The 72,089-nt window shown below is 43.7% G+C and overlaps 1 protein-coding gene and 1 pseudogene across 2 annotated transcripts; both read right to left on the reverse strand.

Annotated features, from left to right (window-relative positions):
• Positions 1–17,043: 17,043 nt before the first annotated feature.
• Positions 17,044–41,748, reverse strand: LOC129555894 (uncharacterized; annotated as a pseudogene). Its single transcript, XR_016039239.1, has 24 exons — positions 41,569–41,748; positions 40,301–40,399; positions 39,713–39,796; positions 38,439–38,510; positions 37,133–37,231; positions 36,547–36,630; positions 35,401–35,472; positions 34,134–34,232; positions 33,548–33,631; positions 32,276–32,347; positions 30,971–31,069; positions 30,384–30,467; positions 29,239–29,310; positions 27,970–28,068; positions 27,383–27,466; positions 26,086–26,157; positions 24,782–24,880; positions 24,195–24,278; positions 23,048–23,119; positions 21,780–21,878; positions 21,194–21,277; positions 19,803–19,874; positions 18,486–18,584; positions 17,044–17,249 (listed from the first exon to the last, which is right to left on the reverse strand). The product of XR_016039239.1 is annotated as an uncharacterized LOC129555894 (transcript).
• Positions 41,749–42,207: 459 nt separating this feature from the next.
• Positions 42,208–49,646, reverse strand: LOC148775333 (trophoblast Kunitz domain protein 1-like). The gene is made up of 9 exons (XM_088844421.1): positions 49,579–49,646; positions 48,993–49,076; positions 47,739–47,810; positions 46,469–46,567; positions 45,882–45,965; positions 44,606–44,677; positions 43,299–43,397; positions 42,713–42,796; positions 42,208–42,233 (listed from the first exon to the last, which is right to left on the reverse strand). Exons 1-9 carry the CDS (start codon positions 49,637–49,639, stop codon positions 42,208–42,210), a joined length of 681 nt encoding a protein of 226 aa, XP_088700547.1. The 5' UTR covers positions 49,640–49,646.
• Between the last annotated feature and the right edge of the window lie 22,443 nt (positions 49,647–72,089).

The following is a 72,089-nucleotide window of genomic DNA, read 5'->3' on the forward strand; positions in this document are numbered from 1 at the left end:
GAAGGGGACGACAGAGAATGAGATGGCTGGATGGCATCACCGACTCGATGGACATGAGTCTGAGTGAACTCCAGGAGTTGGTGATGGACAGGGAGGCCTGGTGTGCTGTGATTCATGGGGTCGCGAAGAGTTGGACACAACTGAGCTACTGAACTGAACTGAACTGAAGATTTCACAGTGGGAGATTTCATATTAAAAAATTTCTGTCAATGCAGGACAAGTAAACCAACTTGTCATGCAATCACAGTCCTGCAATTTAACAAGAACCACGGGTCTCAAATGTGATTGAGCATCAGAATCCCTTAGCCATTTGGCCAAACACAGATTTGTGATCTTCATCCCCAGAGTTTTGGTTCAATAGCACAGGGTGGGACCTGAGTATCTGCATCAACAAGGTTCCCATGGCAGTGAGGTTGCTGCTTAAGGGACCACACTTTGAAGACCATGAACCAAGCTAAGGAGAGTGGCTGTCTTCTCTGGAGGGGAGTATTCTCTCCAGTTTCAATCATCTCCACCATTTCTTATGGTCTGGCTGCCTCAGCTCCAACTCCAAATTCTTCAATTCACATTACACACTTCTCCTGGAGGGCATTTAAAATTGGGACCTGTGAGGTGGTCTCATAGTAAGTGGTGATAAAAGATAGCTTGTTGTTCTTTAACAATCTTATCAATTAATTATCATTATTCCTTTTTTACAGATGAAGATACAGAACTGCAACTACAGAAAGTGACTTGCTGAAACACAAACAGCTGAAAAGCAGGAGGAAGACACTTGCCCGTTTTTCAGGTGTTCCCAAATATTTCAATTTCACTAATACACAAATATACAAACACCACCCAGGCAAATCTAATTGATATTAACACAGATGATGCATCAAAGATTTTGGACATGACTTCACGAGTGTCACATCATATTCCCAAGAATAGGAGGTGGTCCCAGCCCCTCTGGCAGCATCCAGGTGGCCACATTCACAAGGCTCTTGAAGTGCTGGTGGAGGAAGAAGGCGAGGATACAGTGACGAAGAAGATCACAGCAAGAGTCAGGAATCCACATCCCAGGCTCTACTTTCACTCCAGTCTTGAGGAGCTTTTCTCCTGCATTGTTTCCATACTTACTTCAATATTTATGGACTGTATCTTTGTGCCTGGAGCTGTGCAATATTCTGGGGATAAACAAAAGACTTGCTCTCAGGGTGCTTAGAGCGAATTGGATGAGAGAGAAGTAAAGCAAGTAGTCGAATGGGAGAGAGGAGAGAGGCAGATTTCTGCTGAGGAAGGTAGTGTTGAGAAGCAAGAGGGAAAGGCTGAATATTATCACAAGCAGCCAGAGCTCAGCCCTGACCGGGTGCTCCTTGGACTTCAACCTCTCAGGGGAGCCCAGTTCCCATGGCCTCTGCAAAAGGAGAGGAACTTTCTGACTGAAGCTCTGAAGCCCCAGACCTGGACACTGTGTTCCTGGACAGAACATAGTCCTTCCTAGAAATGAGCAACCACAGTGCTCTCAGGATCTCAGTGACCACCAGAAGGAAGTGAATGTTTGAAGCCAAGGTGGGGGACTCAGCAGTACTACTGACCTGCTCTGTGGGTTGCTCACTTACTCTTCCCATCTAGAAAGGGGAGCATGAGAGTCAACCTGGAATATCAGGATGGTGCTTCTAGGGCTAACCTTTTGCCAACTGGCTCCTGAAGGACATGCTCAGCCTGTGATTTCAAAGAACACTGCAGCCACTTTTCCCAGGAGGCAGTGAGGAAAATAGTCACTGTGGGTGGTTTTAAGGAATGTGTACCCTCTTGAGCACCTCTTTCCCCAGCCCTTCCCCTCTCCCCTGCCCTTCAGGATGTCTTAGCCAGGATAGGATACCACCAGCAGGGGTCTTAACACAGGCCAGCTTCTGATGTAATCTATGGTCTTAACATTTTCACTACCATATACAATGGTCTCCCAGAACCTGTACTTGAGTTGTAGAAGTGTCTGACTATTGTGGTTTGCAGGGACCTATGTGTGAAGACTCCAGGCAGGCCTCAGCCCGCAGGGCTGTAGCAATGGGAGGATACTGGTAAAACAGAAAAATGGTCAGTACAGCTGGAAGTAAAAGGTGAACAACAGAAAATACCAGCTTGCTTGCAATAGAGAGGGAGGGGTGCTGGGGTGTGAGTGTGAAAAGGCCTTTTCATATCCTGCTCTGTAGGACATTGCTATTAATGCTGTTAGGCTTCAGATCCACAGAGTAATATTGTGAATAATTACATATCATTACTGAATACTTATGCATGAATTGGCATGTCGTCAATGATTAGCTCCAAACAGGACAAGAATAAAAGATACACATTAAGAATATTCTCCATATTTTTTTGATCATGACTGAAGCTGGACAATGGTCCACCAGTGAACAATGGTCCACTATGATCTGTACGTGTGTATAGTCAAAAGTTTCCACTACGAGAAACACAGTGAGAAGCCATCATGATTTAATGGAGAATGGCATGGAAGAAAACCCCCCACTGTGTTTACTTTGCTTACATCATGGGAACTGGAATAAAGGAATATTGAAGGAATACTGATACTTTGACTTATATAAGAAATATTAGTTTTGTCTTCTAACCATTCCTGGAACTGAGCTCCTAAAATGACTGGATTTCCTAAGAAATGGCAGCATCAAGGGTGTCTTTTATAATGTGAGGAAGGTGACCAGCAAAGCCTCAACCTAACCTTAGAAAGGAGGTTGGTTGCCTGGGTAACTAATACAGGATTTGGTGGCTGAGTTTTTTTGAGTTTTTTACTTTATATATTTTTTCATTGTATGATAATTGCTTTACAGAATTTTGCTGGTTTCTGTCAAACATCAATAAGAATCAGCCATAGGTATAGGTTTTAATTCCCACCTTCGACTTTTCCCTTGCCCCCAAACCTCAAGGAGGGTTAGAAGGTTGAATACATCACAAATGGCTAAAGAGTTAATGAATCCTGATTTGTGATGAAACCTCTACAGAAGTCTCACCAGAGCAGGATATTCATGTTATTCTGATAAACTGAGATCAGTCCAGGCACAATATGGCTACACACTTCATCATGGCTCACCTGGACAATGCACCAGCCCACCCAGGGGCCTCTGTCTCTGCCCTTCGCCCCCTAAAGGCCACTCTCCACACTACAGCTGCAAGGATCCTGTTTCAAAGTGAAGCATAGTCCATGGCTCCAGTGACCAGTCCCTCAGAGACCCCCTAGCTTTCTGAGAGTCAAATTCTGATTCTTACAAACCTCTTCATGACTTGTCGCCAGGGCCTCTGCCTCATGCGTTCCACTCCTCTGCCCCTCAGCCACTCTGGTCCTGGGTGCTGCTTACTCAGGCGCTTTTTTGGAAGGCTCTGCTCAGAACCTCCTTATCACAGAGCATTTCCCTGGCCCTTGCCAGCCTCCTCTATCCCCATCTCTCTCTTTCTTCAGAACACTCCTCATAACTGGCATGGGATTTTCCCCAACTTTATTGTGTGTTTCCCTCTTTTACTGTGTGCATATTATTCTACTATATTTTGTTTACAGCCATTTCCCTGCTCAAACAACTATGCTCTCAGAATCAAAAAGATACATACTGATAAATATTTCACAAGTAAATGATTCTCCTACTTCATACTCATGCCAAGTACACTGTCATTGAAGGGAGTGGATAGAGTAATGTTCCTGTTAGTCTCTATGATGATGACCTGACTATGTAATTATGAGGGTGACTCTCATGTGTGTCATAGGAAAATAAAATATAGTCTGATAGGTGATAGGTGATAGGTGATAGCAAGGTGAGGGGCATTGAGTCTTCAGGAAGATCATACCAGCCTGGGAAAAAACTCGACAAAATACTGCATTTCTTGCTGCCTGCAGTTGCCTCTGAGGAGAAGACCCTCAGCTGTCACTCAACTCTCTGATTAATTTCATCACAGAGAAATGATCATTATTTGACACTTCTTTTATATATGTCAAGAAGAAACGTAGGTAGGTTGACAAGTCTTTCACACTAAAATGCTTTGCTGGAAAATGGACACCTCTGACCACAAAGGTGTAAATTCTTTGTACTCATGACTGGTAATCCTCTCAAAAATCTCTAGAAACATGATGCCCCAGCTCTCATGAAAGAGCTGCAGATCGGACTATCCCAGGACACACAGCATGCAGGCGGTTGGATGAGGACAAGGCACATTCTGTCACAACCCATTTAATCAAGTCCCTGAGTCTAGGAATTCTGAAAATCTTGAGAACTACTGAGGGGTTCTGAGTGCTCTGTCCAATGTATTATAGTCCCCTGTTCTTGAGCCTCACTGCAGACACAAATGGAGGAAAAGAATGAGTCTGGGCTTTGATCCTGACACCAAACATGTGGGGTCTCTGCCAACAGCAACCAGTTCCCTCAGAACCACTGGACATCCAGGAGTCCATTCATCTGACACTAAATCCCCAAAGGTTACCCAGAAACCACAGGGTGAGGGCTCCATCCCTGAGGATGGCCCACACTTCAAGTGTTGATCACAAGTCCTGGGGTCACTTACACGTGTGACCAACTGACTGTCAATTCAGAGATTCCTTGACCCAATTTCCAAGTTGAACATGTTATCAGAACCACTCACAGAACTGGGGAACTTTTACTTATGGTCCCCAGTTATTATAGAGGTTAAAACACCGAGACAGTGAATGGGAGAAGAAGCATAAGGCAAAGAGAGAATAGGAAATGTCCAGCATCCACCCCATCTAAGGACACTCCCCCTTTACAAACCCTGATGTTATCAACCCTCTAAAGCTCACTGAATCCAGTGTGCATGGGATTTAATTGAGGGTTTGAAGTAGTCAATTTGACTGAATCTTTGGCCATTGTTGACGGAATTCAATATCAGTTCTCTCTTCTCCCCAGAGGGGCTGGAGACTGATAATTCTAACCCTCTAATCATCTGATGGCATACTCTGGAGTCCAGGTACACACAGATACTATCTAACATCTGATCCGTCACAGATTTCATTACTTATAGAAAGACAATAAATTCCAAGAGTTTTTGGAGTCAAGGGGCATGAACTAGGATGAAGATCAAATATGGATCTTTTTACTATTCTAAGGGGTGGGGGATTATGGACAAGAAAGATACCAGGAATAGACGGTCTCAGAGAAGAAGTTCATGATTTTGTAAGATGAGGTGGGATATTTTTATTAAAAGCAGAACACACAGCAATACTTTCTGAGAGTGAAGTAATGTCCCTGGAGTTCAACTGCTCACTTCCGAGGAGAAATCCAGAGAGGCCTGGCAGCATCCTCCACACCCCTCTTCCCACCTCTTCCATGCACTCACCTCCTTTCTCTCCAGGCTGTAGAGGAGAGGTGAGCTGGAACTTAATCTGGACCCAGTTGCTGGTTTTACAACCCAGAATGCTGGCCACCAGGGTGCCCAGGAGGAGGAGTGGGACTGCAGAAAGGCAGAGTCTGCTCACACTTGTGACCTTGCAGAAGGGCGTCTATGGAAAGACAGGTGTTGACAGATCCGTTTACAACCCAGCAGATGTGTAAGAACAGGCCAGAAGGAGGGGAGTGAGGAAATGGAGGATTTGAGGTCAATTACGTCCTTGTAATCTTCCCACCTTCCACTGTCCTGCTTCTGTCTGTCCGTGTGTGTCTGCTCAGTAACTCATCTGGTCTGACTCTTTCTCTGTCCTACTTCTGTTTGCTTGAGTGAAATGCCCAGGAAGTATGATTCTCAAACCTGATTCTGTCTGTGGTCTCGTGACAACACAGAATGTGATTCTATGTGTGGAATTCTGTCCAGTATGGTCACTGAAGGGGCATTATGGCACCCAGAGACATGCATGGCACATGATGGATGGTCTGTGAGTGGATGAGAGCAGTGGGTTAGCCCAGGTCCTTCTTCACAGCCTCATTCAGGGCTCTTCACATCTGCCTGTCAAAGCTCCCCCTCTCACATTAGCTCCACCTGCTTCAGAAGACAGGTGTGACACAGGTAAGCTTCCTGCGACCGTTGTGGCAGCATCTCTACTAGAATACACAAACTCTTTTCTGGCACTGGTTCAAAGAGATGTTGAGCTGGGGAAGAGCAGCTCCACCTGGGGCACAAATCCTGATATTCTGGGTAGCAATAGAGTAAAGAGAGTGGGCAGAAGAGAAGTAGACACGTAAACACGTCTCCAGAGCATGACCTCCCACTGCCCCTCACCTGGTTTCACCAACAGGAGGCCTATCTGCCACAGTGAACCTCAGGGACTAGAGTGGATCTCAGGGAACTTGGAAAATTACCTACCACCCATATACACCCACTACAACTCGGAACTCAGCATTAGTGGTTTTTGGAACAGAGGAACTCAGTTTAAGTCTCAGTTCTGCCTTTTCCTGACAACGTGACCTGGGGCTGGAAATTACCCTCTTCTTCACTTGTAATGTGACTCCATGTTGCTCATATCCTGGGGCTGTTCTGAATCATTAGAGGCCCTAGAGATACATTCTTCTCCCTGCAAAATCAAAGTCCTGAGTAATTATGATAATTGACACTTAAATAAAGTCAAATAAAGACAATAAGGAGTGGAAAAAGGGCTGGACGTGGGTGAGATCAATAAGTGAAAGGAGAGGGCTTTTGTTTACTTCTGAGGAAGAAGGAGACCTAATTGGAATTGGGACGATGACTCCACTCTGTCACTGGGGCAGTTTCCTGAGGGTGAAATTCGAGAAGATGACATGACTACAGTCAATTTTATTTCCTCCTGTCTTTACTACAGTTGACAGCACATTTAAAGAACAGTCAGGAACAGAGGAGAATAAAATTCTGTGTTTCTAGAAATTTTGTTTTAGTCTGAGGTGTTCAAATACATTAGCAACAAAATCACCATGGCTCTTGAAGTACCCAAATCTGGGCATTTCTTAATGCAGATATCATCTTCCTCTTTTTACTAAAAAAGAATCTGTGTCTCAGGGAGATGAAATGAGTTGCCTAAGATCACAAAACACAGTAAGTTACTGAAACCAAACTCTTTTCATTAATATCAAATAATTTTCATTGCAGTTACAAAATAATAATTATTAAAAATTAAATAACATATAGTATGACTGCTCTTCTTGGATCACTGACTTGTTGTGGCAAAGGGGATTTTGTAACTCAAAAAATCTATGAGCCATGCCATGTAGGGCCACCCAAGATGGATGGGTCAGAGTGGAGCGTTCTGACAAAACGTGATCCACTGGAGAAGGAAATGGCATACCACCCCAGTATATTTGCCTTGGAACCTCATGAACTTTATAAAAGGACAAAAGCATATGACACTGAAAGATGAGTCCCCCAGGCCGGAAGGTGTCCATTATACTACTGGGAAAGAGCAGAGGAGAACTACTAACAGCCCCAGAAAGAATGAAGTGGTTGGGCCAAAGCGGAAATGACACTCAGCTGTGGATGTGTCTGTTGATGACAGTAAATTCTGATGCTGCAAAGAATAGTGCTGCATAGGAACCTGGAATGTTAGGTCCATGAAGCAAGGCAAATTGGACATGGTCAAGCAGGAGATGATAAGAATAAACTTTGACATCTTACGAATCAGTGAATAAAAATGGATGGGAATGGGCATAATTAATTCAGAAGACCAATTTATCTGCTAGTATAGGCAAGAATACCATAGAAAAAAATGGAGTAGCCCTCATAATCAACAAAAGAGTCTGAAATGCGGTAATTGGGTGCAACCTCCAAAATGACAGCATGTTCTCAGTTTGCTTCCAAGGAAAGCCATTTAATGTCACAGTAATTCCAGTCTGTGCCCCTTCCATCGATGCTGAAGAAGCTGAAGTTGATCAGTTCTATGAAGGCCTAGAAGACCACCTAGTTCAGTTCAGTTGCTCAGTCATGTCTGTCTCTTTGCAGCCCTATGGACTGCTGTGTGCCAGGCTGCCCTGTCCATCACCCACTCCCGGAGCCTGCCCAAACTCGTGTCCATTGAGTTGGTGATACTATCCAACCATCTCATCTTCTGTCACCTTCCTCTCTTCCTGCCTTCAATCTTTCAAGCATAAAGGTCTTTTCTAAGGTTCATCACATCAAGTGGCCAAATTTGGAGTTTCAGCATCAGTCCTTCCAATGCATATTAGGACTGATTTCCTTTAGGATTGACTGGTTTGATCCCCTTGCAGTCCAAGGGACTCTAAAGAGTCTCCTCCAACACCACGGTTCAAAGCATCAATACTTCAGTGCTCAGTATTTTTTTTATAGTCCAACTATCACATCCATACGTGACTACTGGAAAAACCATACCTATCACTAGATGGACTTTTGTCGGCAAAGTAATGTCTCTACCTTTTAATATGCTGTCTACATTGGCCATAGATTTTCTTCCAAGCAGCAAGCGTCTTTTAATTTCACCATCTGCAGTGATTTTGCAGCCCCCCAAAATAAAATCTGTCACTGCTTCCATTGTTTCCCCATCTATTTGCCATGAATGATGAGACTGGATGCCATGATCTTAGTTTTCTGAATGTTGAGTGTTAGCCAACTTTGTCACTCTCTTCTTTCACTTTCATCAAGAGGCTCTTTAGTTTTTCACTTTCTGCCATAAGGGTGATGTCATCTGCACATCTGAAGTTACTGATAATTCTCCTGGAAATCTTGATTCCAGCTTGTGCTTCTTCCAGTCCAGTGTTTCTCATGATGTCCTCTGCATATAAGTTAAATAAGCAGGGCGACAATATACAGCCTTGACATACTCCTTTCCCAATTTGGAACCAGTCTGTTGTTCCATGTCTGGTTCTAACTGTTGCTTTTTGATTTGCATACAGATTTCTCAGGATGCAGCTCAGGTGGTCTGGTATTCCCATCTCTTTAAAAATTTTACACAGTTTGTTGTAATCCACACAGTTAAAGGCTTTGGGGTAGTCAATAAAGAAGAAGTAGATTTTTTTTTTCTGTAACTCTCTTTCTTTTTGAATGACCCAATGGATGTTGGCAATTTGATATCTGGTACCTCTGCCTTTTCTAAATCCATCTTGAACATCTGGAGGTTCTTGGTTCATGATTGTTGAATCCTGGCTTGGAGAATTTTAAGCATTACTTTACTAGCTTGTGAAACGAGTGCAATTGCGAGGTAGTTTGAACATTTTTAGTATTGCCCTTCTTTGGGATTGGAATAAAAAGTGACCTGTTCCAGTCCTGTAGCCACTGCTGAGCTTTCCAAATTTGCTGGCATATTGAGTGCAGCACTTTCACAGCATCATCTTTTTGGATTTGAAATAGCTCAACTGGAATTCCATCACCTCCTCTAGCTTTGTTCGTAGTAACGCCTCCTAAGGCCCACTTGACCTCACATTACAGGATGTCTGGCTCTAGGTGAGTGATCACAGCATCATGGTTATCTAGGTCATTAGGATATTTTTCGTATAGTTCTTCTGTGTATTCTTGCCATCTCTTCTTAATATCTTCTACTTCTGTTAGGTCCATACCTTTTCTCTCCTTAACTGTGCCTATCTTTCCATGAAATGTTCCCTTGGTAACTCTGATTTTCTTGAAGAGATCTCAGGCCTCTCCCATTCTATTGTTTTCCTCTATTTATTTGCGTTGATCACTGAGGAAGGCTTTTCATATATCTCCTTGCTATTCTTTGGAATTCTGCATGGATATATCTTTCTTTTTCTCCTTCACTTTTAGCTGCTCTTCTTTTTTCAGCTATTTGTAATGCCTCCTCAGAAAACCATTTTGCCCCTTTGCATTTCTTTTTCTTGGGGATGGTCTTGATCACTGCCTCCTGTACAAAGTCACAAACTTCCATCCATAGTTCTTGAGACACTCTATCATATCTAATCCCTTGAATCTATTTCTCACTTCCACTGTATAATCATAAGGGATTTGATTTAGGTCATAACTTGATGGTCTAGTAGTTCTCCCGACTTTCTTCAATGTAAATCTGAATTTGTCAATAAGGAGTTCATGATCTGAGCCACAGTCAGCTCCCAGTCTTGTTTTTGCTGACTGTATAGAGCTTCTCCATCTTTGGTTGCAAGGAATAAAATCAGTCTGATTTTGGTACTGACCATCTGGTGATGTCCATGTGTAGAGTCCTCTCTTGTGTTGTTGGAAGAGGCTGTTTGCTGTGATCAGTGCGTTCTCTTGGCAAAATTCCTTTGCCCTGCTTCATTTTGTACTCCAAGGCCAAACTTGCCTGTTACTCCAGGTATTTCTTGACTTTCTACTTTTGCATTCCAGTCCCCTATGATGAAAAGGACATCTTTTTGGTGTTAGTTCTAGAAGGTTTTGTAGGTCTTCACATAATCATTAAACTTCAGCTACTTTGGCATCAGTGCTTGGGGCATAGACTTAGATTACTATGATATTAAATGATCTGTCATGGAAACAAACAGATCATTCTGTCATTTTTCAGACTGCATTCAAGTACTGAATTTTGCACTCTTTTGTTGACTATGAGGGCTACTTCTTTTCTTCTAGGGATTCTTGCCCACAGTAGCAGATATAATGATCATCTGAATTAAATTCCCCCTTTCCAGTCCACTTTAGTTCACTGATTCCTAAAATGTCAATGTTCACTCTTGCCATCTCCTGTTGGACCACTTCCAATTTACCATGTTTAGTTCACTGATTCCTAAAATATCGATGTTCACTCTTGACATATCCTGTTTGAATACTTCCAATTTACCTTGATTCATGGACCTAACATTCCAGGTTCCAATGCAATATTGTTCTTTACATATCAGACATTACTTCCATCACCAGTCACATCCACAGCTGAGCATTGTTTTTGCTTTGGCTCTGTCTCTTCATTCTTCCTGGAAATATTTCTCCACTCTTCTCCTGTAGCATATTGGGCACCTAACAACCTGGGGAGTTCATCTTTCAGTGTCATATCTTTTTTCCTTTTCATACTACTTATGGGGTTTTCAAGGCAAGAATACTGAAGTGGCTTGCCATTCCCTTCTCCAGTGGACCATGTTTTGTCAGAACTCTCCACTATGACCTGTCTGTCTTGGGTGACTCTACACAGCATGACTCATAGTTTCACTGAGTTAGACAAGGCTGCGGCCCATGTGATCAGTTTGATTAGTTTTCTGTGATTGTGGTTTTCTGTGATTCAGGAGAATGTTGGATCCCACCAAAAAAAGATACCCCAAGTCCAAGGGCAAAGTAAAAGCCCCAGCAAGATGGTAGGAGGGGCAAAATCACATTTAGAATCAAATCGCATACCCACCAGAGATACTCGGAGGATTCAAACAAAACCTTGTGTGCAACAGAACTCAGAGACTCCACAGAGAATGTGCCAGGCCTGCCTTTGAGTGTTTGAGTGTCTCCTGTGATGGCACAGGTCAACCGTCGCCTGCTGCAGGGGCAAGGGCTCTGCGTGCAGCAGACCTGGGTCACACAGCGTGTGGCATAAGCCCCCCTGGAGGAGGTCACCATTAACCCCACCATACAGCTGCCGAACAGACAACCCACAAACTGCAAAACAATTATACCGAATAAATTCTCGTACTATTGAGAAAGTTCTAGGACCCACAACAGAATTCCCAATCTGGAGATCTGACAAATGGACTGAGAATCCCCAGGGAATTTGACTCTGGAGGCCAGTGGGATTTGATTATAGAACTTACACAGGACTGGGGAAACAGACTCTTGGAGGGCACAGACAAAACTTTGTGCGCACCAGGACCCAGGAGAAAGGAGCAGTGACCCCACAAGAGACTTACCCAGACTTGCCTGGGAGTGTCCAGGAGTCTAAGGTGGAGGCGTGGGTTGACAGGGACCTGCTGCAGGGTCAGGGGCACTGAATACAGCACTGTGTGCATAGCCTTTGGAAGGAGGTCGCCGTTACCTTCATTGCCCCGACTATAGTTTAGTCTCAGGTCGAAAAGAGGGAGGGAACACAGCCCCTCCCATCAGCAGAAAACTGAGTTAAAGATTTACTGAGCACTGCCCCGCCCATCAGAACAAGACCCAGTTTTCCCCACAGTCATTCTCTCCCATCAGGAAGCTTCCAGAAGCCTCTTATCCTTATCCATCAGAGGGCAGACAGAATGAAAACCACAATCACAGACCTCCTAGAACTAACACACATACACACACAAATGTTCTATTCATCTTTGGGTATTGGAATGCAAATATAGGAAGTCAAGAGATACCTGGAGTAACAGGCAAGTTTGGCCTTGGAGAACAAAGTGAAGCAAGGCAAAGTCTAACTGAACTCTGCCAGAGAATGCACTGGTCATAGCAAATACCCTCTTTTAACAGCACCAGAGACAACTTTACACATGAACATCACCAAATGGTCAGGACTGAAATCAAATCGGTTGCATTCTTTGTAGCTGAAGATGGAGAAGCTGTGTATAGTCAGCAAAAACAAGACCTGGAGCTGACTGTGGCTCAGATCATCAGGTTCTCATAGAAAAATTCAGGCTTAAACTAAAGAAAGCAGGGAAAACTACTAGACCAACCAGATATCACTATGAATATTATGAATATGTAGTAAAGGTAACAGATAGATTCAAGTGATTAGAACTTGTGAACAGTGTGCCTGAAGAACTATGCATAGAGCTCCCTATTATTGTACAGGAGTAAGCAAACAAAACTATTCCAAAGAAAAAGAAAAACAAGAAGGCAAAGTGGTTATCTGAAGGGCTTTACAAGTAGCTGAAGAAAGAAGAGAAACAAAAAACAAGGGAGAAAGGAAAAGGTATATCCAACTAAATACACAGTTCCAAAGAACAGCACAGAGAGACAAGAAGGTCTTCTTCAATGAACCGTGCATAAAACTAGAAGAAAACAAAAGAAGGAGAAAGACCAGAGATCTCTGCAGTAAAACTGGAAATATCAAGGGAACATTTTACCCAAAGATGGGCACAATAAAAGACAGAAAGGTGGAGACCTAGTAGATGCTGAAGAGATCAAGAAAAGATGGAAAGAATACAAGGAAGAACCGTACAAAAAAGATCTCAATGAACCAGATTAACATGATGGTGTGGTCAGACACCCAGAGCCAGGCATTCTGGACTGCCAAGTCAAGTGGGCCTTAAGAAGCACTGCTGTAAATGAAGCTAGAGGATGCGATGGAATTCCAGTAGTTATGCAAAACCCTAAAGGATGATGCAATCAAGGTGTTGCATTCAATATGTCAGCAAATCTGGAACACTCAGCAGTGGTCACAGGATAGGAAAAGGTTGATCCTCCTCCCAATTCCCAAAAAGGATAGTACTAAATAATGTGCTAACTGTTGGACAATTGCACCTACCTCCCATGCTGGTAAAGTCATGCTTGAAATCTTGCATGCTGGGCTTCAGTGTTATGTGAACCAATAACTTCCAGATGTCTAAGCTGGGATTAGAAAAGGCAGAGAAACCAGAGACCAAATTGCCAACATTCACTGGATAACAGAGAATGCAAGGGAATTTCATAAAAATATCTACCTCTGTTTCATCAACTGTGTCTGGTGTAACCCTGTTTGTTTAACCTATACACTGAGCACATCATGAGAAATGCCAGGCTGGGTGAGTTACAAGCTGGAATCAAGATAGATGAGAGAAACATCAACAACCTCAGATATGTGAATGATACCAGCCTAATGGTAGAAAGCAAAGAGCAACTAAAGAACTGCTTGATGAGGGTGAAGGAGAAGAGTGAAAGAGCTGGCTTAAACTAAATATTTAAAGAACTAAGGTCATGGCATCTGGCCCCATTACTTCATGGCAAATAGAAGGGGAAAATGCGGAAGTAGTGACAGATTTCCTCTAATTTGTCTCTAAAACCACTGTGGATGGGGACTGCAGCCATGAAATCAGATGATTGCTTCTTGTTAGGAAAACTATGACAAACCTAGACAGTGTGTTGAAAAGCAGAGACATTACTCTGCCAAGAAAGGTCCATATACTCAAGTCTAAGGTCTTCTCAGTGATCATGTATGGTTCTGAGACCTGGACCAGAAAGAAGGCGGAGCCCAAAGAATTGATACTTACTAAAAAAGGCAATGGCACCCCACTCCAGTACTCTTGCCTGGAAAATCCCATGGACAGAGGAGCCTGGTAGGCTCCAGTCCATGGGGTCGTGAAGAGTCTGACACAACTGAGTGCCTTCACTTTCACATATTGGAGAAGGAAATGGCAACCCACTCCAGTGTTCTTGCCTGGAGAATCCCAGGGATGGGGGAGCCTGGTGGGCTTCCATCTGTGGGGTCGCACAGAGTCGGACATGACTGAAGTGACTTAGCAGCAGCAACTGTGATGCTAGAGAACATTCCTGCAGATCCCTTGGACAGCAAAGAGATAAAACTAGTCAATCTTAAGGGAAATCATCCCTGAATAGTCATTGGAAGGGTAAGGCTGAAGCTGAAGTTCCAGAATTTTGATTATCTGATGAGAACAGCCAACTCATTGGAAAAATCCCTGATACTAGGACAGATTGAGGGCATAAAGAGAAAAGAGTGTCAGAGGATGAGATGGCTGGATGGCAAAACTGATGCAATTGACATGAACTTGGGCAAACTTTGGGAGAGGGACAGGGAGGCCTGGCGTGCTGCAGTCCATGGGGTCGCGAAGAGTGGGACGCACCTGGGTGACAGAACAACAATAGCAGCAACAACATCGTATTACTATCACTACTATCACGTCTGACATTCATCAGATGGTTACTCTGATAACACTTGAGCAAAATATTTAACAAACACATCTCTTTCACTCTCTTCACAACCCTGTGAGATTGATAGAGAAAGACAAAAGCAACCTCTGAGTTCTAAGACCTGAGCTGGTACCACAATGGCCCTTCTGTTCTCCTGCTCAGCGTAAACTTTTTACATTGCTTCCACATCAATGAGACCATTCTGGGTTGGTGAAAGAGCTGCACAAAAATAGGACATTGGATAATCATGTTTGAGCACTGAGCAGAGAAAACCATCAATATGACAAAACACCTTCCCATCTCGAGTGACTGTTAGTTCTTGGCCAAGTACAACTCTAACCCCTATCTAGTCTTTGCCTCTTAGAGTTAAGATTAAGATACACAGAGAACTATTGCACTTCCTAAATATCATCCATCCAGACAAAGCCGGCTATCTGAAATCTTCCCCAAATTCAACTCAGAAGCCCACATCTTATAAGTTCTTTTTAACATTGTCTTAAGAGGACTGCATATTGTTTTCCAAGATAATACCACTTCCTTGCTGCAGTGAGAAATAAACCCAATGAGTTCAACTAGAAATGGGAGTATTTTAGTGTTTTCTGGTTAGAAACATTGACAAGTACAAGCCTTCTCTTTATATTTTTATAAAGAAAGCAAAGCTCAGAGATGTTGACAATTTTCCCAGGGCTGGAAAGATATGAAAACGAGCACTAATACCCTGTGTGTTCTCCTTTATTCAAATACTAATACTAATACTTGCTCTGGTCTCTGTGACATAGTGAAACAGATACCGTCTGTTTCCAAAGTTGCCTCTATTCTAAATCTTCCAAGATGCTGAGCAAGAAAACATCATCAAAGACCTTTCTGCTTGGGAGAGTCAGAACCTGCCATGTTAGGAAATAAATACAGCAGCTCAGTGCCATCTCTATGTCTCCATTTCCTCCCTTGATGAATAGAAAAATGTAGGCAAAATGCTAACACAGAACCAGGGATACTAAAGGGTAGTTGCCCTTTCTTTACCTGAAGTTAGAAGCCCCCTCCCCACATGTGACCCCAAGGAATCGGATTTCTTAGAAAAGTGGACAACTGAACCTCATGCCCATTCTCCTTCTGAAAGACAGAAGGACAACCTGCCCCCCAGTTTGACTGAACTTAGAAGTAAGGAAGAAAAGCTGTCATGTTGATGTGTATATCTCCCAGGATTCTGTGTGACTTGTGCAGCTGTTAAGAAGTCATTGATGACATAATGAGTTTGCTTCCTATACCTGGTAGGGCACAGTTTGTGAAAAGGGAAAAGGGGAGGTGCTCACTGTCTGCAGAACAGTGAGAAGGACTACCATTTCCATGAACCCTATTGGTTGAGGTTTGTAGTTACAAACAACAGACTCCACTCCAGTCAGTTTAATTTTGAATGTACATTTATTGACATATAACCCATAGTGCTTGAGGCTACAGAAATGAAAATTACAAATCATTGTACAGTCAAGAAACATTTTTAAATGAAACTCTTCTCTCATGACTGATGCTCAGAACTGGATGCTGGAAATACCACCTTGGACACCCACAAGGAGAGCAATGATGGTGGGGAAAGGGATGAAGGTGAGGATGCCGTGAGGATGAGGGTGAAAATAAAATCCTGGTTTACACTGCAGGTTCTGAGTTAATGTGGTCATGAGGAATGTGCTCCTACCTTACTCCTTCCTTACTCAAATAATTATAAACAGCCTCATTGGTGTCAGGAACTGTGTGAAGTGTTAGGGGAAAACAGAAGACATGCTCTCACAGTGATGAGAGCCACCTGATAGAACAGAATTAGACATGTTGACCAATAGAGGAAAGGAAATAGGCACGCTCTGCTGAGGAGGGTAGGGAGAGAAGGACTGTGAGGAGACTCAAGAGGTTCAGATGTAGACACAGCCCAGACCGCAGGATCCTCCTCAGACATCAGAGTTTCAAGGACTACTCTTCACATGTCATCTGCAAAAAGAAAGGAACTTGTTGAGTGCCATCAGTATAGCCCAAACCTGGACAATGGTCAACTTAATAGATCCTGTATTTTCAAAAAAGCATGGAACCACATTCCCGAATCACGAACCAAAAGGAAGTGAATTTTGCAAGCCTACGTTGGGCACTCAGGAGCACTGCAGACCTGCCCTGGAGGGTGGCTGAGTCAGTGTTCCCAACTGAGAAAGGGGAGCGTGTCATCAGGCTGAGATGACCACAAAGAGGCGTCTGGGGTTGACCTTCTGCCATTCTCTCCCTGGAGAACTCGCTCAGCGTGTGGTTTCACAGGACACTGCGGCCTCTTCTCCTGGCAGCAGCGAGGAGGAAGACGCTGTGCAGGGTGAATGGTGTGTGGCCCCTGAGCTCCGCCCCTTCCTCCAGCCCTTCCCCTCCTCCTGTGCCCTGGCCCCTGTCTTACCACAGGGACTATGCCTTTGGATAGCAGGTCTCCATGCACTCCTCCAACGTTAGGAAGTTGTTTTTGTTTCCTCCACAACCGCGATACACAAACAGCTCACAGAGGCCGGTCTGGGCATTGAAGAAGTACCTGTTCATCGAGGCCTTGCAGACACCCACAAATTTAGGCTCCACGCAGAAAGCAGGCATAAAAGCTGGTGAAACTAGAAGGGCAATGGCTCAGTTATGAGGATGGTCATCACTGCTCCGTACAAGGACAACAACTAGAACCACAGGTTTGTTTGCCATAGAGAATGTTAGGGTGGGGCAGTGTGATCAAATTGAAATGCCCATTTCAGTTGAAACACCCCTTCTGGGACAGAATATGAGCATTGCTAAGGATGACATGATATAGTAATCATGTACAAATGTCTATCTCCTCATGGAGTCTTCTAAGGAAGATAGGTATAATGCCTTTGATAAGCTGAAGAACATCTATAAGACTTCCAAGGTGGTCCAGTGGTTAAGAATCTGTATTCCAGTTAAGTAGTCGTAGGTTCAGTTCCTTGTCAGGAAACTAAACTTTCAAACACTGCAGACACTAGGAGGCAGGGCATAAATTCTTTACACTCATGACTGGAACTCTGTTCAAAGGATGTATGTAATATATTTCCCTTCTTCAGATGAGGAAATTGTGAATAATTTTTCCCATGAAACACAGCATGTGGATGGTAGAGTCAGGACAAGATGCTATGGTGTCATAACGCATCTGATATAATATATGATTCTATTGGGAATTCAGGAAACACAGTTTACTTGTAAGAGTTTCTGGAGCTGGCGACATACTTTCATTACTTCCTTGTACGTAAGGTAACTTAAATGCCCAAATCAAATGGCAGACTGAGCCTGGATTTATCCTATAACAAATATATGGTGTCTCTATGAACATTAAGCAATTCTCCAGACACCCACTGGGTGTCCCGCAGTCAACTGATGTCTGGTATGAAGTCTCTGCAGTTACTGCAGATCCCACAGGTTGAGCACCCAAGACTGTCCTCACTTTAGTGCAAGCAACGTGGTCCCCACTTAGTTTGGCTTATGACCAAATGGTTAAAATGGAGAGGTCCATGATCCCAACTCCATGTTCAATAACTGAGTGTTAATGATGACCAAACTTTGGACAACACTTATTTACTGCTCCCAGATGAATACACATGAAACATTCACAGTGAAATGGAGGAGAAGAGTAGGGCAAAGGAGCAGTGGAGGTGTGTGGAGCCTCCATTCCCCAGTGAGCACAACACCCTCACAATGGTCCTGACCACCCAGAAAAAACTCTCTGAACCTAAATATTTATGCACTGTTCAGGTTTCAATAAACAGGCTTATTGAATGAATCATTGGTCATTGATCTGAATATCAGTGCTCTTCCCTCTTCCCCAAGATGCAGACACTACAAACCTTTATTCTCCTCACTGAGTGTTGAGTATTCCATATTAAGTGTTGGCAATTCCTCTTGTGTATGGTTATCGAATTGTATCCCGGAAATCATCACCTGACCTATGAAAGAGAGTAAGTTTCAAGAGTTTCAGAACACATAGACCATGAAAAAAGAAAAGGAACACAGAAGCATTAGATAATACCAGTCAAAAGACAACAAAGGAAAGGGCCTGGAGACTTTCCTTATATTGTATCAGCCTTGTGCCCACAGGCTACCCCACAAGGGCTGTTTCTTGCTTTCCCTGCAGTTGCCCTCCTCCATGGTTCAACATCTTTTAATTACTCTTAACAACACAGGAATAAACATTATTTGTTAGAGAAATATTTTTATGTGGCCAAACTACGTAGGTAGACAATCTTTTTAAAGATTAAAACATTCTGATGGAAAATGGGCAAATCTGGTCATGACACGTGAATAAAGTCTTTCTATTCATAACTCGTCATCTCTTCTAAGAACTAATGTCACATGTTTCCCCTATACAGATGAGGAACTGCTGATGACTTGCCCCAGGACACAAGCATGTGGGTGGCCTGGTCAGGACAAGATACTGTCATGTCACATCACATTTGATACACTATTGATTGGCTAGGAACTCGACGGTATAAATAATGGGTGAGCGTTTCCAGGTCCAAGGGCTTACTTTCACTACTCAACACTCCCCAAGCCTCACCTGAGCCTTCACATCACAGGGGAGGGTGAGCCTGGGTGAGTCTATTTTTCCTGACACCAAATATGTGGTTTTTCCACCAACCATCCAATTCCCAGCACCCAACAGGCCTCCCACTGTTCACTGACTTCTGATACTGTGTTTTTGGAGTCAGGGCCGATGCCAGAGGTTGAGGTATCAAGAATGCCCTGACTTCAGATGCCAGCCATGTGTTCTTGGGTTATCATGCTTCTGACCAAGTGACTGAAACTCGAAATTTCCATGACTCCACCTCCATGCTCAAAAAGTCAATCAAACCAGCAACCAAACTCAGGAAAACTCTTAATCACTGTTCTCAGATTAACATACAGGAAATAACTCAGAAACCATGAAATGGAGGAGATCTTTCGGACATGGGAGGAGTGGAGGTGGATGGAGCCTCCTTGCCTTCCTGCGCAGACACCCTCACCTCATGACCGTTTATTCCCTTGTCATAAGCTCTCTGAGCCAATATTTACAGATTTTTATTGAGGTTTCATTCAAGAGTTGTACATATTGAATCGTCAGCCGGTGGTGACGGACCTCAGGCTCAGTGCCCTCCCGTCTCCCCAGAGGAGCAGAAAGTCCTAACCTTTAAGTGCTTTCTTGACTATTTCAGCCAATCCTGTGAGTATACTGGCTCCCTTTCCGAAAATCTTGGTACCTAAGAAAGACAAACATTTCAAAATTGTCATGACTATCGGACCAAGAACAAGGACAATGTTCAAATATGAAAAATAAAATGATAAGAAGTAGACAAAGGAAAAGGTCTGGATGATTTGCTAATATTGTTCAAGCCTTGGTCCCATGAGCCAAGGGCTGGTTTTCATCCTTTCCCAGCAGTTCCATTTCTGAGTGGTCAGGGTCTGTGTGATTAATTTTTAAATAGAGGGATAATCATCACTTGTCCCGTAAATATTCATTCTCTAGGTAGAGAAATATTTCATGAACATATCCTTCTGGAAAATGACCAAACATGGCCATGAAATGTGAATAAACTGCTTTTATTTATGACTGATAATATGTTCAGTGGAGAAAGAAATAGCAACCCACTCCAGGATTCTTGCCTCGAAAATCCCATGGACAGAGGAACCTGGCGGGCTATAGTCCATGGGTTGCAAAGAGTCGGACACGAATGAAGAAACTTCACTTCGTGTTCAAAGAACTCATGCAGCGCTCATCTGCTGTTCAGACGAGGACTCTACATGACTTGCCGGAGGACACATGGCATGAGGGTGACAGGTTCCAAACAAGATGCACCCCGTCACAACCACTTGATACACTCTCCTATTCTGAAGGGAGCTCTGAAAATACCGGTAACTGGTAACAGCTTCTGGGTGCAGTGCCTCACTTTCATTACTCCCCTGGCCCAGCACTCACCTGAGCTCCCAAAGCACAAGGGAGAGGGAGTTGGGATTCCTGGACACCAAATATGTGGTATCTCTCGAAACAACATCCAATTCCCCAAACACCCATTGGGTGTGCAACAAGGCAACTTAATTCGGAGGGGAAATCGGGGGAATATACATTCTGCAGGTTGAGGTCTCAGAACTGTGCTCACTTCAGATACCAACCACGTGGGCACATCCCTCATGATTTGACAAAGTGTCTAAAACTGGGAAGTTCCATTACTTCACATCCATGTTCAATAATTCAGTTAATCTGATGACCAGCCTCAGGAAGACGACTCACACGCGGGTCTCACAGTAGTGTTAAGGATAAATCTAGACACACCAAAGTGACTGAGATGTGCAAGGCAAAGCGGAAGTGGAGTTGTGGGGAGACGCAATGTCCTGGAGAACACAGGACCCTCCCAACACCAACCTCACTAATTTAACAGCCCAGAAGCTCTCTGAATGCCAACTTTTATGGATTCTTCTTCAGGTTTCATTCAACAGGTATTTTGATTGAATCATTGTCCAGTGGTTACTGTTCCCATAATCAGGGCCCTTTCCTCTCCCCAGAAATACAAGAATATCAAACCTTTCATCACACCGCCGAGGATACTTTTGACCACATGTACTACTGAACGCTTCTCAAGTACCCGTTTATGGCTTGTCTCCACACCTATGAAAGACAGAAAATTCCAGATTTCAGGAGGCCTGGTCCATGAACTAAAACAAGGATCAAATATGCATAATAAAATGGTAGTGAAGAGTGGACAAAGGAGGGAATAAATATGGATAATAAACAGTTGTCAAACGGGACATGGAAAGGGACTGGAGACTTTCCTAATCATGTCTCAGCTTTGGTATCAATAGTCAACATACAGAGGACTGTTTCACACATTCCCTGCAGAACAGTCATACCAGGTTTTCCTAATTTCTTTTCATGATAGCAGAATACTCCTTTATTGACACCTAAATATTTTTCCTTGCCCAAACTGAGAAGGTAAAGAAATTTTTTGAGATTTATACATCTTCTTGGAACATGCAAAAAACTCACCATGAAATATTTACGCACTGCTGAAGTTTTAAGAAACAGGCATATTGATTGAATCACTGGTCATTGGTTATTGATCTGAATCTCAGCACCCATCCCTCTTGCACGAGGTTCAGAAACTACAAACCTTTGTTCTCCTCACTGAGTATTGAGTATTCAATCTCAAGTGTTGGCACTTCCTCTTGTGTATGGTTATTGAATTGTATGCTCGAAATCATCACCTCATCTATGAAAGAGAGGAAATTTCAAGAGTTTCAGGAAGCCTGGTATATAAAACAGGAAAAGGATCATACATGGTTAGGATAATACCAGTCAACAGACAACAAAGGAAAGGGCCTGGAGACTTTCATTATATTGTAAAGCCTTGTTCTCACAGGCTACCCTACAAGGGCTGTGTTTCTTGCTTCCCCTGAAGCTGCCCTCCTCCATGGCTCTACATCTTTTCATTACTCTTAATAATACAGGAATAAACCTTTTCCACCAAGAAATATTTTCACTTGGTAACAGCAAGTAGGTAGAGAATATTTTTTCAGACTAACACCTTGTGGTGGGAAGTATTCATAACTCGTCACCTGTTCTAAGAACTCATGTAACATGTTTCCCTGATCAGATGAGAAAACTGCAGACGACTTGCACCAGGACACACATTCGGGTATCTTGGTCAGGACATGATCCTGTCACGCCACAACGCATTTAACACAATATTGCTTGGCTATGAACTCAACAATACTGAGAACTGGTGAGAGTTTCCAGGTTCAGGATCTTACTTTCCTAACTCACCTCTCCTCAAGCCTCCCCTGAGCCATCACATCACAGTGGTGGGTGACTCTGGGATTTTTCCTAATACCGAATACGTGGTTTTCCAACAACCATCCAATTCCCAACAGCCAATGGGCCACCCAGTGTCCATTGACCTTTGATACCGTATCTGTGGAGCTAGTGCCTATGCCACAGGTTGAGGTATCGAGACTGCCCAGGCTTGAGATGACAACCATGTCTTCTCAAGTTATTGTGTTTCTGAACAAGTGAATGAAACTTGACATATTCACTCTACCTCCATGCTCAAACACTCAATCAATCCAGTGAACAAACTCAGGAAAACTCTTAATCACTGTTCTCAGAGTAACGTGCAGGAAAATTACTCAGAAACAGTGCAATGGAGGAGATCTTCAGGGCACAGGTGTACTAGAGTTGGATGGAGTCTCCTTGCCTTCCTGAGCAGAAAACCCTCGACTCATGACCGTTTAACCCCATATTATAAGCTCTCTGAGCCAATATTTACAGGTTTTTATTGAGGTTTCACTCAAGAGTGGTACATATTGAATCCTCAGCCAGTGGTGACTGACCTCAGGCTCAGTGCCGTCCTCTCTCCCCAGAGGTGCAGAAAGTCCTCACCTTTAAGTGCTTTCTTGACTATTTCAGCCAATCCTGTTAGGATACTGGCTCCCTTTCCGAAAATCTTGACACCTGTGAAAGACAAACATTTCAGGGATATTTTACCATGATCCAGGACAATATTCACATTTGAAAAATAAAACGTTAGGAAAAGGTTAGACAGAGGAAAGGCGTGGGGAATTTTCTAATATTCTACAGGCATCGGTGCATGAACCAACCACATAAGACCTGCGTTTCACGCTTTCCTGGCAGTTGCTGTTCTCAGTGATCAGGTCTGTGTGACTAATATTTAAAGAGAGGGATAATCATCACTTGTCCCATAAATATTCATTCCTTTTGGCCCCATAAGTAGGTACCGAAATGTTTCATGAACATTTCATGGTATAAAATGACCAACCATGGCCATGAAATGTGAATAAGCTTTTATATTTATGACTCGTAATATGTTCCAAGGACTCATGCAGCACATATGCTGTTCAATGAGGACTATAGATGACTGGCCAGAGGACACATGGCATGTGGGTACAGGTTCAGAAAAGATGCTCCCTGTCACAACCCACTTGCTATACTATCCCGTTCTGCCTGGAACTCTGAAAATACCGATAATTTGTAACTACACCTGGTGCATTGTCCCACTTTCAGCACTCCTCTGACCCAGCACTCAGCTGAGATCCCAAAGCACAAGGGAGAGTGAGTTGGGTTTCCTTGACACCAAATATGTGGTGTCTTTCGAAACAATATCCAGTTACCCAAAAACCCATGGGGTGTGCAACAACGCAATTTAATTCGGAGAGGAAATTGGGGGACTTAACATATTTTCTACATGTTGAGTCACAGAATTGTCCCGAGTTTAGGAGCCAGCCATGTGCACCCATTCCTCATTATTTGGCAAAGTGTCTAAAACTGGAAAGGTACATTACCCCAACTCCATGTTCAGTTACTCAGTTAATCTGGTGACCAAATTCAGGAAGATGCTCACAACACCACCCTCCCTGTATTAACAGGCCTGAAGCGCTATGTACACTCACATTGGTGGATTCTTCTTGCGGTTTCACTAAACAGGAATTTTAACTGAATCATGAGCCAGTGAGGGCTGTTCCCAATCTCAGTGCCCTCTCCTCTCCCCAGAGGTACAGGAAGAACAAACCTTTCAGCACACCGCCGAGGATCCCTTTAACCACAGGTAGTACTGAACGCTTCTCAATGCCCTGTTTATGGCTCGTCTGCACACCTAGGAAGGAGAGTACATCCAAGAGTTAGAGGAGGCCTGGTCCATGGACTAATACAACGATCAAATATGGATAATAAAAGACTCGTCAACAGTGGAAAATGAGGGGGAAAATATGGATAATACACAAGAGTCCAAAGAGATCATGGGAATGGGCCTGCAGACTTTCCTAATAATGTCTCAGCTTTGGTATCAGGAGTCAACTTACACAGGGCTATTTCTTACGTTGCCCGCAGAACATTCACACCAGCTTGCTCTAATTATTTTTCATGATAGAGGAATACTCATTATTTCACACTCAAATATTCATTGTGGCGCAAAGTACATAGGTAAAGAAAATTTTTAGATGAATACATAATGGCGGAAAAGGCACTAAATTCACCATGAAATATTTATGCACTGTTGAGGTTTCAAGAAACAGACATATTGATTGAATCATTGGTCACTGGTCATGGATCTGAATCTCAGTGCTCTTCCCTCTTCCGTGAGGTGCAGAAAATACAAACCTTCATTCTCCTCAGTGAGTGTTGAGTATTCAATCTGGAGTGTTGGCAATTCCTCTTGTGTATGGTTATCGAATTGTATCCCGGAAATCATCACCTGACCTATGAAAGAGAGTAAGTTTCAAGAGTTTCAGAAGTCATGGGCCATGAAACAAGAAAAGGAACACAGATGCATGAGATAATACCAGTCAAAAGACAACAAGGGAAAGGGCCTGGAGACTTTCCTTATATTTTATCAGCCTTGCGCCCACAGGCTACCCCACAAGGACTGTGATTCTTGCTTTCCCTGCTGCTGTTACCCACGTGGCTCGGATCTTTACATTACTCTTAATAATACAGGAATAAACATTATTTGATAAAGAAATATATTTACTTGGCCACAGCAATTAGGTAGAGAATTTTTTTTCCAGCTTAATGCATTGTGTTGGAATATGGACAAATCAGGTCATGACACGTGAATAAAGTGTTTCCTTTCAAAACTCTATATCTTTTCTAAGAACTAATACAACATGTTTCCTCTGTTCAGATGAGGAACTACTGATGACCTGGCTAGGAATAAGCATGAGGGTTGCCTGGTCCAGACATTCTATGATGATGTCAAAAACCATTTGATTCACTATTGATTGGCTAGGAACTTGCCAATACAGAGACCTGGGGAGAGTTTCCAGGTCCAGGGCCTTCCATTCACTACTCAACTCTCCCCAAGCCTCACCTGAGCCATCAAATCACAGTCGAACTTGAGTCTGGGTTTTTGCCTGACACCAAATATGTGGTTTTTCCAACAACCATCCAACTCCCCACACCCATTGGGCCGCCCAGTGTCCATTGACCTTTGATACCATATCTTTAGAGTTTTTGGCGATGCCACAGATTGAAGTATGAGACTGACAGACTTCAGATGACAGCCATGTGTTCTCCAGTTATCATGTTTCTGAAAAAGTGACTGAAACTTGACATTTCCACTCTACCTCCATGCTCAAACACTCAATCAAACCAGTGAACAAACTCTGAAAAACTCTTAATCACTGTTCTAAGTAAAATGCAGGAAGAAAGCTCAAAAACAGTGAAATGGAGGAGATATTTAGGGCACGGGTTTAGAGGAGTTGGATGGAGTCTCCTTGCCTTCCTGAGCAGAGAACCCTCGACTCATGGCCATTTAGCCCCACATTATAAGCTCTCTGAGCCAATATTTATGGGTTTTTATTGAGCTTTCACTCAAGAGTGGTACGTATTGAATCGTCAGCCAGTGGTGACTGGCCTCAGGCTAGGTGCCCTCCTCTCTCCCCAGAGGTGCAGAAAGTCCTCACCTTTAAGTGCTTTCTTGACTATTTCAGCCAATCCTGTTAGGATACTGGCTCCCTTTCCAAAAATCTTGGCACCTGTGAAAGACAAACATTTCAGGAATATTGTACCATGATCCAGGACAATGTTGACGTATGAAAAATAAAACAATAGGAAATGGTAACACAGAGGAAAGGTACGGAGAATTTTCTAATATTCTACGAGCCTTGGTGCAGGAACCAACCACACAAGGCCTGGGTTTCATGCTTTCCTGGCAGTTGCTGTTCTCAGTGGTCCAGGTGTCTGTGATCAATTTTTAAATAGAGGGATATCATCACTTGTCCCATAAATATTCCTTCTTTCTAGCCCCAAGTAAGTAGGCACAGAAATGTTTCATGAACATTTCCTGGTATAAAATGACCAAACATGACCATGAAATGTGAATAAGCTGTTTATATTTATGACTCATCACACATTCCAAGGACTCATGCAGCACATATGCTGTTCAGATGATGTCTCTACTTGACATGAGATGATGTCTCCACCTTGTCTCTACAGAGGACACATGGCATGAGGGTGTCAGGGTCCCAACAAGATACACCCTGTCACAACCCACTTGATACACTATCCTTTTTGCCTGGAACTCTGAAAATACCGACAACTGGTAACACATTCTGGGTACAGTGTCTCACTTTCATTACTCCCCTGGCCCAGCACTCAGCTGATCTCCCAAAGGACAAGGGAGAGGGAGTTGGGGTTCCTTGACACCAAATATGTGGTGTCTCTAGAAACAATATCCAATTCCCTGAACACACACAGGGTGTGAAACAAGGCAGTTTAATTCGGAGAGGAAATTGTGGGAGTTATCTTACAGTGTGCATGCTGAGTCTCAGAATTGTCCCGAGTTCAGGAACCAGCCATGTGCACCCATTCCTCATGATTTGGCAAAGTGTCTAAAACTGGGACGTTCCATTACCCCTCTTCCGTGTTTAAAACTCAGTTAATCTCATGACCAAACTCAGGAAGTCCACTCACATAGGGATTGCAACTTGTTACTAAGGATAATTCTAGGCACACCAAACTGAGTAGATGTGTAAGGCAAAGTGGAAGTGGAGTTGTGGGAAACTCCATGTCCTAGAGAACACTGGACCATCCCATCACCACCCTCCATGTTTTAACAGCCCAGAAGCTCTCTGAATGCCCACATTTGCGGATTCTTCTTGAGGTTCACTAAACCGGAATTTTGATTGAATCATGGGCCAGTGAGGACTGTTCCCAGTCTGAGTGCCCTCTCCCCTCCCCAGAGGTACAGGAAGAACAAACCTTTAAGCACACCGCCGAGGATCCCTTTAACCACAGGGAGCACTGAACGCTTATCAATGCCCTGTTTATGGCTCGTCTGCACACCTGGAAAGACAGTAAATACAAGAGTTCAAGGAGGCCTGGTCCACGGACTAATACAACGATCAAATATGGATAATAAAATAGTCATTAACAGTGGACAACTGAGGGGGAAATTATGGATAATAGCAACAGTCAAAAGAGCACGTGGGAATGGGGTTTGGAGACTTTCCTAATAATGTGTCAGCCTTGATATCAGGAGTCAACCTACACAGGGCTCTTTCTTACTTTCCCTGTGGAACATTCATCCCAGCTTGCTCTAAATATTTTGCATGATAGAGGAATACTCATCATTTGACCACCAAATATTCTTTGTGGCCCAACGTAAGTAGGGAAAGAAATCTTTTAAGATGAATACACCTTGGCGGAATATGCACAAAATCACCATGAAATATTTATGCCCTGCTGAGGTTTTAAGAAACAGGCATATTGATTGAATCACTGGTCATTGGTTATTGATCTGAATCTCAGCACCCATCCCTCTTGCGCGAGGTTCAGAAACTACAAACCTTTGTTCTCCTCACTGAGTATTGAGTATTCAATCTCAAGTGTTGGCACTTCCTCTTGTGTATGGTTATTGAATTGTATGCTCGAAATCATCACCTCATCTATGAAAGAGAGGAAATTTCAAGAGTTTCAGGAAGCCTGGTATATAAAACAGGAAAAGGATCATACATGGTTAGGATAATACCAGTCAACAGACAACAAAGGAAAGGGCCTGGAGACTTTCATTATATTGTAAAGCCTTGTTCTCACAGGCTACCCTACAAGGGCTGTGATTCTTGCTTCCCCTGAAGTTGCCCTCCTCCATGGCTCTACATCCCTTCATTACTCTTAATAATACAGGAATAAACCTTTTCCACCAAGAAATATTTTCACTTGGTCAGAGCAAGTAGGTAGAGAATATTTTTTCAGACTAACACCTTGTGGTGGGAAGTATTCATAACTCGTCACCTGTTCTAAGAACTCATGTAACATGTTTCCCTGTTCAGAAGAGAAAACTGCAGATGACTTGCACCAGGAAACACATTCGGGAGTCTTGGTCAGGACACTATCCTGACACGTCGCAACATTTTTGACACAATATTGTTTGGCTAGGAATTCAACAATACTGAGAACTGGTGAGAGTTTCCAGGTTCAGGGTCTTACTTTCCTAACTCACCTCTCCTCAAGCCTCCGCTGAGCCATCACATCACAATGGTGGGTGACTCTGGGATTTTTCCTAATACCGAATACGTGGTTTTCCAACAATCATCCAATTCCCAACAGCCAATGGGCCACCCAGTGTCCATTGACCTTTGATACCGTATCTGTGGAGCTAGTGCCTATGCCACAGGTTGAGGTATCGAGACTGCCCAGGCTTGAGATGACAACCATGTCTTCTCAAGTTACCGTGTTTCTGAACAAGTGACTGAAAATTGACATATTCAGTCTACCTCCATGCTCAAACACTCAATCAATCCAGTGAACAAACTCAGGAAAACTCTTAATCACTGTTCTCAGAGTAACGTGCAGGAAAATTACTCAGAAACAGTGCAACGGAGGAGATCTTCAGGGAACAGGTGTACTGGAGTTGGATGGAGTCTCCTTGCCTTCCTGAGCAGACCACCCTCGACTCATGACCATTTAACCCCACATTATAAGCTCTCTGAGCCAATATTTACGGGGTTTTTATTGAGGTTTCACTCAAAAGTGGTACGTATTGAGTCGTCAGCCAGTGGTGACTGGCCTCAGGCTAGGTGCCCTCCTCTCTCCCCAGAGGTGCAGAAAGTCCTCACCTTTAAGTGCTTTTTTGACTATTTCAGCCAATCCTGTTAGGATACTGGCTCCCTTTCCGAAAATCTTGACACCTGTGAAAGATAAACATTTCAGGACTATTTTACCATGATCCAGGACAATATTCACATTTGAAAAATAAAACATAGGAAAAGGTTATACAGAGGAAAGGCATGGAGAATTTTCTAATATTCTACAAGGATCGGTGCATGAACCAACCACACAAGACCTGCGTTTCACCCTTTCCTGGCAGTTGCTGTTCTCAGTGGTCAGGTCTGTGTGACTAATATTTAAAGAGAGGCATAATCATCACTTGTCCCATAAATATTGATTCCTTTTGGCCCCTTAAGTAGGTACAGAAATGTTTCATGAACATTTCCTGGTGTAAAATGACCAAACATGGCCATGAAATGTGAATAAGCTTTTATATTTTAGACTCGTAATATGTTCCAAGGACTCATGCAGCACATATGCTGTTAAATGAGGACTATACATGACTGACCGGAAGATACATGGCATGAGGGTACAGGTCCAGAAAAGATGCCCCCTGTCACAACCCACTTGCTATACTATCCCGTTCTGCCTGGAACTCTGAAAATACCGATAATTTGTAACAGCACCTGGTGCATTGTTCCACTTTCAGTACTCCTCTGACCCAGCACTCAGCTGAGCTCCAAAAGCACAAGGGAGAGTGAGATAGGTTTCCTTGACACCAAATATGTGATGTCTTTCGAAACAATATCCAGTACCCAAACACCCATGGGGTGTGCAACAACGCAATTTAATTCGGAGAGGAAATTGGGGGACTTAACATATTTTCTACATGTTGAGTCACAGAATTGTCCCGAGTTTAGGAGCCAGCCATGTGCACCCATTCCTCATTATTTGGCAAAGTGTCTAAAACTGGAAAGGTACATTACCCCAACTCCATGTTCAGTTACTCAGTTAATCTGGTGACCAAATTCAGGAAGATGCTCACAACACCACCCTCCCTGTATTAACAGGCCTGAAGCTCTATGTACACTCACATTGGTGGATTCTTCTTGCGGTTTCACTAAACAGGAATTTTAACTGAATCATGAGCCAGTGAGGGCTGTTCCCAATCTCAGTGCCCTCTCCTCTCCCCAGAGGTACAGGAAGAACAAACCTTTCAGCACACCGCCGAGGATCCCTTTAACCACAGGTAGTACTGAACGCTTCTCAATGCCCTGTTTATGGCTCGTCTGCACACCTAGGAAAGAGAGTAAATCCAAGAGTTGGAGGTGGCCTGGTCCATGGACTAATACAACGATCAAATATGGATAATAAAAGACTCGTCAACAGTGGAAAATGAGGGGGAAAATATGAATAATACACAAGAGTCCAAAGAGATTGTGGGAATGGGCCTGGAGACTTTCCTAATAATGTCTCAGCTTTGGTATCAGGAATCAAACCACACAGGGCTGTTTCTTACGTTCCCTGCAAAACATTCAAACCAGCTTGCTCTAATTATTTTTCATGATAGAGGAATACTTATTACTTCACACCCAAATATTCGTTGTGGCGCAAAGTACGTAGGTAAATAAAAATTTTAGATGAATACATAATGGCGGAAAAGGCACTAAATTCACCATGAAATATTTATGCACTGTTGAAGTTTCAAGAAACAGACATATTGATTGAATCATTGGTCACTGGTCGTGGATCTGAATCTCAGTGCTCTTCCCTCTTCCGTGAGGTGCAGAAAATACAAACCCTCATTCCCCTCAGTGAGTGTTGAGTATTCAATCTGGAGTGTTGGCAATTCCTCTTGTGTATGGTTATTGAATTGTATCCCGGAAATCATCACCTGACCTATGAAAGAGAGTAAGTTTCAAGAGTTTCAGAAGACATGGTCCATGAAAAAAGAAAAGGAACACAGAAGCATGAGATAATACCAGTCAAAAGACAACAAAGGAAAGGGCCTGGAGACTTTCCTTATGTTGTATCAGCCTTGTGCCCACAGGCGACCCCACAAGGACTGTGATTCTTGCTTTCCCTGCAGCTGTTCCCCTCGTGGCTCAGATCTTTTCATTACTCTTAATAATATAGGAATAAACATTATTTGATAAAGAAATATATTTACTTGGCCACAGCAATTAGGTAGAGAATTTTTTTTCCAGCTTAATGCATTGTGTTGGAATATGGACAAATTAGGTCATGACACATGAATAAAGTGTTTCCTTTCATAACTCTTCATCTTTTCTAAGAACTAATGTAACATGTTTCCCCTGTTCGGATGAGGAAACTGCTGATGACCTGGCAAGGAATAAGCATGAGGGTTGCCTGGTACAGACATTAAACGATGATGTCAAAAACCATTTGATTCACTATTGATTGGCTAGGAACTCGCCAATACAGAGACCTTGGAGAGTTTCCAGGTCCAGGAGCTTCCATTCACTACTCACCTCTCCCCAAGCCTCACCTGAGCCATCAAATCACAGTGGAATATGTGTCTGGGTTTTTTCCTGACACCAAATATGTGGTTTTTCCAACAACCATCCAATTCCCAACACCCATTGGGCCGCCCAGTGTCCATTTACTTTGATACCATATCTTTAGAGTTTTTGGTGATGCCACAGATTGAGGTATGAGACTGACAGACTTGAGATGACAGCCATGTGTTCTCCAGTTATCATGTTTCTGAAGAAGTGACTGAAACTTGACATTTCCACTCTACCTCCATACTCAAACACTCAATCAAACCAGTGAACAAACTCAGGAAAACTCTTAATCACTGTTCTCAGAGTAACATGCAGGAAGAAAGCTCAGAAAAAATGAAATGGAGGAGATATTTAGGGCACGGGTTTAGAGGAGTTGGATGGAGTCTCCTTGCCTTCCTGAGCAGAGAACCCTCGACTCATGACCATTTAGCCCCACTTTATAGGCTCTCTGAGCCAATATTTATGGGTTTTTATTGAGCTTTCACTCAAGAGTAGTACGTATTGAATCGTCAGCCAGTGGTGACTGGCCTCAGGCTAGGTGCCCTCCTCTCTCCCCAGAGGTGCAGAAAGTCCTCACCTTTAAGTGCTTTCTTGACTATTTCAGCCAATCCTGTTAGGATACTGGCTCCCTTTCCGAAAATCTTGGCACCTGTGAAAGACAAACATTTCAGGAATATTGTACCATGATCCAGGACAATGTTGACGTATGAAAAATAAAACAATAGGAAAAGGTAACACAGAGGAAAGGTACGGAGAATTTTCTAATATTCCACGAGCCTTGGTGCATGAACCAACCACACAAGGCCTGGGTTTCATGCTTTCCTGGCCGTTGCTGTTCTCAGTGGTCCAGGTGTCTGTGATCAATTTTTAAATAGAGGGATAATCATCACTTGTCCCATAAATATTCCTTCATTCTAGCCCCAAGTAAGTAGGAACAGAAATGTTTCATGAACATTTCCTGGTATAAAATGACCAAACATGACCATGAAATGTGAATAAGTTATTTATATTTATGACTCATAATACATTCAAAGGATCATGCAGCACTTATGCTGTTCAGAGGAGGACTATACCTGACTTTCCGCAGGACACATGGCATGAGGGTGACAGGGTCCCAACAAGATACACCCTGTCACAACCCACCTGATACGCTATCCGTTTTCTGCCTGAAACTCTGAAATACTAATAACTGGTAACATTCTGGGTACAGTGTCTCACTTTCATTACTCCCCTGGCCCAGCACTCACCTGATGTCCCAAAGGACAAGGGAGAGTGAGTTTGGGTTCCTTGACACCAAATATGTTGTGTCTCTAAAACAATATCCAGTTCCCTGAACGCACACAGGGTGTGCAACAAGGCAGTTTAATTCGGAGAGGAAATCGTGGGAGTTATCTTACAGTGTGCATGCTGAGTCTCAGAATTGTCCTGAGTTCAGGAACCAGCCGTGTGCGCCCATTCCTCATGATTTGGCAAAGTGTCTAAAACTGGGAAGTTCCATTACCCCTCTTCCGTGTTCAATAACTCAGTTAATCTCATGACCAAACTCAGGAAGACCACTCACATAGGGTTTGCTACTTGTTACTAAGGATAATTCTAGGCGCACCAAACTGAGTAGATGTGTAAGGCAAAGTGGAAGTGGAGTTGTGGGGAACTCCATGTCCTAGAGAACACTGGACCCTCCCATCACCATCCTCCATCTTTTAACAGCCCAGAAGCTCTCTGAATGCCCACATTTGCGGATTCTTCTTGAGGTTCACTAAACCGAAATTTTGATTGAATCATGGGCCAGTGAGGACTGTTCCCAGTCTGAGTGCCCTCTCCCCTCCCCAGAGGTACAGGAAGAACAAACCTTTAAGCACACCGCCGAGGATCCCTTTAACCACAGGTAGTACTGAACGCTTCTCAATGCCCTGTTTATGGCTTGTCTGCACACCTAGGAAAGACAGTAAATCCAAGAGTTCAAGGAGGCCTGGTCCATGGACTAAAACAACGATCAAATATGGATAATAAAATACGTGTCAACACTGGAAAATGAGGGGGAAAATCTGGATAATACTCAATAGTCAAAAGAGAACGTGGGAATGGGGCCTGGAGACTTTCCTAATAATGTGTCAGCCTTGATATCAGGAGTCAACCTACACAAGGCTCTTTCTTACTTTCCCTGTGGAACATTCATCGCAGCTTGCTCTAAATATTTTGCATGATAGAGGAATACTCATCATTTGACCACCAAATATTCTTTGTGGCCCACATAAGTAGGGAAAGAAATCTTTTAAGATGAATACACCTTGGCGGAATATGCACAAAATCACCATGAAATATTTATGCCCTGCTGAGGTTTTAAGAAACAGGCATATTGACTGAATCATTGGTCATTGGTTATTGATCTGAATCTCAGCACCCATCCCTCTTGCACGAGGTTCAGAACTACAAACCTTTATTCTCCTCACTGAGTATTGAGTATTCAATCTCAAGTGTTGGCACTTCCTCTTGTGTATGGTTATTGAATTGTATGCTCGAAATCATCACCTCATCTATGAAAGAGAGGAAATTTCAAGAGTTTCAGGAAGCCTGGTATATAAAACAGGAAAAGGATCATACATGGTTAGGGTAATACCAGTCAACAGACAACAAAGGAAAGGGCCTGGAGACTTTCATTATATTGTAAAGCCTTGTTCTCACAGGCTACCCTACAAGGGCTGTGATTCTTGCTTCCCCTGAAGTTGCCCTCCTCCATGGCTCTACATAATTTCATTACTCTTAATAATACAGGAATAAACCTTTTCCACCAAGAAATATTTTCACTTGGTCACAGCAAGTAGGTAGAGAATATTTTTTCAGATTAACACCTTGTGGTGGGAAGTATTCATAACTCGTCACCTGTTCTAAGAACTCATGTAACATGTTTCCCTGATCAGATGAGAAAACTGCAGATGACTTGCACCAGGACACACATTCGGGAGTCTTGGTCAGGACACGATCCTGTCACGTCACAACACATTTAACACAATATTGCTTGGCTATGAACTCAACAATACTGAGAACTGATGAGACTTTCCAGGTTCAGGGTCTTACTTTCCTAACTCACTTCTCCTCAAGCCTCCCCTGAGCCATCACATCACAGTGGTGGGTGACTCTGGGATTTTTCCTAATACCGAATACGTGGTTTTCCAACAACCATCCAATTCCCAACAGCCAATGGGCCACCCAGTGTCCATTGACCTTTGATACCGTATCTGTGGAGCTAGTGCCTATGCCACAGGTTGAGGTATGGAGACTGCCCAGGCTTGAGATGACAGCCATGTCTTCTCAAGTTATCGTGTTTCTGAACAAGTGACTGAAACTGGACATATTCACTCTACCTCCATGCTCAAACACTCAATCAATCCAGTGAACAAACTCAGGAAATCTCTTAATCACTGTTCTCAGAGTAACGTGCAGGAAAATTACTCAGAAACAGTGCAATGGAGGAGATCTTCAGGGCACAGGTGTACTAGAGTTGGATGGAGTCTCCTTGCTTTCCTGAGCAGAGCACCCTCGACTCATGACCGTTTAACCCCACATTATAAGCTCTCTGAGCAATATTTATGGACTTTTATTGAGGTTTCACTCAAGAGTGGTACGCATTGGATTGTTAGCCAGTGGTGACCGACCTCAGGCTCAATGCCCTCCTCTCTCCCCAGAGGTGCAGAAAGTCCTCACCTTTAAGTGCTTTCTTGACTATTTCAGCCAATCCTGTTAGGATACTGGCTCCCTTTCCGAAAATCTTGACACCTGTGAAAGACAAACATTTCAGGACTATTTTACCATGATCCAGGACAATATTCACATTTGAAAAATAAAACGATACGAAAAGGTTAGACAGAGGAAAGGCATGGAGAAATTTCTAACATTCTACAAGCATCGGTGCATGAACAAACCACACAAGACCTGTGTTTCACCCTTTCCTGGCAGTTGCTGTTCTCAGTGGTCAGGTCTGTGTGATTAAGATTTAAAGAGAGGGATAATAATCACTTGTCCCATAAATGTTCATTCCTTTTGGCCCCATTAAGTATTACTGAAATGTTTCATGAACTTTTCCTGGTGCAAAATGACCAAACATGGCCATGAAATGTGAATAAGCTTTTATATTTATGACTCATAATATGTTCCAAGGACTCATGCAGCACATATGCTGTTCAATGAGGACTATACATGACTTGCCGGAGGACACATGGCATGAGGTGACAGGGTCCAGAAAAGATGCCCCCTGTCACAACCCACTTGCTATACTATCCCATTCTGCCTGGAACTCTGAAAATACCGGTAATTTACAATAGCACCTAGTGCATTGTCCCACTTTCAGTACTATTCTGACCCAGCACTCAGCTGAGCTCCAAAAGCACAAGGGAGAGTTAGTTGGGTTTCCTTGACACCAAATATGTGGTGTCTTTTGAAACAATATCCAGTTACCCAAAAACCCACGGGGTGTGCAACAGCGCAATTTAATTCGGAGAGGAAATTGGGGGACTTAACATATTTTCTACATGTTGAGTCACAGAATTGTCCCGAGTTTAGGAGCCAGCCATGTGCACCCATTTCTCATTATTTGGCAGTGTCTAAAACTGGAAAGGTACATTACCCCAACTCCATGTTCAGTTACTCAGTTAATCTGGTGACCAAATTCAGGAAGATGCTCACAACACCACCCTCCTTGTATTAACAGGCCTGAAGCTCTATGTACACCCACATTGGTGGATTCTTCTTGCGGTTTCACTAAACAGGAATTTTAACTGAATCATGGGCCAGTGAGGGCTGTTCCCAATCTCAGTGCCCTCTCCTCTCCCCAGAGGTACAGGAAGAACAAACCTTTCAGCACACCGCCGAGGATCCCTTTAACCACAGGTAGTACTGAACGCTTCTCAATGCCCTGTTTATGGCTCGTCTGCACACCTAGGAAGGAGAGTAAATCCAAGAGGTGGAGGTGGCCTGGTCCAGGACTAATACAACGATCAAATATGGATAATAAAAGACTCGTCAACAGTGGAAAATGAGGGGGAAAATATGGATAATACACAAGAGTCAAAAGAGATCATGGGAATGGACCTGGAGACTTTCCTAATAATGTCTCAGCTTTGGTATCAGGAGTCAACCTACACAGGGCTGTTTCTTACGTTCCCTGCAGAAGATTCAAACCAGCTTCCTCTAATTATTTTTCATGATAGAGGAATACTTATTATTTCACACCCAAATATTCGTTGTGGTGCAAAGTACGTAGGTAAAGAAAATTTTTAGATGAATACATAATGGCGGAAAAGGCACTAAATTCACCATGAAATATTTATGCATTGTTGAGGTTTCAAGAAACAGACATATTGATTGAATCATTGGTCACTGGTCATGGATCTGAATCTCAGTGCTCTTCCCTCTTCCGTGAGGTGCAGAAAATACAAACCTTCATTCTCCTCAGTGAGTGTTGAGTATTCAATCTGGAGTGTTGGCAATTCCTCTTGTGTATGGTTATCGAATTGTATCCCGGAAATCATCACCTGACCTATGAAAGAGAGTAAGTTTCAAGAGTTTCAGAAGTCATGGGCCATGAAACAAGAAAAGGAACACAGATGCATGAGATAATACCAGTCAAAAGACAACAAGGGAAAGGGCCTGGAGACTTTCCTTATATTTTATCAGCCTTGCGCCCACAGGCTACCCCACAAGGACTGTGGTTCTTGCTTTCCCTGCAGCTGTTCCCCTCGTGGCTCAGATCTTTTCATTACTTTTAAAAATATAGTACTAAACATTATTTGATGAAGAAATATTTTTACTTGGCCACAGAAATTAGGTAGACAATTTTATTCCCAGCTTAACGCATTGTGTTAGAATCGGACAAATCAGGTCATGACACATGAATAAAGTCTTTCCTTTCATAACTCTTCACCTTTTCTAAGAACTAATATAACATGTTTCCCCTGTTCAGATGAGATAACTGCTGATGACCTGGCCAGGAATAAGCATGTGGGTTGCCTGGTCCAGACATTATACGATGATGTGAAAAACCATAGGATTCACTATTGATTGGCTAGGAACTTGACCATACAGAGACCTGGGGAGAGTTTCCAGGTCCAGGGGCTTCCTTTCCCTACACACCTCTCCCCAAGCCTCACCTGAGCCATCAAATCACAGTGGAACATGAGGCTGGGTTTTTACCTGACACCAAATATGTGGTTTTTCCAACAACCATCCAATTCCCAACACCCATTGGGCCGCCCAGTGTCCATTGACCTTTGATACCATATCTTTAGAGTTTTGGGGGATGCCACAGATTGAGGTGTGAGACTGACAGACTTCAGATGACAGCCATGTGTTCTCGAGTCATCATGTTTCTGAAAAAGTGACTGAAACTTGACATTTCCTCTCTACCTCCATGCTCAAACACTCAATCAATCCAGTGAACAAACTCAGGAAAACTCTTAATCACTGTTCTCAGAGTAACATGCAGGAAGAAAGCTCAGAAACAGTGAAATGGAGGAGATATTTAGGGCACGGGTTTAGAGGAGTTGGATGGAGTCTCCTTGCCTTCCTGAGCAGAGCACCCTCGACTCATGACCGTTTAGCCCCACTTTACAAGCTCTATGAGCCAATGTTTATGGGTTTTTATTGAGGTTTCACTCAAGAGTGGTACGTATTGAATCGTCAGCCAGTGGTGACTGACCTCAGGCTCAGTGTCTTCCTCTCTCCCCAGAGGTGCAGAAAGTCCTCACCTTTAAGTGCTTTCTTGACTATTTCAGCCAATCCTGTTAGGATACTGGCTCCCTTTCCAAAAATCTTGGCACCTGTGAAAGACAAACATTTCAGGAATATTGTACCATGATCCAGGACAATGTTGACGTATGAAAAATAAAACAATAGGAAAAGGTAACACAGAGGAAAGGTACGGAGAATTTTCTAATATTCTACGAGCCTTGGTGCATGAACCAACCACACAAGGCCTGGGTTTCATGCTTTCCTGGCCGTTGCTGTTCTCAGTGGTCCAGGTGTCTGTGATCAATTTTTAAATAGAGGGATAATCATCACTTGTCGCATAAATATTCCTTCTTTCTAGCCCCAAGTAAGTAGGTACAGAAATGTTTCATGAACATTTCCTGGTGTAAAATGACCAAACATGACCATGAAATGTGAATAAGCTATTTATATTTATGACTCATCACACATTCCAAGGACTCATGCAGCACATATGCTGTTCAGAGGAGGACTATACATGACTTTCCGCAGGACACATGGCATGAGGGTGACAGGGTCCCAACAAGATACACCCTGTCACAACCCACCTGATACGCTATCTGTTTTCTGCCTGAAACTCTGAAATACCAATAACTGGTAACAGATTCTGGGTACAGTGTCTCACTTTCATTACTCCCCTGGCCCAGCACTCAGCTGATCTCCCAAAGGACAAGGGAGAGCGAGTTGGGGTTCCTTGACACCAAATATGTGGTGTCTCTAGAAACAATATCCAGTTCCCTGAACACACACAGGGTGTGCAACAAGGCAGTTTAATTCGGAGAGGAAATCGTGGGAGTTATCTTACAGTGTGCATGCTGAGTCTCAGAATTGTCCCGAGTTCAGGAACCAGCCATGTGCGCCCATTTCTCATGATTTGACAAAGTGTCTAAAACTGGGACGTTCCATTACCCCTCTTCTGTGTTCAAAACTCAGTTAATCTCATGACCAAACTCAGGAGGACCACTCACATAGGGATTGCTACTTGTTACTAAGGATGAATCTAGGCGCACCAAACTGAGTAGATGTGCAAGGCAAAGTGGAAGTGGAGTTGTGGGAAACTCCATGTCCTAGAGAACACTGGACCCTCCCATCACCACCCTCCATGTTTTAACAGCCCAGAAGCTCTCTGAATGCCCACATTTGCGGACTTTCTTGAGATTCGCTAAACTGGAATTTTGATTGAATCATGGGCCAGTGAGGGCTGTTTCCAATCTCAGTGCCCTCTCCTCTCCCCAGAGGTACAGGTAGAACAAACCTTTAAGCACACCGCCGAGGATCCCTTTAACCACAGGTAGTACTGAACGCTTCTCAATGCCCTGTTTATGGCTCGTCTGCACACCTAGGAAGGAGAGTAAATCCAAGAGTTGGAGGTGGCCTGGTCCATGGACTAATACAACGATCAAATATGGATAATAAAATAGTCATTAACAGTGGACAACTGAGGGGGAAATTATGGATAATAGCAACAGTCAAAAGGGAACGTGGGAATGGGGCCTGGAGACTTTCCTAATAATGTGTCAGCTTTGGTATCAGGAGTCAACCTACACAGGGCTCTTTCTTACTTTTCCTGTGGAACATTCATCCCAGCTTGCTCTAAATATTTTGCATGATAGAGGAATACTCATCATTTGACACTCAGGTATACTTTGTGGCCCAACGTAAGTAGGGAAAGAAATCTTTTGAGATGAATACACCTTGGCGGAATATGCACAAAATCACCATGAAATATTTATGCCCTGCTGAGGTTTTAAGAAACAGGCATATTGACTGAATCACTGGTCATTGGTTATTGATCTGAATCTCAGCACCCATCCCTCTTGCGCGAGGTTCAGAAACTACAAACCTTTGTTCTCCTCACTGAGTATTGAGTATTCAATCTCAAGTGTTGGCACTTCCTCTTGTGTATGGTTATTGAATTGTATGCTCGAAATCATCACCTCATCTATGAAAGAGAGGAAATTTCAAGAGTTTCAGGAAGCCTGGTATATAAAACAGGAAAAGGATCATACATGGTTAGGATAATACCAGTCAACAGACAACAAAGGAAAGGGCCTGGAGACTTTTATTATATTGTAAAGCCTTGTTCTCACAGGCTACCCTACAAGGGCTGTGATTCTTGCTTCCCCTGAAGTTGCCCTCCTCCATGGCTCTACATAATTTCATTACTCTTAATAATACAGGAATAAACCTTTTCCACCAAGAAATATTTTCACTTGGTCAGAGCAAGTAGGTAGAGAATATTTTTTCAGACTAACACCTTGTGATGGGAAGTATTCATAACTCGTCACCTGTTCTAAGAACTCATGTAACATGTTTCCCTGTTCAGAAGAGAAAACTGCAGATGACTTGCACCAGGACACATATTCAGGAGTCTTGGTCTGGACACGATCCTGACACATCACAACACATTTGACACAATATTGCTTGGCTAGGAATTCAACAATACTGAGAACTGGTGAGAGTTTCCAGGTCCAGGGTCTTACTTTCCTAACTCACCTCTCCTCAAGCCTCCGCTGAGCCATCACATCACAGTGGTGGGTGACTCTGGGATTTTTCCTAATACCGAATACGTGGTTTTCCAACAACCATCCAATTCCCAACAGCCAATGGGCCACCCAGTGTCCATTGACCTTTGATACCGTATCTGTGGAGCTAGTGCCTATGCCACAGGTTGAGGTATGGAGACTGCCCAGGCTTGAGATGACAACCATGTCTTCTCAAATTATCGTGTTTCTGAACAAGTGACTGAAACTGGACATATTCACTCTACCTCCATGCTCAAACACTCAATCAATCCAGTGAACAAACTCAGGAAATCTCTTAATCACTGTTCTCAGAGTAACGTGCAGGAAAATTACTCAGAAACAGTGCAATGGAGGAGATCTTCAGGGCACAGGTGTACTAGAGTTGGATGGAGTCTCCTTGCTTTCCTGAGCAGAGCACCCTCGACTCATGACCGTTTAACCCCACATTATAAGCTCTCTGAGCCAATATTTACGGGGTTTTATTGAGGTTTCACTCCAGAGTGGTACATATTGAATCGTCAGCCAGTGGTGACTGACCTCAGGCTAGGTGCCGTCCTCTCTCCCCAGAGGTGCAGAAAGTCCTCACCTTTAAGTGCTTTCTTGACTATTTCAGCCAATCCTGTTAGGATACTGGCTCCCTTTCCGAAAATCTTGACACCTGTGAAAGACAAACATTTCAGGACTATTTTACCATGATCCAGGACAATATTCACATTTGAAAAATAAAAAGATAGGAAAAGGTTAGACAGAGGAAAGGCAAGGAGAATTTTCCAATATTCTACAAGGATCGGTGCATGAACCAACCACATAAGACCTGCGTTTCACCCTTTCCTGGCAGTTGCTGTTCTCAGTGGTCAGGTCTGTGTGACTAATATTTAAAGAGAGGCATAATCATCACTTGTCCCATAAATATTGATTCCTTTTGGCCCCTTAAGTAGGTACAGAAATGTTTCATGAACATTTCCTGGTGTAAAATAACCAAACATGGCCATGAAATGTGAATAAGCTTTTATATTTTAGACTCGTAATATGTTCCAAGGACTCATGCAGCACATATGCTGTTCAATGAGGACTATACATGACTTGCCGGAAGACACATGGCATGAGGTGACAGGGTCCAGAAAAGATGCCCCCTGTCACAACCCACTTGCTATACTATCCCGTTCTGCCTGGAACTCTGAAAATACCGATAATTTGTAACACCACCTGGTGCATTGTCCCACTTTCAGTACTCCTTGGCCCAGCACTCAGCTGAGATCCCAAAGCACAAGGGAGAGTGAGTTAGGTTTCCCTGACACCAAATATGTGATGTCTTTCGAAACAATATCCAGTACCCAAACACCCATGGGGTGTGCAACAACGCAATTTAATTCAGAGAGGAAATTGGGGGAGTTAACATATTTTCTACATGTTGAGTCACAGAATTGTCCCGAGTTTAGGAGCCAGCCATGTGCACCCATTTCTCATTATTTGGCAGTGTCTAAAACTGGTAAGGTACATTACCCCAACTCCATGTTCAGTTACTCAGTTAATCTGGTGACCAAATTCAGGAAGATGCTCACAACACCACCCTCCTTGTATTAACAGGCCTGAAGCTCTATGTACACCCACATTGGTGGATTCTTCTTGCGGTTTCACTAAACAGGAATTTTAACTGAATCATGGGCCAGTGAGGGCTGTTCCCAATCTCAGTGCCCTCTCCTCTCCCCAGAGGTACAGGAAGAACAAACCTTTCAGCACACCGCCGAGGATCCCTTTAACCACAGGTAGCACTGAACGCTTCTCAATGCCCCGTTTATGGCTCGTCTGCACACCTAGGAAGGAGAGTAAATCCAAGAGGTGGAGGTGGCCTGGTCCAGGACTAATACAACGATCAAATATGGATAATAAAAGACTCGTCAACAGTGGAAAATGAGGGGGAAAATATGGATAATACACAAGAGTCAAAAGAGATCATGAGAATGGACCTGGAGACTTTCCTAATAATGTCTCAGCTTTGGTATCAGGAGTCAACCTACACAGGGCTGTTTCTTACGTTCCCTGCAGAAGATTCAAACCAGCTTCCTCTAATTATTTTTCATGATAGAGGAATACTTATTATTTCACACCCAAATATTCGTTGTGGCGCAAAATACGTAGGTAAAGAAAATTTTTAGATGAATACATAATGGCGGGAAAGGCACTAAATTCACCATGAAATATTTATGCACTGTTGAGGTTTCAAGAAACAGACATATTGATTGAATCATTGGTCACTGGTCATGGATCTGAATCTCAGTGCTCTTCCCTCTTCCGTGAGGTGCAGAAAATACAAACCTTCATTCTCCTCAGTGAGTGTTGAGTATTCAATCTGGAGTGTTGGCAATTCCTCTTGTGTATGGTTATCGAATTGTATCCCGGAAATCATCACCTGACCTATGAAAGAGAGTAAGTTTCAAGAGTTTCAGAAGTCATGGGCCATGAAACAAGAAAAGGAACACAGATGCATGAGATAATACCAGTCAAAAGACAACAAGGGAAAGGGCCTGGAGACTTTCCTTATATTTTATCAGCCTTGCGCCCACAGGCTACCCCACAAGGACTATGGTTTTTGCTTTCCCTGCAGCTGTTCCCCCTCGTGGCTCAGATCTTTTCATTACTTTTAAAAATATAGTACTAAACATTATTTGATGAAGAAATATATTTACTTGGCCACAGAAATTAGGTAGACAATTTTTTTCCCAGCTTAATGCATTGTGTTAGAATATAGACAAATCAGGTCATGACACACGAATAAAGTCTTTCCTTAAATAACTCTTCACCTTTTCTAAGAACTAATGTAACATGTTTCCCCTGTTCAGATGAGGAAACTGCTGATGACCTGGCAAGGAATAAGCATGTGGGTTGCCTGGTACAGACATTAAACGATGATGTCAAAAACCATTTGATTCACTATTGATTGGCTAGGAACTCCCCCACACAGAGACCTGGGGAGAGTTTCCAGGTCCAGGGGCTTCCTTTCATTACTCACCACTCACAAGCCTCACCTGAGCCATCAAATCACAGTGAAACATGAGTCTGGTTTTTTACCTGACACCAAATATGTGGTTTTTCCAACAACCATCCAATTCCCAACACCCATTGGGCCGCCCAGTGTCCATTGACCTTTGATACCATATCTTTAGAGTTTTTGGCGATGCCACAGATTGAGGTATGAGACTGACAGACTTCAGATGACAGCCATGTGTTCTCCAGTTATCATGTCTCTGAAGAAGTGACTGAAACTTGACATTTCCACTCTACCTCCATACTCAAACACTCAATCAAACCAGTGAACAAACTCAGGAAAACTCTTAATCACTGTTCTCAGAGTAACATGCAGGAAGAAAGCTCAGAAAAAATGAAATGGAGGAGATATTTAGGGCACGGGTTTAGAGGAGTTGGATGGAGTCTCCTTGCCTTCCTGAGCAGAGCACCCTCGACTCATGACCATTTAGCCCCACTTTATAGGCTCTCTGAGCCAATATTTATGGGTTTTTATTGAGCTTTCACTCAAGAGTGGTACGTGTTGAATCGTCAGCCAGTGGTGACTGACCTCAGGCTAGGTGCCCTCCTCTCTCCCCAGAGGTGCACAAAGTTCTTACCTTTAAGTGCTTTCTTGACTATTTCAGCCAATCCTGTTAGGATACTGGCTCCCTTTCCAAAAATCTTGGCACCTGTGAAAGACAAACATTTCAGGAATATTGTACCATGATCCAGGACAATGTTGACGTATGAAAAATAAAACAATAGGAAAAGGTAACACAGAGGAAAGGTACGGAGAATTTTCTAATATTCTACGAGCCTTGGTGCATGAACCAACCACACAAGGCCTGGGTTTCATGCTTTCCTGGCCGTTGCTGTTCTCAGTGGTCCAGGTGTCTGTGATCAATTTTTAAATAGAGGGATAATCATCACTTGTCGCATAAATATTCCTTCTTTCTAGCCCCAAGTAAGTAGGTACAGAAATGTTTCAAAAACATTTCTTGGTATAAAATGACCAAACATGACCATGAAATGTGAATAAGCTATTTATATTAATGACTCATAACACATTCCGAGGATCATGCAGCACTTATGCTGTTCAGAGGAGGACTATACCTGACTTTCCGCAGGACACATGGCATGAGGGTGACAGGGTCCCAACAAGATACACCCTGTCACTACCCACCTGATACGCTATCCGTTTTCTGCGTGAAACTCTGAAAATACCGATAACTGGTTACAGATTCTGGGTACAGTGTCTCACTTTCATTACTCCCCTGGCCCAGCACTCAGCTGATCTCCCAAAGGACAAGGGAGAGTGAGTTGGGGTTCCTTGACACCAAATATGTTGTGTCTCTAGAAACAATATCCAATTCCCTGAACGCACACAGGGTGTGCAACAAGGCAGTTTAATTTGGAGAGGAAATCGGGGGAGTTATCTTACAGTGTGCATGCTGAGTCTCAGAATTGTCCCGAGTTCAGGAACCAGCCGTGTGCGCCCATTCCTCATGATTTGACAAAGTGTCTAAAACTGGGAAGTTCCATTACCCCTCTTCTGTGTTCAATAACTCAGTTAATCTCATGACCAAACTCAGGAAGACCACTCACATAGGGATTGCTACTTGTTACTAAGGATAATTCTAGGCACACCAAACTGAGTAGATGTGCAAGGCAAAGTGCAAGTGGAGTTGTGGGAAACTCCATGTCCTAGAGAACACTGGACCCTCCCATCACCACCCTCCATGTTTTAACAGCCCAGAAGCTCTCTGAATGCCCACATTTGCGGATTCTTCTTGAGGTTCACTAAACCGGAATTTTGATTGAATCATGGGCCAGTGAGGACTGTTCCTAGTTTCAGTGCCCTCTCCTCTCCCCAAAAGTACATGAAGAACAAACCTTTCAGCACACCGCCGAGGATCCCTTTAACCACAGGTAGTACTGAACGCTTCTCAATGCCCTGTTTATGGCTCGTCTCCACACCTAGGAAAGACAGTAAATCCAAGAGTTCGAGGAGGCCTGGTCCATGGACTAAAACAACGATCAAATATGGATAATAAAATACGTGTCAACAGTGGAAAATGAGGGGGAAAATATGGATAATATTCAATATTCAAAAGAGAATGTGGGAATGGGGTTTGGAGACATTCCTAATAATGTGTCAGCTTTGGTATTAGGAGTCAAACTACACAGGGCTGTTTCTTACTTTCCCTGTGGAACATTCATCCCAGCTTGCTCTAAATATTTTTCATGATAGAGGAATACTGATCATTTGACCACCAAATATTCTTTGTGGCCCACGTAAGTAGGGAAAGAAAGCTTTTGAGATGAATACACCTTGGCGGAATATGCACAAAATCACCATGAAATATTTATGCCCTGCTGAGGTTTTAAGAAACAGGCATATTGATTGAATCACTGGTCATTGGTTATTGATCTGAATCTCAGCACCCATCCCTCTTGCACGAGGTTCAGAAACTACAAACCTTTGTTCTCCTCACTGAGTATTGAGTATTCAATCTCAAGTGTTGGCACTTCCTCTTGTGTATGGTTATTGAATTGTATGCTCGAAATCATCACCTCATCTATGAAAGAGAGGAAATTTCAAGAGTTTCAGGAAGCCTGGTATATAAAACAGGAAAAGGATCATACATGGTTAGGATAATACCAGTCAACAGACAACAAAGGAAAGGGCCTGGAGACTTTTATTATATTGTAAAGCCTTGTTCTCACAGGCTACCCTACAAGGGCTGTGATTCTTGCTTCCCCTGAAGTTGCCCTCCTCCATGGCTCTACATCCCTTCATTACTCTTAATAATACAGGAATAAACCTTTTCCACCAAGAAATATTTTCACTTGGTCAGAGCAAGTAGGTAGAGAATATTTTTTCAGACTAACACCTTGTGGTGGGAAGTATTCATAACTCGTCACCTGTTCTAAGAACTCATGTAACATGTTTCCCTGTTCAGAAGAGAAAACTGCAGATGACTTGCACCAGGACACACATTCGGGAGTCTTGGTCAGGACACGATCCTGACACATCACAACACATTTGACACAATATTGCTTGGCTAGGAATTCAACAATACTGAGAACTGGTGAGAGTTTCCAGGTCCAGGGTCTTACTTTCCTAACTCACCTCTCCTCAAGCCTCCCCTGAGCCATCACATCACAATGGTGGGTGACTCTGGGATTTTTCCTAATACCGAATACATGGTTTTTCCAACAACCATCCAATTCCCACCATCCAACATTCCACCCAAAGTCCACTGACTTCTGATACCATCTGTGGTGCTCGGGCTGATGCCATAGTTTGAGGTAGGGAGACAGTCCTGACTTCAGATGCTAGCCATGTCCCTTGAGTTATCATGATTCTGACAAAGTGATTGAAACTTGAATTTTCCACAATTCAGCCTCCATGCTCAAAAACTCAATTGAACCAGCGACCAAATTCAGGAAAACTATTCTTCACTCCGCTCAGTGTACATTACAGGAAAAAATCTCAGAAACAGTGAACGCAACGGGATCTTTAGCACACGGGAGGAGTGGAGATGGATGGAACGTCCATGCCTTTCTGAGCACAGCTCCTTCAACTCACCACCGTTTCTTCCCCCCTCATAAGTTCTCTGAGCCAATATACATTGAGCTTTATTGAGGTTTCACTAAGAGTTCAATATGTATTCAATCATCAGCCAGTGGTGGCTCATCTCACTCTCAGTGCCCTCCTCTCTATCCGGGGCTGCAGAAAATCCTAACCTTTAATTGTTTTGTTCAGTATTTTAGCCAATCCTCCTAGGACAGTGGCTCCCTTTCCAACAATCTTGGAACCTATGAAAGAAAAAAATATCCAACATTTCAGGAATATTGGAACATGAACCAGGACAACGTTCACATATGAAAAATAAAATGATCATAAAAAGTGAGAAAAAGAAAGGCCAGCAAAATTTTCCAATATTGTAAAACCCCTGGTCCCATGAATCAACCACACAAGGCCTGGGTTTCATGCTTTCCCGGCAGCTGCTCTTCTCAGCGTTCTAGGTTTCTGTGATTAATTTTTAAACAGAGGGATAATCATCATTTGAGCCATAAATATTCTTTCTTTCTGGCCCCAAGTAAGTAGGTACAGAAATCTTTCATGAACATTTCCTGGTGTAAAATGACCAACCATGGCCATGAAATGTGAATACGCTGTTTATATTTATGACTCGTATTATGTTCCCAGAACTCATATCTGCTGTTCAGATGAGGACTATGGATGACTTGCCAGAGGACACATAGCATAAGGGTGACAGGGTTGGAACAAGATACGCGCTGTCACAATCCACTTGATACACTCTCCTATTCTGAAGGGAACAGCTTCTGGGTGCAGTGTCCCACTTTCATTACGCCCATGGCCCAGCACTCACCTGAGCTCCTAAAGCACAAGGGAGAGGGAGTTGGGATTCCTTGACACCAAATATGTGGTGTCTCTCAAAACAATAGCCAATTCCCCAAACACCCACTGGGTGTGCAACAACGCAATTTAATTTGGAGAGGAAATCAGGGGAGTTAATATACATTCTGCATGTTGAGGTCTCAGAACTGTCCTCAGTTCAGATGCCATCCATGTGGACCCATTCCTCATGATTTGACAAAGTGTCTAAAACTGGGAAGTTCCATTACCCCACTTCTGTGTTCAATAACTCAGTTAATCTGATGACCAAACTCAGGAAGACCACTCACATAGGGATCAACCCTTATTATTAAGGATAATTCTAGGCACACCAAACTGAGTAGATGTGCAAGGCAAAGTAGAGGTGGAGTTCTGGGAGCCTCCATGTCTTAGAGAACACTGGACCCTCCCATCACCACCCTCCATGTTTTAACAGGCCAGAAGCTCTCTGAATGCCCACATTTATGGATTCTTCTTGAGGTTTCACTAAACGTGTGTTTTGATTGAATCGTTGGCCAGTGGGGACTGTCCCAGTCTTAGTGCCCTCTCCACTCCCCAGAGGGACAGAAAGAACAAACCTTTAATCACACCACCGAGGACTTTTTTAAACACTTTTTTGACTGAGCGCTTCTCAAGGCTCTGTTTATGGCTTGTCTTCACACCTATGAGAGACAGTAAATTTCACGTCTCAGGAGGCCTGGCCATGAACTAAACAATGATCAAATATGGATGATAAAATAGTTGTCAACAGTGGACAAATGAGGGGAAAAATATGGATAATACGCAATAGTCAAAAGAGAATGTGGGAATGGGGCCTGGAGACTTTCCTAATAATGTCTCAGCTTTGGTATCAGGAGTCAACCTGCACAGGGCTGTTACTGACATTCCATGCAGAACATTCATCCCAGCTTGCTCTAATTATTTTTCATGACAGAGGAATACTCAATATTTGACACCTAAATATTCTATGTGTTCCAAAGTAAGTAGGGAAAGAAATTTTTTAGATGAATGCATTATGGCAGAACATGCACTATTTTCACCATGAAATATTTATGCACTGTTGAGGTTTCAACAAACAGGCTTGTTGATTGAATCATAGGTCATTGGTCACTGATCTGAATTTCAGTGGCCTTCCCTCTTCCCCGAGGTGCAGAAAATACACACCTTCATTCTCCTCAATGAGCGTTGAGTATTCAATCTCGAGTGTTGGCATTTCCTCTGGCATATGGTTATCGAACTGTATCCCGGAAATCATCACCTGACCTATGAAAGAGAGTACATTTCAAGAGTTTCAGAAGACATGGTCCATGAAATAAGAAAAGGAACACAGATGCATAAGATAATACCAGTCACAAGACAACAAGGGAAAGGGCCTGGAGACTTTCCTTATATTGTATCAGCCTGGCTCCCACAGATTACCCCACAAGGGCTGTAATCCTAGCTTTGCCTGCGACTACTCCTGTCATGGCTTGGATCTTTTCATTACTCTTAATAATATAGGAATAAACATTCTTTGATAAAGAAATATTTTTACTTGGCAAGAGTAAGTAAGTTGAGAATTTTTTCAGCTTAACACATTGTGTTGGAAAAATGGACAAATCAGGTCATGACACATGAATAAAGTCTTTCCTTTCATAACACTTCATCTGTTCTAATAACTAATGTAACATGTTTCCCCTGTTCAGATGAGTAAACTGCTGATGACTTGGCCAGGAATAAGCATGTGGGTTGCCTGGTCAAGACAATTTGTGATGATGTCACAACCCATTTGATACACTATTGATTGGCTAGGAACTCAGCAATACAGAGAATGGGTGAGAGTTTCCAGCTCCAGGAGCTTACTTTCTCTACTCACCTCTCCCCAAGCCTCACCTCAGCCATCAAATCAAAGGAAGGGAGAGCCTGGGTTCTTTCCTGACACCAAATATGTGGCTTTGCCAACACCCATCCAGTTCCCAACACCCAACGGGCCGCCCAGTGTCCATTGATCTTTGATACCATATTAGTGGAGTTAGAGCCGATGCCACAGGTTGAGGTATTGAGATGGCCCAGACTTCAGATGCCAGTCGTGTGTTCTCAAGTTATCATCTTTCTGAACAAGTGACTGAAACTTGACATTTCCACTCTATCTCATGCTCAAAAACTCAAACCAGTGAACAAACTCAGGAAAACTCTTAATCACTGTTCTCAGAGTAACATGCATGAAAAAACTCAGAAACAGTGAAATGAAGGAGATCTTAAGGGCACGGGTCTAGTGGAGTTGGATGGAGCCTCCTTGCCTTCCTGAGCAGAGCACCCTCGACTCATGACCGTTTAGCCCCACCTTATAAGCTCTCTGAGCCAATATATATGGATTTTTACTGAGGTTCACTCAAGAGTAGTACGTATTGAATCATCAGCTAGTGGTGACTGACCTCAGGCTAGGTGCCCTCCTCTCTCCCCAGAGGTGCAGAAAGTCCTCACCTTTAAGTGCTTTCTTGACTATTTCAGCCAATCCTGTTAGGATACTGACTCCCTTTCCGAAAATCTTGGCACCTGTGAAAGACAAACATTTCAGGAATATTGTACCATGATCCAGGACAATGTTGACGTATGAAAAATAAAACAATAGGAAAAGGTAACACAGAGGAAAGGTACGGAGAATTTTCTAATATTCTACAAGCCTCAGTGCAGGAACCAACCACACAAGGCCTGGGTTTCATGCTTTCCTGGCCGTTGCTGTTCTCAGTGGTCCAGGTGTCTGAGATCAATTTTTAAATAGAGGGATAATCATCACTTGTTCCATAATTATTCTTTCTTTCTGGCCCCAAGTAAGTAGGCACAGAAATGTTTCATGAACATTTCCTGGTATAAAATTACCAAACATGGCCATGAAATGTGAATAAGCTGTTTATATTTATGACTCATAATATGTTCCAAGAACTCATGCAGCACTTATCTGCTGTTCAGAAAAGGACTATACATGACTTGTCGAGGACACATGGCATGAGGGTGACAGTGTCTGAACAAGATACACCCTGTCAAAACCCACTTGATACACTCTCCTATTCTGCCTGGAACTCTGAAAATATCGATAACTGGTAACAGCTTCTGGGTGCAGTGTCTCACTTTCATTACTCCCCTGGCCCAGCACTCACCTGAGCTCCCAAAGCACAAGGGAAAGTGAGTTGGGGTTGCTTGACACCAAATATGTGGTGTCTCTTGAAACAATATCCAATTCCCCAAATACGCAAAGGGTATGTAACAACTCTAATTTGGAGAGGAAATCGGGGGAGTTAGTATATTCTGCCGGAGAAGGCAATGGCAAGCCACTCCAGTACTCTTGCCTAGAAAATCCCATGGACGGGGGAGCCTGGTGGGTTGCAGTCCATGGGGTCGCTACGAGTCTGACGTGGCTGAGCAACTTCACTTTCACTTTTCACTTTCACACATTGGAGAAGGAAATGGCAACCCACTCCAGTGTTCTTGCCTGGAGAATCCCAGGGACAGGGGAACCTGGTGGGCTTCCGTCTATGGGGTCACGCAGAGTTGGACATGACTGACGTGACTTAGCAGCAGCAGCAGTATATTCTGCATGCTGAGTCTCAGAATTGTCCTGAGCTCAGGAACCAGCCATGTGCACCCATTCCTCATGATTTGAGAAAGTGTCTAAAACTGGAAAGTTCCATTACGCCTCTTCCGTGTTCAAAACTAAGTTAATCTCATGACCAGACTCAGGAAGACCACTCACATAGGGATTGCAACTTGTTACTAAGGATGATTCTAGGCACACCAAACTGAGTAGATGTGCAAGGCAAAGTGGAAGTGGAGTTGTGAGGAAGCTCCATGTCCTAGAGAACACTGGACCCTCCCATCACCACCTTCCATGTTTTAACAGCCCAGAAGCTCTCTGAATGCCCACATTTGCGGATTCTTCTTGCGGTTTCACTAAACTGGAATTTTGATTGAATCATGGGCCAGTGAGGACTGTTCCCAGTATGAGTGCCCTCTCCTCTCCCCAGAGGTACAGGAAGAACAAACCTTTAAGCACACCGCCGAGGATCCCTTTAACCACAGGTAGTACTGAACGCTTCTCAATGCCCTGTTTATGGCTTGTCTCCACACCTGGGAAAGACAGTAAATCCAAGAGTTGGAGGAGGCCTGGTCCATGGACTAATACAACGATCAAATATGGATAATGGAATACGTGTCAACAGTGGAAAATGAGGGGGGAAATATGGATAATATTCAATAGTCAAAAGAGAACATGGGAATTGGCCTGGAGACTTTCCTAATAATGTGTCAGCTTTGGTATCAGGAGTCAACCTGCACAGGGCTGTTTCTTACTTTCCCTGCAGAACATTCATCCCAGCTTGGTCTAAATATTTTTCATGATAGAGGAATACTCATCATTTGACACCCAAATATTCATTGTGGCCCAAAGTAAGTAGGGAAATAAATTTTTTAGATGAAGACATATTGGCAGAACATGCACTAAATTCACCATGAAATATTTATTCACTGTTGAGGTTTCAAGAAACAGGCGTATTGACTGAATCATTGGTCTCTGATCATTGATCTGAATCTCAGTGCCCATCCTTCTTCCCCTAGGTGCAGACACTACAAACCTTTGATCTCCTCACTGAGTGTTGAGTATTCAATCTCGAGTGTTGGCATTTCCTCTTGTGTATGGTTATCGAATTGTATTCCCGAAATCATCACCTGACCTATGAAAGAGAGTAAATTTCAGGAGTAAATTTTCAGCCTGGTCCATGAAACAGGAAAAGGATCAAACATGGATAAGATAATACTAGTCAAAAGACAACAAGGGAAAGGGCCTGGAGACTTTCCTTATATTTTATCTGCCTTGTTCCCACAGGCTACCCCACAAGGGCTGTATTTCTTGCTTTCCCTGCAGTTGCCCTCCTCCATGGCTCGACATCTTTTGATTACTCTTTTTAATACAGGAATAAACATTTTTTGACAAAGGAATATCATTATATGGCCACGAGTATGTGGAGAATTTTTTTTCAGATTAACCCATTGTGGTGGGAAATGGATAAATCTGTTCATGACATGTGGATAAAGTCTTTCTATTTATAACTTGTCATCTGTTCTAAGAACTCATGGAACATGTTTCCCCTGTTCAGATGAGGAATCTGCTGATGGCTTGTGCCAGGACAAAAGCATATGGGTGGCCTGGTCAGGACTAGATACTATCATGTCACAACCCATTTGATATACTATAGATTGGCTAGGAACTCGACAATACAGAGAACTCGGGAGAGTTTCCAGGTCCTGGGTCTTACTTTCACTACTCACCTCTCCCCAAGCCTCACCTGAGCCCTCACATCACAGGAGAGGGTGAGTCTATGTTTTTTCCTGACACCAAATACGTGGGTTTTCCACCAACCATCCAATTCCCAACGCCCAATCGGCCACCCACTGTCAAGTGATTTCTGATACGGTATCTGTGGGGTTAGTGCCGATGACACAGTTTGGGATAGCAAGACTGCCTTGACTTCAGATGGCCACCATGTCTGCTCAAATTATCATCTTCCTGACCAAGTGACTTAAACCTGAAGTTTCCATGGCTCCACCTCTATGCTCAAAAACTCAATCGAACCAGCACCCATACTCAGGAAAACTTTAATCACTGTTCTCAGATTAATGTCCAGGAAAAATCTCAGAAACAGTGAAATGGAGGAGATCTTTATGGCACAGGAGGAACGGAGTTGGACAGAGTGTCCATGCCCTCCTGAGCAGAGCACCGTCACCGCACAACCATTTCCTCCCACCTCATAAGCTCTCTGAACCAATATTTATGGATTTATATGAAGTTTCAGTCGATAGTCATATGTGCCGAATTGTCGGCCGATGGTGACTGATCTCAGTCTCTGTCCTTTCGTCTCCCCTGAGGTGCAGAAAGTCCTAACCTTTAAGTGCTTTGTTGATTATTTCAGCCAATCCTGTTAGTATACTGGCTCCATTTCCGATAATCTTTGTACCTGTGAAAGATAGACATTTCAAAATTTTCAGGAATATTGGACTATGAACCAGGACAACATTCAAATATGAAAAATAAAATGATATTCAAATGGGACAAAGAAAAAGGCCTGGAGAATTGTCTAATATTGTGCAAGCCCTGGTCCCATGAGCCAACCACACAAAGGGTGGGTTTCATGCTTTCCCAGCATTTCCTCTTCTCAGTGGTCCAGGTCTGTGTGATTAAATTTTAAATACAGGGATAATCATTACTTGACCCTTAAATATTCTTTCTTTCGGTCCCTAGTAGGCAGGTAGAGAAATTGTTCATGAACATATCCTGGTGTAAAATGACCAAACATGGCCATGAAATGTGAATAAGCTGCTTATATTTATGACTCATAACACATTCCAAGGACTCATGCAGCACATATGCTGTTCAGATGAGGACTATACATGACTTGCGGGAGGACACATGGCATGAGGGTGACAGGTTCCAAACAAGATGCACCCCGTCACAACCCACTTGATACACTCTCCTATTCTGAAGGGAACTCTGAAAATACCAATAACTGGTAACAGCTTCTGAGTGCAGTGTCCCACTTTCATTACTCCCCTGGCCCAGCACTCACCTGAGCGCCTAAAGCACAAGGGAGACGGAGTTGGGATTCCTTGACACCAAATATGTGGTGTCTCTAGGAACAACATCCAATTCCCCAAACACCCACTGGGTGTGAAACAAGGCAATTTAATTTGGAAAGGAAATCAGGGGAGTTAATATACATTCTGCATGTTGAGGTCTCAGAACTGTCCTCAGTTCAGATGCCATCCATGTGGGCCCATCCCTCGTGACTGGACAAAGTGTCTAAAACTGGGAAGTTCCATTACCACACCTCCATGTTCAATAACTAAGTTAATCTGGTGACCAAACTCAGAAAGACCACTCACATAGGAATCACACCTTGTTATTAAGGACAATTCTAGGCACACCAAACTGAGTAGATGTGCAAGGCAAAGTGGAAGTGGAGTTGTGGGGAGCCTCCATGTCCTAGAGAACACTGGACCCTCCCATCACCACCCCCACTGTTTTAACAGCCCAGAAGCTCTCTAATGCCCCACATTTATGGATTCTTCTTAAGGTTTCACCAAACAGGTATTTTGCTTGAATCATTGGCCAGGAGGGACTGTTCCCAATCTCAGTGCCCTGTCCTTTCCCCAGAGGTGCAGAAAGATCAAACCTGTAATCACACCGCCGAGGACACTTTTAATCACATTGACTACTGAACGCTTCTCAAGTTCCCGTGTATGGTTTGTCTCCAGACCTATGAAAGACAGTAAATTCCAAGAGTTTTAAGATGCCTGGTTTATGAACTAAAACAAGGATCAAATATGGATAATGAAGTAGTAGTCAACAATGTACAAAGGAAGGAAAACATACAGATAATAAACAATAGTCAAAAGGGAACATGGGAAAAGGCCTGGAGACTTTCCTAATCATATCTCAGCTTTGGTATTAGGAGTCAACTTACACAGGGCTGTTTCTTACATTTCCTGCAGAACATTCATCCCAGGTTTTTCTGATTATTTTTCAGATAGAGGAATACTCATTATCTGACACATAAATATTCTTTGTTTCCCAAACTAAGTAGTTAAAGAAATTTTTTTAGAGTAACACATCTTGGTGGAACATGCACAAAATTCACCATGAAATGTGATTCAATTTTTATATTCATCACTGGTGATCTTTTCAAAAAGGATACATGTAACATGTATCCCCTGTTCTGATGAGAAAATTGCAGATGACTTGCCCCAGGACATGGCAAGTGTGTTTCAGGGCCAGGGCAAGATTCTGGCATGTTACAACCTATTTGATACAGTCCTTGATTATCCCAGGAACTCTGAAAATACTGATAACTGGAAATAATTTATGGGTGCAATATGTACTTCCACTACTCCCCCTCTTTGAAAAATCACCTGAACCTCCAGTCACAGGGGAGAGTGATTCCGGGTTTTTCCCTCACACCAATTATGTGGTGCCTCTACCAACAGCAACTAATTCCCCAAACACCCACTGGGTGTCCAACAAGTCCCATTTACTTCTGATGGGAATCGAAGGAGTTACTGCAGATTCTGAAGGTTGGGGACTCAAGACTGTCCTCAGTTCAGATGCCAGCCATGAGGTCCTGAGTCAATCATGCTTGTGACCAAATAACTAAAATGGGGGGCAGGCAGTTCTATGACCCCAACTTCAAATTCAACGACTCAATAGAACCAGTGGCTGAACTTCAGGAAACCATTGGTTACTACTCCCAGATTAACGTGCAAAATATAAGTCAAGGCAGCCAAATGGAAGAGATGTGCCGGGCACAGGGGGAGGGAGACGCGTGCAGCCCTCGCGCCCTGGTGGGCCCAGCACCCTCACGTCGGCTTCCTGTGTTCGCCAACCCACGAGCTCTCTGAGCCCAGTCTTCACGTCTTTCTTCCTGGGGATCACTATACAGGCATACTGGTTGGATCATCAGCCACCGGTGACTGAGCTCACTCTCAGCTCCCTCCCTTCTCCTCAGAGGTGCTGGAATGACACTTGCTGAAAACTGTAAACGTTAAATGGGTGCTTGTGGTTTCTGGGGCTCCAACCACACCTCAAGGTTACCTTGAGTTGCCTTTTGTTACTCATCTCATAACATCTAAAGTAAGGAAACTGTAAGAAGTTGTAGGAAACCTGGGCCATTAGCGAAGAGATTCAAATTTTAAGCTTTTTATTAAAACAGGGCTTCCCTGGTGGCTCAGCTGGTAAGGAATCCACCAGCAATGCGAGAGACCTGGGTTCAATCCCTGTGTTTGAAAAATCCCCAGTAGAAGGCAAAGGGATCCCATTCCAGTATTCTGGCCTGGAGAATTCCATGGATGATAGAGTTCATGGCGTCACAAAGAGTTGGACACAACTGAACGACTTTCACTTTACTTACTTTTTATCACTGCACTACAGTGAGGTTCACAGACATGGCAGGAAACAAGAATGGAGATTCTCAGAAGTGGGGTCCCTGATCTGGCAGAATTTTGATATATATATATATATAATATAATATAAAATGTTAAAAAATATCCTCATGAGAGTCATGATGTCAGTGGAGTTAAAAGTCTGCAAATAAAGAATTCCCTGGTAGTCCAATAGAAAAGAATCCACATGCTAATGCACGGAACTTGGGTTCTATCCCTCGTTGTGAAGATTCCACTTGCCTTGCGGCAACTAAGAAGGTGAACTGCAACTACTGAGCCCAGATGCCTAGAGCCCCTGATCTGCAACAAGAGAAGCCATCCCAACAAGATTCCACACTCTGCAACCAGAGAGTAGACCCCAGAACTAGAGAATACCCTTGAATAAGGAGGTAGACCAGTGCTGCGAAAACCAAAGCAACAAACAAAAATCCTGGCCAGCATGACAGGAGAAATCCAGACAGGGTTGGCAACACCCAATCCACACCTGCCCCACCCACTTTCATAGACTTTCGTCATTATCCTGGAAGCTGTAGAAGAGAGGTGAGGCTGGACCTACCTTCATCCTGGATATGGTATATATTCAGCGGGGTGCTGTCCACCAGGATAACCAGGAGGAGGAGAACGGCTGCGGAGAGGCAGAGCCGTCTCATCTTGGTGTCCTTGCAGGAGGGCTCCTGAGGATGCTGAGGACAGACAGACTGAGCTTTTAATATGCTGGCTGAGGGGTGGAATCAGGTGATGAGGAGGGGAGTGGGCAAGGGGAGGACCTGGGTCAGTCCTGTTTATTGCGTAATCTCCCTACCTAACCATGCCTCCTGCTTCTGTCTGCAGGGGTCAAATATGCAGTAAGAACAATTCTCAGACTTGATGATGCCTGTGGGTCTCATGTAAACACAGATTGTAATCAGACAGATGGAGGGAGCATCCCAGCCCCTAGAGCAGTGCCTGGCATGTGAGGGATGATAAGTAAGTGGACGAGAGTAGATCAGAGGACAGATAAGCGACTAGCAATGTGTTAGCCCAGGTCTTCCATTTCAGCCTTCTGCATGAGTCATCTCACCTGGACCTCCATGCCCTGACCCCCCTCACCTACCTCAGGTGACAGGTGTGACACAGGTCACCTTCCTACAACCATTGCCACTTCTCCCGTGGATGGACACTTGTACTTGCCCAGGCATTTGTCCAGGCACGAACTTAGCTGGTGAAGGTGAAGTCGTCCTGGGTTCTAACCCTGTTTATGCATCAAAAAACAAATAAGGGGAGAGGCTGAGGAGAAGCAGGGAGCTGATCATGTATTCACAGCATGACCCACAGTCATCCCTCCTCTGGTTTCATCAACTAAAGAGTTAAAAAGCTAAGATCATGGAATCTGGCCCCATTATTTCATGGCAAATAGAAGAGTAAGAGGTGTAAGTAGTGACAGATTTCCCCTAATTAGGCTCTAAAATCACTGTGGTTGGTGACTGCAGGTGTGAAATCAGAAGAAGATTGCTTCTTTTTAGCAAAGCTATGACAAACCTAGACAGTGTGTTGAAAAGTAGAGACATCACTCTGCCAAAAAAGTTCCATATATAGTCAAGTCTATGGTTTTCTCATTGGTCACGTATGCTTGTGAGATCTGGACCAGAAAGAAGGCAGAGTGCCGAAGAATCGATGCTTTGGAACTGTGGTTCTGGAGAACACTCCTGAGGTCCCTTGGACAGCAAAAAGATCAAACTAGTCAATCTTAAGGGAAATGAACCTTGAATACTCATTGGAAGGTCTGATGCTGAAGCTGAAGCTCCAGTATTTTGATCATCTGATGCAAACAGCCAACTCATTGGAAAAGTCCTTGATGCTGGTAAAGATTGAGGGCAGAAGGAAAAGAGGGTGTCATAGGAAGAGATGACAGGATGGCATCACGATGCAACGGACATGAACTCGGGTGATGGTGAGGGACAGAGAGGCCTGGTATGCTGCTCTCCACGGGGTCGCAAAGAGTGGGACACACCTGGGTGACTGAAAAACAGCAACAATATGGTATTACTATCACTATTATCATATCTGACATTCATTAAATGGTTACTCTGCTAACACTTGAACAAAGCATTTAACAAATACATCTCTTTCACTCTCATTATGATCCTTTGAGATAGAGAAAGAGAAAAGCAACGTCTGAGTTCCAAGATCTGAGCTGGTACCACAATGGCCCTTCTGTTCTCCTGCTCAACATAAACATTTTACAAAGCTTCAACATCAGATGAGACCATACTGGGTTGGTGAAAGTTCTAGACAAAAATAGCATATTGGATAATCATGCTTGAGCACTGAGCAAAGGAGCTACATTACGCAAATCACCAATATGACCAAACACCTTATCTTGTGAGTGCTATTTCTTGGCCAAGTACAGCTCAAACCTTTATCTAGTCTTTCCTTCTTAAAGTTAAGATTAAGATACTCAGAGAACTACTCCACTTCCTAAACATCATCCATCCAAACAAAGCCAGCTTTCTGAAACCTTCCCCAAACTCAACTCACAGAAGCCCGTGTCTTTTAATTTCTGTGGTCAAGGGGAAGCAGGCAGCTGAACCTGTACCAACAGTCATCCCTCATCTGGTTTCACCAACAGGAAAGAGTTGTCTGCCTGAGTGTATATCAGGGGACCTCAGAAGACCCCCGATAGCCACCCCCTTCCTCCTGCTCTCTCAATGGCAACGGGGACATAGGACCTCGGTTTGGGTACCAGCTCTCATTTTCCTAACTTTGTGCCTGAGGGTTTAAGCCTTTCAGAACCCCGTGTCTTCAGGTGTTACCTGAGATCCATGCTGCGCACCCATGTGGTTGCTGCAGAAGCAATGGATGCAACAGGCATATATTCCTTCTCCCTAGAAGTCAAAGTCTTTGTAGTAGTAACAATAACAGTAATGAGTAATTACTCTAATTAAGATTTAAATTCTTCATTTTAGCAGGCATTATCCTAGACACATGAAACAGAAAATTCATCTAATCCTAAGAAATCTTTAAAGAAAGAGGGAGAAACTGTTGACATATCCTCGTGTTACTGAGGAGGTCCTTGAGATAACAAGAAATAAAGTAATTTGCTGAGGCCATAGCTGGTAGAGAGAGGATTTGGGCCCAGTGATCTGACTTAGAGTCTGTGCACACGCACTCTGCTGCACTGCAAGCTGGAAATTAGAGTGCACACACGCCACACCCACCATCCCCTCACTCACTCTTGTTTATTACTTGTCGTTAGAAACATAGAGCACCGCTGAGAATGGCGGGAGCTCTCAATGACAAGCTGGCTTAGTATCCACGTGCATCAGGACTGGGAGATTCACAAAAGAGGCCACTGTGAGCGGAGGGTCCCTCTCTCCTGAGACAATCCACGTGCATGATTTCATTTAGCCTCATGTCAATCCTACATCTGGGATTCTCATACCATAGTGACAAGCAGAAAGCAGAGGCTCAGAGAGGTAAAGCCACTTGCTCAGGACACACAACCTGCTGATGGTAAAACAAGGATTCACATTCAGGAGGCGCTCTGGCCCTGCCTCTCTTCCTGCCTCAACGTCTGCATCTGAGACCAGGGAGTAGCTGAGACTCTCCCTAACAGAAACTGCTCTTTTCTCCCCTCTCCTCTCTCATCGGTATGTCTTTTTCTCCCAATGCTCTCCTCTCCCGGTACTCCTTACTCTGGTCAAAATTAGAGGCCCCCAGTTCTGCAAGCCCCCTGATGGGCCAGTTCTGACTCCACCTCCATGCTCCCTGCTCATGGAAGTGCGGTCTCTAATTGGAAACCTCCCTGGCCCCTGCAGGCCTCTTTAGAGAAATTGCAGGACAGGAACAAGCAGTCGCTGTATACTGGATGAAGACAAGCAGTGCCAACCCTCTGGGACCCCAGGTCCTATCTCTGCTTCTGTTGCTCAGTAGCTCCGTCTGAATAATGGGAATCTTCAATTCCGTGCTATCTAAAGCCACATCTTCAAACGGAAGGAATGCACCCAAGGCAGAGATAAGATTTTAGATATTTCAGATGCTGTACCGTGGGAGAGGTACTTTCACATTCGAGTAATGGGTGATTGTTTTCTTGCTACATAATACAGAGCACCTGACTTTTTGGGCTCCATGGTATATTTTTTTAAATTATGTCCAAGATTAAAAGGGAGTGTAAACTAGAGGTTGCACGTCTGGCTAGACTATATGTAATATAAGCTCACAGAGGTGATTTTACAATTTTAAGCATTTATAAGACTTCACAGTGGGAGATTTAATTTAAAAAAATTTCTATCAATGCAGGATAAGTAATCCAACTGGCATCACAGTCCTGGTATTTAATAAGGACCGTGGGTCTCAGTGTGAGTGAGCATCAGAATCCCTTAACCATTTGGCCAAACACAGATTTGAGATTTTCACCCCCAGACTTTGGATTCAGTAGCACATGGTGGAACCTGAGTAGCTGCATCAACAAGGTTTCCAAGGCACTGAGGATGCTGCTCAAGGGACCACACTTTCAAAACCCTGAACTAAGCTAACAAGACTGCCTCTCTTCTCAGGAGGGGAGCATTCTCTCCAGTTTCAACCATTCCCAGCATTGCTTATGGTCCACCTGCCTCTGCCCTGACTCCAAATACTCCCATACACATTACTCACTTGTCCTGGAGGGCATTTAAAATTGTGACCTGTGAGGTGGGCTCATGGTAAGTGTTGATAAAAAGATAGCTTGCTCTTCTTTAACAATCTTATCAATTAACTATCATTATTCCTTTTTCAGAGATGAAGATACTGAACTACAGCTATGGAAAAGTAACTTTCTGGAAGACAGTAACAACTGAAAATCAGGAGGAAGACATTAGGCTGTTTGTCAGGTGTCACCAGATATTTCAAAATCAGTAACAAACAAACATATGAACACCACCCAGGCAAATCTATTTGGTATTAGCACAGATGATGCATCAGAGATTTTGGGCATGACTTCATGAATGTCACATCATATTCACAAGACTATGAGGTGGTCCCAGCCTCTCTGGCAGCATCCAACTAGCCACATTCCGAAGGCTCTCGAAGAGCTGGTGGGGTGGAGGATGAAGGTGAGGATGTAGTGACGAAGATTACAGCAAGAATCAGGAATTCAGATTTCAGGGTCCACTTTCACTCCAGGCTGGAGGAGCTTTTCTCCTGCATTGTTTCCACCTGTATTTCAGTGTTCATGGACTGTATCCTTCGTGCCCGGAGCTGTGCAAAGTTCTAGGGATAAAGGGAAGACTTGCTTTCATGGTGCTTCAGTTCAGTTCAGTTCATTTCAGTCGCTCAGTCGTGTCCGATTCTTTGCGACCCCATGAATCAAAGCACGCCAGGCCTCCCTGTCCATCACCAACTCCCGGAGTTCACTCAAACTCATGTCCACAGAGTCGGTGATGCCATCCAACCATCTCATTCTCTGTCGTCCCCGTCTCTTCCCGCCCCCAATCCCTCCCAGCATCAGAGTCTTTTCCAGGGAGTCAACTCGTCGCATGAGGTGGCCAAAGTATTGGAGTTTCAGCTTTAGCATCAGTCCTTCCAATGAACACCCAGGATTGATTTTCTTTAGAATGGACTGGTCAGATCTCCTTGCAGTCCAAGGGACTCTCAAGAGTCTTCTCCAGCACCACAGTTCAAAAGCATCAATTCTTCGGCAATCAGCTTTCTTCACAGTCCAACTCTCACATCCATACATGACCACGGGAAAAACCATAGCTTAGAGCCAACTAATTGAGACAGAAGTAAAGCAAGTAGTCATATGGGAGAGAGGAAAGAGGCAGATTTCAGCTGAGGAAGGTTTAGTTTAGAAGCAAGAAGGAAAGGCTGAATATTGTCACAAACAGTCAGAGCTCAGCCCTGACCAGGTGCTCCTTGGACTTCAGCTTCTCAGGGTAGACCAGTTTCCATGACCTCTGCAAAAGAGAGGAACTTGCAGATTGAATCTCTGAAGCCCCAGACCTGGACCCTGTGTACCTGGATAGGACCTAGGCCTTCCTAAAAATGAGCAACAACAGTCCTCTAAGGATCAGAATGACCACCAAGAAGGAAGTGAATTTTTGAAACTGAGGCGGGGGACTCAGTAGCACTACTGACCTGCTCTGTGTGTTGCTGACTTACTCTTCCCACCTAAGAAAGGGGAGCATGAGAGTCATGTCCTCGGATTACCAGGACAGTGCTTCTAGCGCTGACCTTTGCCAAGCTGGTCCCTGGAGGACTTGCTCAACCCGTAACTTCCGAGGACACTGCATCCACTTCTCCTGGGAGATAGAGAAGAAAATAGTCACTGTGGGCAGTTGTAAGGAGTGTGTACCCTTCTGAGCTCCACCTTTTTCCCTAGCCCTTGCCCTCTCCCCACGCCCTGCCTGCTGTCTTACTCAGGATAGGACATCACCTTCCGGGGCCTTAACACAGCCCAGCCCCCATTGTAGTCTTTGATTTTAACAGTTTAGCTACCATATACAAAGGTTTCTTAGAACCTGGACTTGGCAATGTAGAAATATCTCCTTATTTTGGCCTTGTAGGGACCTATGCATAGTAATTCCAGACAGATGTCAGGCCATAGGGCTGTAGGGATGGGAGGATCTCCATAAAATAGGACAATGTTCATTATAGCTGGGTCTAAAAGGCGAACAACAGAAAATATCAGTTTGTTTGCTCTGAGAGTGGTAAGGGTACAGGGGTGTGAAAACCCAGAGGGATGAGTTGAGGAGGGAGGTGGGAGGGGGTTCAGGTTGGGGGTACACATGTACACTCATGGCTGATTCTTGTCAATATATGGCAGAAGTCACCACAATATTGTAAAGTTAATTAGCCTCCAATTAAAATAAATTAATTTTAAAAATTAAAGAAAATACCAGTTTACTTGCAACAGAGAGTGGTAGGGGTGCAGGGGTGTGAATGTGAAAAGGCCCTTTCATATCCTGCTTTGTGGGACATTATCACTAATGTTGTTAGGATTCGGATCAACAGGGTAATATTGTAAACATTTACATATCATTACTGAATATTTATACATGAATTAGCATGTTGCCAGTGATTAGCTGCAAATAGAACAAGAATAAAGGATACATAGTAAGGATATTCTCCATATGTTGATCAAGACTGGAGCTAGACAATGGTCCACGAGTTTATAACCACTCACGAGTTTACTGGTCACTCTCCACACTACAGTCACAAGCCTCCTGTTTCAAAGTGAATCCTATCCCATGGCTCCCATGACCCATCCCTCAGTGACCCATCAGCTTTCTGAGAGTCACATTCTGATTTTTACACTTCTACAAGCCTCCTCATGACCTGTCCCCAGGCCCTCTCTGTCTCATCTCCACTCCCCTGCCCCTCAGCCCTCTCAGCCTCAGCCACTCTGGCTGTGGCTGCTGCTCAAACCTTCAGGCACTTTTTTGGAAGGAGCTGATCAAAACCTCCTTATCACAGAGCATTTCTCTGATGCTTGCCATCACCTTTACCCCCACCACTCTCTTTCTTCACAACACTCATCATAACCTGGCATGGGATTTTCCCCATTCTTTATTGTGTGTTTCTCTCCTTTATTGGGTGTGTATTATTTTCCTATACTTTGTTTATAGTTGTTTCCCTACCGAAAAAACTATGCTCTCAGAATCAAAAAGATACATTTCGATAAGTATTTCTCAAGTAAATGACTCTCCTGTTTCGGACTCGTGCCAAGTGTACCATATTGAACAGAGTGGATAGAGCAAAAATCCTATTAGTCTCTATTATAATGAGGCCTATATATAAAAATATGAGTGCAACTGTCATGTATATCATTATATAAATTAAAATATACTCTGATAGAAGAGCAAGAGGAAGGGCATTGAGTCTTGACTAATATCATATCAGCCTGGGGAAAGCAATTTTGGCCCCAAGAGCAAACTCAACAAACTATTGCATTTCTTGCTCTGCTGCAGTTGCCTCTGAAGAGAAGACCCTCAGCTGTCACTCAACTCTCTGACTAATTTCATCACAGGGATATGATCATTATTTGACGCATATTTTTTTTTTTGATATGACACGGAGAAATGTAGGTAGGTCGACAAGTCTTTCAGATGAAAATCTTGCTGGAAAATTGACACAACTGACAACAAAGGTGTAAATTCTTTGTACTCATGACTGGTAATCCTTTTAAAAATCTGTAAAAACATGGTGACCCTGCTCTCATGAAAAGCTGCAGATGGGAATATTCTAGGACACACAGCATGTAGGTAGTAGGATAAGAACAAGATACAATCTGTCAAAACCCATTTAATCAACTCCCTGATTCTGTTGGGAATTCTGAAAATGCAGAGAAATACTGCGGGGTTCTAAATGCTCTGTTTAACATATTATAGTCCCCTTACCCTGGCTCTCACCCAAGACACAAATGGAAGAAAACAGTGAGTCTGGGTTTTGTCCCTGACAAAAACATGTGGGGTCTCTGCCAACAGCATCCAGTTCCCCCACACCCACTGGGCATCCAGCTGTCTATTCACTTTTGACACTAAATCCGCAGAGGTGACCCAGACCCCACATGGTAAGGGCTCCATCCTTGGAGACAGCCCACACTTCCAAGTGTTGATCACGAGCCTTGGGGTCACTTACACGTGTGACCAACTGACTGTTAATTCAGATATTGTTTGACCCAACTCCCATGCTGAACGAGTTATCAGGATCGCTCACAGAAATGGGGACCCTTTACTTATGGTCCTCTCTTATATAAAGTCCCCACTGAATAAAATAAAACTCCAAAACAGCAAAAGTGAGGAGAATCATAAGGCAAAAAGGGAGAAGGAAATTCTGAGCATCCATGCCATCTCAGGACCTCCTCCTTTAAAGCATTAATGTTATCACCCCTTGAAAATCTCTGAAAGCAGTGTCCAAGGGTTTTAATCAACAGTTTGAAATGGTCAGTTTGGCTGAATCTTTGGCCATTCTTGATGGAACTCAGTATACATTCTCTCTTCCCCAGAAGACTGGGGACAGATGATTCTAACCCTCTAATCATATGACAGCATATTGTGGAGTCCAGGTGTGCACAGATGCTATCTAAAGTCTGATCGTTCACAGATCTCAGTACTTAGACAAAGACAATAAATTCCAACAGTTGCTGGATTCCTGGGGATTGAACCAGGACAAGGATAAAATATGGATATTTTAACTATTCTAAATGGCATTTAGGGACAAGGTAGAGACTAGGAATAGACAGTCTCAGAGATGAAATTCATGATTTTGTAAAATGAGGTGGGATAATTTATTAAAATCAGAACACATATTGATACTTTATGAGAGTTAGAAATGTACTGGAGTTCAACTGCTCACTCCCAGGAAGAAATCCGGAGAGGACTGGCAGCATCCTCTACACCCCTAATCCCACCCCTTCAATGCACTCACCTTCTTTCCCTCCAGTCTGTAAGGGAGAGGTGACCTGGGACACACCCCGGACCTGGTTGCTGGTTTCATCCCCCAGAATGCTGCCCAGAATGGTGCCCAGGGACAATGAGCAGGGCTGCAGAGAAGCAGAGTCTGCTAATGTTTGCCGTCTTGCAGAAGGGCGTCTATGGAAGAATGGATGTTCACGGACTTGTTTACACCACAGCAGATGGGTATGAACAGGCCGGAAGAAGGGGAGTGTGGACATGATAATTCGGGGTCAGTCACATACAGTGTGTAACCTCCCAGCCTCCCATTGTCCTGCTTCTCCCTGTGCTTGTGTGTCTGCTGAGTCACTTCGTATTGTCTGACTCTCTGACACCCCATGGACTGCCGCTCGCCAGGCTCCTCTGTCCTGCTTGTGTCTTCTCAGGGCAAATGAACAGTGACTTCAGTCCTCAAACTTGACTCTGTCTGTGGTCTCATGAAAACATAGAACATGATTCTACAGGTGGAACTTTATCCTATATGGTCCTCAAGAAGCATCCCAGCACCTGCAGCACTGCATGGCACATAAAGGATAGTCTGTGGGTGGATGAGAGCGGATCAAAGGACTGCTAGGTGATCAGCAGTGTGTTAGGCCAGGTCTTCCTTTACAGCATCAGGCAGCTGTCTTCATATCTACATGTCAGTGCTCTCACATTAACCCCATTTATTTCAGAACAGGTGTGACACAGGTAAGCTTCCTGCAACCATTGTGCAGCACCTCTCCTGGAACACACAAGCTGTTTACTTGGAACTGGTCCAAAGAGATGTTGAGCCGGGGAAAAGCATCTCCATCTGGGGCACAAACCCTGATATTCTGGGTAGAAATAATGTAAAGACATGGGCAGAATGGAAATAAAAGGAGAATATGTCTCTAGAGCATGACACCCACTGCCCCTTGCCAGGTTTCACGTACCAGGAGAGTTATGTGCCAGAGTGGGCCTCTGAGGCTAGAGTGGATCTCAGGACCTTGGAAGATTGCCTATCACCAATCTACCCAACCATAACTCAGGACTCTACACTATGTTTTTCGAACCAAGGAACCCTGGCCCTGACATTGGTCCAGGCAGGAATGTAGCTGGTGAAGGCGATGTTATCCTGGGCTATAACTCTGTTTATGCATCAAAAAGCAAGTAAGGGGAGGGAGCAGAGGGGAAGAAGGGAGCTGAACCTGTATCCACAGCATGACCCACAGTCATCTCTCATCTGGTTTCACCGACAGGAGAGCGGTCTGCCTGAGTGGACATCGGGGACCTTGGAAGAATGCCGGTGGCCACCCCATTCCTCCTGCTCTCTCCCTCACTGGTGATGGGACCACAGGACCTCGGTTTGGGCACCAGCTCTACATTTTTCTAACTCTGTGCCTGAGGATTTAAAACTCTCAGAACCCTGTGTCTTCAGGTGTCACATGAGACCGATGATGCCCACATGATGTGGTTGCTGTGGAAGCAATGGATGCAACAGGCATTCCTTCTCCCTAGAAGGCAAAGTCCTTTGTAGCAGTATTACTCTAGGTAAAACTTAAATTCTTCATTGTAGCAAGCATTATCCTAGACACATGAAACATATAATTCATCTAATCCTAAAAATCCTTAAAGAACGCAAGCAAACTAGCGACATACCCTCGTGGGGCTCTCTTCTCGGGGCGGGGGGCACTCTCTCAGACTCCCACAGGCCCCACCATTCCGCATGGTCCGCCTGCCCCCACCTCACACAGAATACTTCCATTCACGTGACTCACTTGTCCCGGAGGGCATTTAAAATTGTGACCTGTCATGTGGGCTCACAGGAAGTGTTGATAGAAAGATAGCTCGCTCTTCTTTAACAATCTTATCAATCAACTCTCACTATTCCTGTATTAGACATGAAGATTCCGAACTACAGCTACAGAAAAGTGACTTGCTGCAAGACAAACAGCTGAAAATCAGGAGGAAAACACTTGCCTGTTTTTCAAGTATTCCCAGATATTTCTATTTCACTAACACACAAACAAACAAACAAACAATCACCACCCAGGCAAATCTTCTTGATACTAACACGGATGATGCATCAAAGATTTTGGATGTGATTTCATGACTGGCAATCACATTCACAAGAATAGGCGGTGGCTCCAGCCTCTCTGGCAGCATCCAGGTGGCCACGTTCCCAAGGCTCTCAAAGTGCCAGTGGGGTGGGGGTTGAAGGTGACGATGCAGTGACAAAGAAGATCACAGCAAGAGCCAGGAATCCACATCCCAGGCTCTGCCCTCACTGCAGTCATGAGGAGCTTTTCTCCCGCATTGTTTCCATGCTTACTTCAGTATTCATGGACTGTATCCTATGTGCCTGGAGCCGTGCAAAGTTCTAGGGACAAAGAGAAGGCTTTCTTTCATGGTGCTTAGAACCAACTGGATGAGACAGGAGTAAAGTAAGTAGTCCTATGGGAGAGGAAAGAGGCAGATTTCTGCTGAGGAAGGTAGGGTTGAGAAATAAGAGGGAAAGGCTGAATATTCTCACAAGCAGCAAGAGCTCAGCCATGACTGGCTGCTCCTTGGATTTCAACATCTCAGGGGAGCCCAGTTCCCACGGCCTTTGCAAAAGTAGAGGAATTTGCTGATTGAATCTCTGAAGCCCCACACCTGGACACTGTGTACCTGGTCAGTACCTAGGCCATCCTAAAAATGAACAACAGTCCTCCCAGTATCATAGTGACCACCAGAAAGAAGTGAATTTTTGAAGCCAACATGGGGGACTCAGTAGCACTACCAATCTCTCTGTGGCATGGATGAATTACTCTTCCCATCTAAGAAAGGGGAGCCTGAGAGTAAGCTCAGATTATCAGAATGGTGCTTCTGGGGCTGACCTTTTGCCAAGCTGGCCTCTGGAGGACATGCTCAGTCCATGATTTCTAAGGACACTTCAGCCACTTTTCCCAGGAATCAGCGAGGAAAATAGTCACTGTGTGCAGTTTTGAGGAGTGTGTACCCTCCTGAGTTCCACTTCTTTCCCCAGCCCTTCCCCTATCCCTTGCCCTACCTGCTGTCTTACCCAGGATATGATAGCACCAGCAGGGGTCTTAGCACAGCAAGGCCACCACTGTAGTCTTTGTTCTTAATATTTTAGCTACCACATGCAAAAATCTGCCAGAAACTGGATGTGGCATTGTAGCTGTGTCTGCTTAGTTTGGCCTTGCCAGGACCCGTGAATGGAGGCTCCAGGCAGACGTCAAGCCACAGAGCTATAGGGACGGGAGGATCTCAGTGAAATACAAAGATGGTCATTACAGCTGGGTCTAAAAGGTAAATACAGAAAATACCAGTTTGTTTGCAATAGAGTGGTATGGGTGTGAGTGTGAAAAGGCCATTTCATATCCTGCTTTGTAAGACATTATCATTAATGTTGTTAAGCTTCAGATTGACAGGGTGATATTATAAATAATTACATATCATTGCTGACATTTATACATGAACTGGCATTTTGCCACTGCTTAGCTCCAAATAGAACAAGAAAAAAAGGCACACACTGAGTATTCTCCATATAATACACTGATCTGTAGATGTATATAGCTGTAAGATTCCAGTATAAAAAAGAAACTGTGAAGGCATCATGATTTAATGGAGGAACAAATGCAAGGAAACCCCCCACTGTGTTCAGTTTGTTTACATCATGGGCACTGGAATTAAGGAATATTGAGGGAATACTGATACTCTGATTTATATAAGAGGTATTAATTTGATCTTCTAACTGGTCCTGGAACTGAGCACCAAAAACTACTGGATTTCCTTAGAGGTGACAGCACCAAGAGAGTCTTTTATGATGTGAGAGAGGTCTTCAGCAAAGCCTCAACCTAAGCTTAGAAAGGAGGTTGTTTGCCTGCATAACTAACACCTGATTTGGTGGATGATTTGTTTTTATTTTTATATATGTTTTAATTGAAGGAAAATTGTTTTACAGAATTTTGTTGCTTTCTGTCAAACATCAACATGAATCAGCCATAGGTATAGGTTTTAATTCCAGCCTCTGCTTTTCCTTCCCCCAAAACTCAAAGAGAGGCAAGGGTTAGAAGGGTGAACACATCAGAAATGGCTAAAGATTGAATAAATCCTGATTTGTGATGAAGCTGCCACAGAAATCGCAACAGAGCAAGTGATTCGTGTTGTTCTAATGTACTGAGTTCAATCCAGGCAACAATATGGATACACATTTCATCATGGCTCACCTGGAAAATGCAGCAGCCCACCCAGGGGCCTCTGTCTCCACCCTTTGCCCCCTAGAGGCCATTCTCCATGCTACAGCCGCAAGGATCCTGTTTCAAATGAATCCTATCCCATGGCTCCAGTGACCCGTCCCTCAGTGACCCCCTAGCTTTCTGAGAGTCAAATTCTGATTCTTACACTTCTACAAGCCTCTTCATCACTAGTCCACAGGCCCTCTCTGACTCATCTCCTCTACTCCCCTGCCCCTCAAACCTCTCAGACTCAGCTACTCTGGTCGTGGCTGCTGCTCAAACATTCAGACACTTTTTTGGAAGCATCTGCCCAAAACCTCCTTGTCACAGAGCATTTGCCTGACCCTTGCCAGCCTCCTTTTTCCCCATCTGTCTCTCTTTTCACAACACTCATCATAACCTGGCATAGGATTTCCCCAACTTTACTGTGTGTTCCCCTCCTTTATTGTGTGTATATTATTTTCCTATATTTTGTTTATAGCTGTTTCTTACTGAAAGACTATGCTCTCAGAATACATTTGGATAAATATTTCTCTAGTGAATGGCTCTCCTGCTTCGTACTCATGCCAAGTGCACCATCATTGAAGAGAGTGGATAGAGTAACATTACTCTGTGATGAGGAGGCCTGTCTATCTAATTATGCAAGTAACTGTCCTCTATAGCACTATAGGGAAATAAAGTGTAGTCTGATAGGGGCGCAAGGGGAAGAGCGTTGATTCTTGACTAAGATCGTACCAGCCTGGAAAACGCAATCCTGGCCCCAAGAGCAAACTCAACAAAGTACTGCATTTCTTCCTCTGCCTACCATTGCCTCTGAAGAGAAGACCCTGAGCTGTTACTCAACTCTCTGATTAAGTTCATCACAGAGAATGATAACTACTTTTCACTTTTTTTTTTTGGATATGTCACATAAAAATGTAAGTAGGTCAACAAGTCTTTCAGACGAAAATATTTTGGTGGAAAATGGACACCGCTGACCACAGTGGTGTGAAATCTTTGTACTCATAGCTAGTAATCCTTTCAAAAATCTCTAGAAACTTGGTGCCACTGCTCTCATGTAAAAGTTGCGGATGGGAATATCTCAGGATACACAGCA

The sequence above is a fragment of the Moschus berezovskii genome, chromosome 15 (assembly GCF_049115385.1).
Source record: "Moschus berezovskii isolate FMDL1 chromosome 15, NW_MosBer_1.0, whole genome shotgun sequence".
NCBI classification, from domain to species: Eukaryota; Metazoa; Chordata; class Mammalia; order Artiodactyla; family Moschidae; genus Moschus; species Moschus berezovskii.

What these genes read in the sequence shown, in the direction of transcription:
- LOC148775333 (XM_088844421.1), bottom strand. Translation starts at nt 49,639, where the DNA reads ATGCCAGAGGAAATGCCAACACTCGAGATTGAATACTCAACGCTCATT. An exon ending in ACTGAACAAAACAATTAAAG is followed by an intron (nt 46,568 to 47,738) that starts GTTAGGATTTTC and finishes TCTCTTTCATAG; the next exon opens with ATGAGGTGATGATTTCGAGC. An exon ending in ACTCAGTGAGGAGAACAAAG is followed by an intron (nt 45,966 to 46,468) that starts GTTTGTAGTTTC and finishes TGTCTTTCCTAG; the next exon opens with GTGTGGAGACGAGCCATAAA.